Raw genomic sequence first — 72089 nt, 5'->3', positions numbered from 1 at the left:
TGCCCCCGCAGCCCAGGATTGGCAGAGCTGCATTGGAAAAACAGGCACAGCTGGGACAGCTGTGCTGAGAGGTGTCTGTCGCCGGCACCTCCTCTGACGCATCTGAGTAAAAGCTGGGACTTCATCAGGACGCTGAACCCAGGGCCCTCTGTTCCTTAGGAGAAGGAAGAGGACACTCCACTGACAGGAGACAAGACACCAGACAATCGGATGGGGGAAATCTCTGGACTTTGGACAGAATAAACTGCTCCCCTTGCCCTGTGAGATCACCCATCGCTGTTGCCTTACTGAATATTCTCACTTATGTCTAAGACTCAGTGTTCTCTTCTGTAGGATGGGGAAAGGTAGTTCCTGCATTGGTGTCCAGTTGAAATATAAGACAGCAAGGATCTCATCATGGTACTATATCCAGGAAAGGTGGCTTTGAATCGGGTCAAATTTACCACTTCTAATCTGTGTTATGAAGGGGGAGGCACGTCGTGGACTTCTCTATACCTCTGCATCCTCCTCCTTAAGGGACATAAAACATGGAAGTCACAAAAATATCTTTAGAATCAAGAAAGGAAATAGCCCAGGTTCCTGCCCTGACAAAGATTTTATTTCCAGACAAAGAAAAGCTTTCACACACCAACCCATACACACACATAACTGCATAGGAACCGAAGCACACTTACCACTTCTTCAAGTTCTGAGGAAGGTAAAATGGGATTCAGAGAAACTGTCTTGATGGGGTGGCCACAGTGGGGCCCTAGTAGACAGAACCTTGAGCCCGGAACCGAAGGATGAGAATAACCAATGATTTAGCTGTCTGGGAAGAGATTTCTCCATCCTGGCTCTTTATAAAAATCACCAGGACTCACATCCAGGCGAGTAGAAATGGAATTCTTGGGGATTCATTCAACACACACATGACTTTATGTCCCCCTGTTTGTTGTTGTTGTTGCTGCCAGGATGAGGGAATCACACAGTCCAGGTTGTGGGGCTGGAACACTTTGTCAGAGGTGCTCACCAGGAGTCACACTCTTTCCTTCCTGTGTGTGGTGCCTGCACACCCTTGGCTGTGGTGTGTCTGTGACTGCACTTTCTGTAGTGACGCTGGGGATCCCAAAGGGCAGTACACTGTCCCGACTGCTCCTGGCATGCAAAATGGTTTTTCCTAGGAATCAAACTTGCAGTCTCATGCCTACAAGGCAGGTACTCTATCATGGAGACCACAAACTATAGCACTGTCTTCCCATTGTTTATTGATTTGCTTGAGCGGGCACCAGTAACATCTCCATCATCTCCATTGTGAGACTTGTTGTCACTGGTTTTGGCATATTGAATATGCCACAGGTAGCTTGCCAGGCTCTGCCATGCGGGTGGGATACTCTTGGTAGCTTGCCAGGCTCTCCAAGAGGGGCGGAGGAATACAACCCGGGTCGGTGGCATGCAAGGCAAATGCCCTACCCGCTGTGCTGTGGCTCTTAAATTTTTTTTTGTACAGACTTACAAGCTTTTGTGATTATATTTCAGTCATACAATGTTCAAGTATGCATCCCTCTACCAGTGCCCACTCTCCACCACCAATGTTCCCAGTATCTCTCCCTCCCACCACCCTCAGCCCATCTCACCCCCTGCCTCTGTGGCAGGCATATTCTCTCTCTCTCTCTCTCTCTCTCTCTCTCTCTCTCTCTCTCTCTCTCTCTCTCTCTCTCTCTCTCTCTCTCTCTCTCTGGTGTTACGGTTTGCAATACAGGTACTAAGCGGCCATCATATCACAAACAATGTTTAAAGGTGATTTGCATCATGAACAAGGTTGCAAGGTGCAATTTGCAAGCTACGAGTCTGTGGCAGCCAGCGTTAGCTGGCATCCAGCAGCAACTGCTTAAGCATCCAGATAGCGTCTTATGCCGGGCATTCAGGTCACCCTGGGCATGAGGAAGAATCTCCTGACTTCTTCTGGGGGCCCTAATGGTGCTGTGGGACTGGATGTGAGTCCAGCTCTTGTTGCAAGAACATGACCTTCAAGAGAAGGTGACCAGAATGTCAGGAGACTCTGTAGCTGCTACCTTCCTGAGAAAACGGCCATCACAGTTCCTGGCCACATGGGGGAGAAGGGGAATCATAAGACAGGCTGGGGTGGGAGTCACTGGGATAGTGATCGAGGGCAGTGGGCACTGATGGAGGGTGTGATGCTAGAATATGCTAAGCAAGAAACCTTATCGTTAATGGTATTGTAAACCATGGCATCCAAATTAATTGTAAAAAAAAATTAAACATAGCTATAAATAGAAATTTATATATGAATATAAATTTTCATGATATGTAACACACCAACAGCCCATAAATCAATGGTGTCCCTTGGGTACCTTTTAGAGTAAACCCAGGCCCATGACAAGCGCATTGACCATAGAACAGACAGCACCTCAGATGGAGCTCTGGCCACCTGCTGGTCCCAGCTGATCTTCAAGGGAAATCACTAAGCTGAGTGCAAACACCATAGGGGAGATTCGTCCTTTTTGTTTTTTAACTCTATACAAATGGGATCGCACAGCATGTCCCACTAGGTCTTCTTTTGCTCTGTGAGATTCATCTGCATAGTTGAAAATAGGCACTGCTTCTTTATTCTCGTGATTGCATCGTGTCTCACTGTAAAAGTACACCAGAATTTATGCATTCTATTGTTTATGGTTATTTCCGTGTGCTTCAAGTTTTACAGATCACGAGGAGGCTGCTATCCATAGATATGAATCAAAACACATTGGTTATATCGATATATCATATCTATCATAGATCTCATATTACGGATATAGATCACAGAACCATGATCTGAGAAACTTAAAGGAACATGTGTAGTTTCATATGCGTGCAGCATGCACTGTATATCCATGTTTTGAGATAACACAGAAGCGAAATGCCAGGGTCATAAAGATTGCCACTTTCTTGTCATAGAGGAAAAGCTTTCCCAGACATCCACATAGACGTCTCAATGACAAATCACAAGCCCATCTCAAAACAACCTACCTCCACCTATAATCTAGACTAGCTTAGACTTGTCACTGGACTCCTGGAGTTTGAGGACATTGCTAATTGCTGATAATTAAACAGTGGATGCAATACATAAATGATGATAGTGTCCAACGGGCACTGTGTACTCTGTCCCCTCCTCCAGATTTCTGGCTTAGGTTCTTTTACAAAACGTGAGTGTGTCTGCTATCAACCAGTGCTTGTAACTTGCCTCTTTTCACCCCTGTCTGCCTGGGACTATGGTCCCTCCTGTGCAATCTACTGCCCTCCAGCCACGTTCCATCTCTCATTGTAGCATTTTCTTGGAGCAGTACCTGGGCTCTCCTTGGCAGGGAGGCCTGAAAATGCTGACAGGATTCCACAATAAATATAGACTAACACTCTCCCATATGTACCTTGTCTCCAGTCATCAATCTGCATTAGGATAGGATCTAGATGTCTCTATCTCCATTAGTAAATTTTCTAAGCGCTACAATTTCAAGGTCCCCATGAAAGGGGTGGAGGGCTTAAAGGAAAGGCACAGTTCTTTCTAGGTATCATCAGTCTAAAATTCTAAAGCTGATTCTAGGGCAGTTTTGAATAGCTTAGCATGGGATTTCCCCAGAGTTGGAGTTTAGTGTAGTATTTTAGGAGAATCTTAATACTGCAATAAGGATGGATTGACGTTGCATCAATTTCTATTCTCATTACGATAAAAGAATCACTGTGGCATTAGAATTCTACTGCCTGCAATGTTTGGTGAATTACAGGGAGGTCTAATATGATTTCCTGCACTATATTCTGTTTAGATTGGCAGGTTTCTCTGGGAGTTTCCTGATAGACTGGTGCAGCACTGGAGAGGGGATTAGCTCTCTTGGAAACCAGGAAAGGAGGCGATTTGGGTTGTTTGTAGCTTGTGGAGATGGATTTTGATGGAAGAGCCTGGAGGGAGGGAAACTTTCACAGCAAAAGAATGCTAAGGACTCAGGGAGTGTATTATAGGGTACGGCCTCACCCTGTGCAGTAATTCCCCGTTAGAGACCCAGTACAGGAACTACCAGAACACAGAGGCTAATGGATCTCCTCTTGGGACAACATCAGAAGCAGAAGTAAATCACACCAATTGTATCCCAAAGGGCATACATCTTTTTCCAGCTGAAGAAAGGCTTCCGATTCATTTTTAACTCACACATCATGAGCAAAGACCCCTCTCTGTTCCCTCCATGCTTGGCAGCTCAACCCCGACTCCCTGCCTGGGAAGCAGTGATTGTTCTCTTCACCATGCTCAGCCTCGTTGTAGGGAAGGGTTCCTGGAAAGCCACTCTGAACTGGGCATGTGCATGCAGAAGCTGCCCTAGCATTGCTCTCTGGCGAGACGCTTGCGAAGAAGGAAAAGGATGAAGGATGTGGCGCAGAGAGAAGTCATCTTGCCCAGTGCTTCCAACGGAAGACCCAGCAGCTCCCAAAGAGAACTCAGGAATGGGAGGCCCTCCACTAACACCTAAGGGACACCCACTGGGATGCTCTTTTTGCGTGTTTGCTGATGAATCGCTCATTGGCTGGGCCAGGAAGAGCATAACCAAGGGCAATGCTGGAAGAGCAGTGTGCAGGGAGAATGCAGGAGTGAGCTCACAACCGCAGCACCTTGGATGAGGACTGCCTTATTGCTGGAGGAGATGGAGATGCCGAGCACACTGATGCTGGGTCATCACCATTGAGCAAAACAGGTTCCAAAGAATTAAGCCACTTTAACCTAAATCTAGAGAGCTGCCCCAGCGTCTCTCAGTCCTAGGTGCATGTACTTTCTCTTTCCCGCCCCCGACCTTCATTTGTCCCAGGTGAACACCTGTGAGCTTCTCCCAGGTGCCAGGCAATGCTCTGCATGCTGCAGTGAGAACGTTCAGAAATCAGAGTACGAATGCAGTTAAATTTATATTTCAGGGAGCTAGAGATGCATAATGGAGAAAATCAGAAACCACTGAAATCAACTGAGATGACATTTGTGGGAGCAGAAACGTCCCTTCGTGTCTGCATCAATTGAAGGTCTCTTGTAGTTGGCTCAGCAAACAGAGACTCAACTGATAAGAGGAAACTCTGTGAGCTTCTGGTTCCTTAAAATATGGGTATTTTATTGAATAGAAGAGTATTCTGGGGTCAGTAAGACTCTCAATATGATGGAAGAGGTATGGTGGCTGCCACTCTCTCAAGAATGACACATCACTGTCTTCTTCCTCTTCACACTGGACTTCGGTGCAGTTTGGGTTGGGTGACTGTCTGTCATGATATGTTGGAGTCTATTTTCAAATGAGGGGATGGGCACGTGGACAAGGGAAATCCTTGGTCAGTCAGTGTCATGTAGGTGTTGTGTAAGGGAGAGACACTCTTCTCAAGAGAACATTCTAGCAGTCATCACTGGGAGAGATGACTTTCAATGAACAAGAGATGACTTTCGATGAACAAGAGTTGTGTGTTTATAATTTTCCTCTTGATCCTGCCCTCCTTCAGATGAGGATTCCTTTCCTGGGATTTCCTAAGGTATGTGCTCCTGGATACCATACAGATCCTGAATGCCAAAATACATCGGCTTTCTGATTTATCATCTGGATTCCCTTCACCAAATAGAAAAGAAATAGTTCATACCTGTCCCAGAAGGAGAAACCTCCATTCAGTTCTTTTGTTTTTTTTTCCTGTTCTAGAAATATACAACTCCATGTTCAAAAACACTTAAGAAAAATTAAATTAATTGGAATATTCACAGTTGTTTTTAGGCAGTACAATGAGTGGCAGTGTTTGCTCTCTCATTTAACTCTGCCCCCTTGCTAACACCGTGCAGTGGTGAGCACCAGATGCTTCAAGTTGTATCTTTGTTCTCCTATTTTTGTTGTTGTTGTTGTTTTGGGATCACGTCTGTGGGTGCTAAGTGCTTATTCCTAGCTCTGCATTCAGGGATCACTCCTGGTAAGCTCAGAGGACCGTAGGGAAGACCAGGGAGGGAGCCCAAGCTGGCACATGCAAAGCAAGTGCTCTACTGCTATTGTACCTCTTTGGCCTCCAAATCTCTTTTCTTGGCATAGAAAGCTGAGTCCGACTGGAACATGCTTTTGCCAGAGTGCAGTGCCACGCACCCGCCTGGAGTTCTGTGTTCACTTCCAGCTCTCTAGCACATCCATTCCTGCCTTGGAGAAGGATAAGACAAGAGAGAGAGAGAGAGAGAGAGAGAGAGAGAGAGAGAGAGAGAGAGAGAGAGAGAGAGAGAGAGAGAGAGAGAGAGAGAGGAAAATTCAACTAACTCTGAGCTCAACAGGAAGAAGAGAACACCAGAGACTGGAGGTGAGTGTGAAACTTCGAGGGAAGTGTTCTGTGTCTTTTCCAGGCAGCAGAGTTACATGTGCAGGTGGCAAGATGACTTTCTCTCAGAGCAGCGCAGCCCAGGGCCATTAGCTTTCGGAGGTCAGTTCAGGAGTGAATCCACTGCCTGCTGCACAAGTTCACCTCAATTTTGCATAAGACCTCTCCTTTGCATCAGGACTCCTGACCTCCCTTTCAATAATTCAGGCTGTGCTTAGATGTACTCATTTTAGCTTGAGTTTCCATATTTAAGTACTTTAGACCAGGGAGCTAAACAATAAGATTCAGTTTCCTCATGGCTCTAGACATCACTGACCAAGATGCCACATTTTTTGGTTCCTGTTGAGAGGTCAGGGGTCAGGAGCTGGAGCGATAGCACAGTGGGTAGGGCGTTTGCCTTGCACACGGCTGCCTGGGTTCGATTTCTTCCATCCCTCTCGGAAAGCTCAGCAAGCTACAGAGTATCCTGCCCACATGGCAGAGCCTGGAAAGCTCCCCGTGGCATATTTGATATGCCAAAAACACAGTAACAACAAGTCTCACAATGGAGATGTTACTGGTGCTCGCTCGAGAAAATTGATGAACAATGGGACAACAGTGCTACAGTGCTACAGGGGTGAGAAGTCCAGCAGATTCACTTGCACTTGGGGAAGAGAGAATCCACTTTACCTTGGACTTTGATGGTTGACCTTGGACACTGTTTGCTCCAATGTCTCTTCATCATAGTCTTGAAAATTGTATCTATGTGAATGCAGTGACACCAGATCCAAGATGATAGCCAGCGGGTGGCTGGTTGAAGGAGCTTGAAGAAATTCACAAGCATGGAATGAAAACATCGTCAAACACTCAGGTAGATGGAGCTCATTTATTGATTTGGTAGGGACTTATTGTGGCTGACAGTCCTCTGAATGATAAGGGGACTTTCAGAACCCAAAACAACTTTCCTGCAGAGTACCCATTCAAATGTGAATATGATATTTAAAATTTTTAAAAAAGGGATCTAGCACACAAACAGGAATGAGAAGGGGCAGATCCATTTGTCAGGTCATTATTGCTGAAAACTGGAAGCCAGCAACCCAAACTAACCAGTCACTCTCAGCACATTTTTCTGAAACTGCAATCTTTTGAATGGTTAATAAAGATCACTGTCACTCTCACTGCCATCCCGTTGCTCATCAACTTGCTCGAGCGGGCACCAGTAACATCTCCATTGAGAGACTTGTTGTTACTGTTTTTTGGCATATCAAATACGCCATGGGCAGCTTGCCAGGCTCTGCCATGCAGGAGAAATGCTCTCAATAGCTTGCCGGGCTCTCCGAGAGGGACAGAGGAATCGAATTCGGGTCAGCCACGTGCAAAGCAAATGCCCTACCGCTGTGCTCCAGCCCATCACTAAAGGTAACAGAGAGAATTGTCTTCTTTTAATCCTTTTAATTTTTAATCCTGTAATCCAGTCTCTCCTTGCACCATTGAATGACCCTCAGTCTGAGACCCCACCTTGGACTGACCTAGCTGACGAATATCCAAAGGACTGTAAAAAACTATATATCATATAAGAACAATGAAAAATGTACAAGGAAATATGAGTGAAAATGACCTGTAAACTAACATATGTTATGTCTGGTTCCAGCACATGTAAGCAGAGAGCCTGAGTAGCTGCATGCAGATGCCCAGCAAAGCAGGACTCTGGAAAATTAGCATATGCCACTACTTGGCATTCTCTTGCATCAGTTATCAAAACTTTCCACTGTTTTCTTAATCCACTAGGTTAAATCTGTAAAGAAAGGATTCAAAATTAAAAGAAGACAATTCTCTCTGTTACCTTTAGTGATGGGCTGGAGCATGGTGGGTAGAGCGTTTGCCTTGCACTTGGCCGACCTGGGTTCGATTCCTCCGTCCTTCTTGGAGAGCCCAGCAAGCTACTGAGAGCATCTCGCCTGCATGGCAGAGCCTGGCAAGCTGCCCATGGCATATTCGATATGCAAAACAGAGTAACAAGTCTCACGGTGGAGACGTTACTGGTGCCCGATTGAGCAAATCAATGAGCAACGGGATGACAGTGACAGTGACCGTGATCTTTATTGACCATTCATAAGATTGCAGTTTCAGAAAAATGTACTGAGAGTGACTCATCATTACCTACTTCCCTCCAAAGCTAGACTCTCACCCCCAAATCACAGTTCCCTTTTCCCCCCTTTCTCTATGAATAGACTTTGGATCGAGGTTAAATTGCATATACACCTCAAGCAACTTCCCGTGACATTTTGTCCTGTGTGTGCTAGCATGAAACAAACAGAATCTCTAGCTTCTGCCTGTCGAGCGTCTCTTTTGACAACAAACAACAGTTTTCAAAGTCGACCTTATAGTGGAATCATTTAGGGTGTCGTAAAAATCCCCCAGCTCCTGTTTTAGTGAGCATCACTGGAGGTGAGGTCAGATCCTGAGTGATTCCACACGCAGAGGTTGTAGAGCCTTTGTGTGTGATGCGTCCTCAAGTGTCCTGCGGAATTTAGGCACTTGACTAATTCTAATCCTCTCAACCCGTGTCAGAGGCAGGAGCCAATTAGGATCCCCGTTCACAGAGGAATGAACGGAGGGGTAGCGAGATCAAGCACACAGCATGGGGCTCTAGAGCTAATGGGGGCCATGCTGAGACTGAAAGCCCCGTCCTTCTGGCTCCAGGGGGGCCACGCCGCAGACCCATTTCTGGAGGCTGCATCTCCAGGAAACAGGTTGCTCCGTCTGACAGCTGGGGTGAGGCTTGCAGCAGGCTTCGGCTGACAACACCCAAGATTGCTCCCAAATGGTGTTCCCCTGGCTTTGTCTGGGGAAACCTAATTGCTGCAATTGTGTTATAAAATTATCACTTTACCCACGCAAATGGGCCAGAGCGACCGGTTGTCTATTCCTGTGGTTGTCCCAGATTATTAAATGAGCAGCTGCCTCCAAATATGTTTGCAGCCGCCTAATTCAATGGCTGCGTGCACTTGCATATTCATGCCTCCCAACCCACAGCCCAGGCGTGTGGGACTCCTCCACGGGGGCTCTAAAAGTTAATTTATCTCGACAATTTAAATAAATGCACTCTCATTGGCTGGAGTGACTCCTCTGGATTTCCGAGTCCCACCATGATCAGGAAGTTGAGGGTGGGTCAACGTCCATCCTGGTCTCTAAGTCAAGGGTGGCTGGAGAACCAACTGTTAAAAGGGTTGAGAAGAGAAGCCAGCAGTGGGGCTGGAGCGATAGCACAGTGGGGAGGGCGTTTGCCTTGCACACGGTCGACCCGGGTTCAATTCCCAGCATCCCATATGGTCCCCTGAGCACCACCAGGGGTAATTCCTGAGTGCAGAACCAGGAGTAACCCCTGGGCATTGTCAGGTGTGACCCAAAAAGCCAAAAAAAAAAAAAAAAAAAAAACAAGAGAAGCCAGCAGTGGGTGGCCACTTTGCTTTTTCATGTTTTAAGGGCAAGTGATTTGATTACCCTCAACTCATTGATTCTTTAAAAAAAAAAATGAAACTGGGTGATGCATATTGCAGGATTATGGAATGAATTCAATGAAATCACGCAATTTCTTGAACTTCCCTCCTTCTTGTCTTGACTTCCTCTAGTTGGACCTCCAGGACGGTGGATTTACTTAATGTTTCCCCTTGAGAAGCACTTCCATTTCTAACTGAATGAGTATGTATCTGTGACCTTATTAAAGTCATCACGCAAAGCCTCTGTAACAGGGGCTGCTTCCACGCCAGTTAAAGACACCTGCTTTAACAACAGAATGCGTCACCTCTTGGGCCACTTCTGCAGGTCACGTGCCACCTGGGGACATTTGGCACAGAAGAGGTAAACGCCACAGTGAAGCTCACAACACGCGGGGCTTTACGGAACTCACTGCCTCTTCTCTTTGCCTCGGTGCCAGGCTCCTGGGCAGGGAGGAGCCTCCCATGGGGCAACTGGTGGAACGTGCCTACAAGTGCCAGGCCTGGTAAAGGCGAGCCTGCCCTGCCAGCCCAGGGGGCTGAGGAACCAGAATCTATTTCTGAGTTAGCAACTTTGCCCATTCTCTGTCTCCTGCCCATGTGGGGACATCTCTGGGCTGGCGCCACAGACCCAAACTGCAGGGGCTCTCGCCTTGGCTGTCGTCTCAGCTGACCTCTAACCTTCTGAGCCTCGGTCTGGTCTGTGCCTGCAGATGGGGAGGGTTCTCGCTTCATCAGAGGCTCCTTGGGGGGATTAGAAGACAAGTGACTGGCACAGACTTCAGTGTTGGGGACAGACAAAGCAGTTGCTAAAGGGGTTATGATGTATGCGTGCTCTCTCTCTCTCTCTCTCTCTCTCTCTCTCTCTCTCTCTCACACACACACACACACACACACACACACACACACACACACATACACACACACATTCCCCACATTTGGCTTTGGGGGCACATTGGCAGTGCTCAAGGACTACCATCTGCTCGATGCTCGGGGGACCTGTGATGTCAATTGAACCCAGGCTCCTGCATCCCGAGCACATGTGCCTGCCCCCCCCAGTCATCCCCTGACCCCCTGAGATATTTTAAGTGCCCAGAGGCCTGGTCCATCTTTTTCCCGCTTCTCTCCTTTTCCACCTCCTTCCCTCTAGCTTTCCTTGTCATTCTCTTCCTCCTGCCTTCAGCCCTTCTCCCTTCTTTTCCCCCTCCACCTTCTCCCTCTTCCTCTCCCCTCCCTCCTTTGCATCTCCTCTGGCCCCTTCCATCCATCTGCCCCTCTTCCCTGCTCCTCTTATCCTCACATCCCCATGCACAGAGGCCCCTGCCACTCACAGTCTGCTGAGCTGTTTCTGCCACGTTGAGGTCTTGGTTTTCCATTTCCCTGGTGCCGTGGTATGGAATTGGGTGGGTGGGCAGAGGTTCATGCAGCTAGCATGATGGACCCCCCTTGCTCCTGACACAGGCTTCCTCAGGGTGCCACTAACAGCACGGCCAGCATCTCCTGGTGGGGAAGCACTAGAGATTTTTTAAATTTTTATTTTTTTAATTGGACTGGAGCGATAGCACAGCGGGTAGGGCATTTGCCTTGCACATGGCCGATCCGGGTTCAATTCCTCCATCTCTCTTGAAGAGCCCAGCAAGCTACCGAGAGTATCCTGGTAGAGCCTGGCAAGGTACACAAGGCGTATTTGAAATGCCCAAAACAGTAACAACAAGACTCACGATGGAGACGTTACTGGTGCCCACTCGAGCAAATTGGAGAACAGTGCTACTGTGCTGTTTTTTTTTAATTGAGTCACCATGAGATACATAGTTACAAAGCTGTTCACAATCAGGTTTCGGTCACACAATGATCCAACACCTATCCCTCCACCAGTGTCCATTTTCATATTCCACCAATGACCCCAGTTTCTCTCCCTCCAACATCCCGCCCCCCAAGCCTGCCTCTATGCTCTTAGCTCTATGGCAGGCTCTCTCTCTCTCTCTCTCTCTCTCTCTTTCTCTCTCTCTCTCTCTCTCTCTTTCCCCCCCCCCCAAGAGTCTTGCTTGTCTAAGAACAATCATTGGCTCTGACATTAGAGCATTGGGTCAGAAATGAGGGGTCACGGAGAAGGGCATGGTTCCTTGTAGGATAGCATAACCTCTGATAGTTTATGTTTATTGGGTAACTCCTGTTACAGTGCTCCCATTCCTCTGTGTTTATTTGTAACTTCTTTCTTTGTGTTCTGTTGACTTGTAAATAATGTTTTTCTCTTCTCCTTGAGTCCTTTGCATAGTTTATTCGGAGCCATGTCCTTTTGTATGGACACAGGAAGACTTAGCAAATGCTATGCTTTTGTAAACTGGGAGTCATTTGACTCTACATGATATTTTCCTCCTGGGCATTCGTTCTCTTCACCTAAGCCTCAGCTGCCCTTACTTCCTAGCACCCCCCAAAGCAGGGGTCTGACGAGGGACGGGATGGACCCAGGGCAAGCGGTGAGTTATGTGCTACCCTGGCATCGAGATGGACCTGGCCAAAGTGCCTAATGCTTAACTATAAGTTAAGAGCTTGGTCATGGACAAATGTTGTCATGATCCAAACAGTGATATCTAGATTCAGACTCTGCTAGGGTTAGGAATGATTAATCTGGCCTGAGTGCTGTAGTCTGAGTCTGTGGCAAGATGTTGCCAGGAGAGCTGCCTTGCAAGCCTCCAGGTATCTCTTGCTATGTCCATACAAAAATAACTAGTGTTCAGATGTGAATAAGTTCTTGGACTAAGGAAAGGAGAAAAACCTTAAGAGGTATTTTACCTGCTGGCAGTCAGGAAGGGCTTTGGAATGCCTGGCCCTCAGGAAGGGCTTTCTTATGTTGATTTTGCTACCTGGCTGTGTGTAGCCTAGAGGGCAAGGTGAAGAGAGACAAGTAGGGGGAGAGACTAGTGAGGGAGAATCCAGAGCTGAGATAGATCCAGAGAGAGGATGGAGCTAGGAGTGCGGGAGATGAGAAAGATGGAAGATTGAATAAACAGTAACTAATCAGCAGTCAGCTTGGTCTTTGCCTGTCCTTGGCCAACGGCCATCCCAATCCAGCCCATACACAGCGGGTCCAGAGCACGGAACGCTGGCGGTGAGACAGAGCCGCCCGGAGAGCCCTCGAGAGCACATGCCCTTTGGCGTGCTTAGTTTTTTACAGTTCCTGGAGCATTGCTTCCGGTTAGAGCCACACAAAGCTGGCATGCATGCATGCTGCTCATTTTGGGTCTTTGTATCTGACAGGTGGGAATCATCTCCGAACTTCCCTCGGGAGAGACGCAGACACGAGCCAGCCCACCCATGGGAAGCCCCCATCACAGTGCCTCCCCAGTGGCAATAAATAGTGGTGACTGTGAGCAACTGAGAATTCTGAGGAAGACAAAGGCACGGCAAAATGAGAAGGGGTGTGATTTGGAACCGGTCCAGGATCCATACACGCCCCAGCCCCAGGTGAGGTCTGTCTGCTCAGATCAAACCTGTGTCCTCTGCCCCCTGATCATGGCTGAGTGCTCGGGAGTCAGATTCACACCTCAGTTTTCCTCTCAGGGAAGCACTCCGCGGGCTTGTTGTACCCAGACTTGGTATGTGGACCCAGTTTTGATCCCCAGCACCCCAGGGTCCCCTGACCTTGGGAAGAAGCCACCTTGTGAATAAAGAATGAGCCAGAAGGAACCCTGATTGCCTCCAGCTGTGAGCCAGCCCACCCTTTCCTCAGGCAGCAGAGAGTAAGAGGAATAGTGTCTCAATGCGGCTGGGAGAGTTAAATGGAGCCATTCCAGGGGGCACCGAGGCCAGGCCTGACCCCCGACAAGGGAAACAATGATCTGGTAATGCCAAGCTGAGGTCAGCACAGTTTAGGTGCAAAGAGGTCAGGTTTGGAGGAGAAAAATCACCTCTATTTAATTTAATTTAATTATTGTAGCAGCCTCTCTTTACTTGTCCTTCCCAATGGTGCCACATTAGAGGCTCTTCAGGGTCAGGGGAATGAGATCCATCATTGTTTCTGGTTTTGGCATATGAATACGCCACAGGGAGCTTGCCAGGCTCTCCCAACTAAGTTTAAGTGATTTATTTATTGGGGGGAGGTTTTTTTTGCGTCACACCTGGCGATGCACAGGGGTTACTCCTGGCTCTGTACTCAGGAATTACTTCTGGCAGGGATCGGGGACCATACGGGATGCTGGGGGGATGGAACCAGGTCGGCCGCGTGCAAGGCAAATGCTCTACCCACTGTACTATGGCTCTGGCCCCATCACCTCTATTTTAAACCACCACCCCTACACATAAGTCATGACCTCTCTCTTCAGTTAGCACACCTGGTCATGTTCCAGGTGTTGGCAGCTGGGGTGTCTGGGACACCCATCCATACCCCATCCACACCCACACGGGTGGGTCCCCTCCTTCAGATTAACCCTAAGTGGGCTGCTGTGAGCGGGGCAGGGGGAGAGGGAAGGATCGCCTTGATGTCTGCCTGCCTCGTGTGATTCCTCAGAAGAATCATAAATCACCTTGCTTTACTTGCTCACCGCTCCTCCCTGGAAATTAAATTCACAGCCTGCATTTTAAAGTCTATATATTGTTTGGCTTAAGCTGTGAACCCCCACCCCCTTCCAACCCCACCCCATCCCCCACTCCGATGAATAGGGCATTAAAATTATTTTCAAATGTTTCTGTTAAGACGCCGTGATTTACAAAGTCACAGTTGAGTTTCAGGCACACTATGTTCCTGCACCCATCCCACCCCCAGCGCCAGCCTCCCATCCATCACCCGTGTCCCCAGGTTCCCTCCCAGGCCCCCAGCCTGCCTCTGTGACAGGCACGTGTTTTAAGTTCGGTGGCTGTGCGTTGGATCCCCTGTTCTCCGTGTTGGCGTTTTAATCACATTCACAGCACGCATGAGAATTGGGAGGGCCTCTCCAGGTGTGCGCGTGGCCCGTTGGGATGGACTGTCGTCAGCGCTGGCTCCTGCAGAGAGACTCCCTCCTCCTCCTCCTCCTCCTCCTCCTCCTCCTCCTCCTCCTCCTCCTCCTCCTCCTCCTCCTCCTCCTCCTCCTCCTCCTCCTCCTCCTCCTCCTCCTCCTCCTCCTCCTCCTCCTCCTCCTCCTCCTCCCTCCTCCTCCTCCTCCCTCCTCCTCCTCCTGCTCCCTAGGTCGGACACAGGATGCTCCTTCAGGGACCCAGAGCTGAGCAGAACTGAGAGGGTGCAGGAGCAGAAAGGCCCAATCCTGCCCCTGCTCCTCCGGGGCGCGCCCAGTAGGGGGCGCCCCCAGCCACACAAGCCACGTCAGGGCTCCGCCAGAGATAAGAGGGTGATGAACTGTTCCCAATCCATCAAGAGCCTGGCTTCCCCCGGCCGGCTGCGTGCCGCCTGAGATCCTCTTCCCTCCGTCTTTGTCTCGGGTGCCCTCTGATGTCTGCAGAGGTCTTTGACATTAGCATGCGCAGGTTGGCATCTGCTCCTGGCTGGGTTCTGTGGGGGATTGTGAGCTGAGCCAGACGCAGCCGCGGCTGAAGACAGATGCCGAGCGAGCTCCAGCAACGAGAGCTGGAGAGTAACGGCCCCTGCACCGTGTGTGTGCACCTTGGGGAGGGCAGGGCGGGCGTTGCACACCGTGGTGGTGGGGGGCGTGTTGCACACCTTGGGGGGGGCGGGGTATAGGCAGCCTCTGGCTCTCACTGAGTCATTATCACTCAGGTGCTGAGAACACAACCCGAGTGGTTTTATTATTTTTTTTTCCCTTCCAGCTGTCTGGAGGGAGGCAGGGCTGGGCCAGTGGTGCTTGGGGGGTTCATGTGGTGCTGGGTGTCAAACTTAGGGCATCTTGCATGCAAGGCACATACCCTAGATCATAAGAGTTGAACATAGACGCTCTAAATCCTGAGTCTTGACTCAGACTCCCTGCGCTTGAAATCCAGCTGTGCCTCTGAGCGGCGGCGTGACCTTCAGCAAGCTGCCTGACTTCTCTGGGCGTCAATTTGCCCACACGGGAAGTGTGGCTCCGATCAGTGACTCTCGCACACGGTTCAACAGCGTCAAGTGGTTGACGGACGCTAAGTACTTCAGCGTTTGCACAAGTATAGAAGCAAGTGTGTGCAACTCCTGTCTAGCCCAGCGTGCCTCAACTAGAGGCCATAGGACCCACTGGGGGCGTGGGGGAGGTGGGGGGTCCAGGATATTTCAAAATGGCTACAAGTGAAAAGTGAGGGGCACTGGCGGGAGATCAGGGGACCAGCGGGTGGGATGGGGAGATGCAGGAAGGAAATGAGCGTGGAGAAAGAGTGGGAGCCATTAGTGGAGGAACGTCCCACTACAACTATCACTACCCAGACACTTTCTCACGGCCAGTCCCTGTGCCACCTATAACGCTCCTTGCTGAGTTCTCCGTCTGCCCAAACCTGAGTTTTTGCTATTGCTCTCCTGCTGATGAAGTGCTCTCATTGTTTTGCTTTTGGGTCACACCCAGCAATGCTCAGAGGTTACGCCTGGCTCTGCGCTCAGGAATTACTCCTGGTGATGCTCAGGGACCATATAGGATGCCCGGGATTGAACCAGCGTCAGCTGTCTGCAAGGCAAACAAACACCTTACCCCACTGTGCTATTGCTCCGGCCCCAAGGTGCTCTCTTGATGGAGCCTACACCCTCCCAGTTCTCCAGCATCTTTCTCTTGCTGCTAGCTAGAGAGACTGGGCTACAGACCACCGTGGCTTAAAAAGACTTCGTGCCCACGGGTCCCCCAAAGGCCCCAAGTCAGACACTCGGCGATGCTGCAGTTGTGGCCTCAACTTTCCAGCGTCCTTTAGGGGTGAGAGGAGAACTAAGTCAGTGCCATGTCTGGGGGAACCCTGGGGATGCTATAAGGAGTCAGGCTGTGGGGAGAGGTAGGGGATACTGAGTCAGCAGTGGACGGGTGGTGGGCTGGCAGGGGGAACATCGTATACCTGAAACCTCCTTGTAAACAACGATACAAATCATGGCATCCAGATGAAAGAAAAATAAATACGCAACTCAGTAAGATTTTTAAAACTTAAAAAAAATTAACACCCATTTATCATCCCTTCTTACAAATGAGGAAACTGAGGCCCAACACCAGGCCCAGAGACGCAGGTGTCCTGAGTGATCTGCAGGAAGGGGGAGGCAAAGGTGCCGGGAGAGTCCTCTTCTCTTTCTTCCTGCATGATGGAGACAGCCAAGAGAGAGCCTTCCCTCCCTGCCTCCCATCCGCCACTCGGAAATTTATGCTGACCTCACTCCGGAGGGTCCGAGTTTCTCCCAGCTCTCAGCTCTATCCCTATCCAGGGCGGTGTCAAGCGCTGCCCAGGGATGATGCCCTGGGCGGAGGCGGGGCTCGGGAGTTTGGTATAGACAGCTGCTCAGGATTCAGAAACTCACATCAGCCCCGCTGCTCGCATGCTGTGCTGACTCCTAACGTGCCGGGACTGAAAATCACGCGGTTACTTTGCAAGAACAGCAGTTTAATAAGATTAGGAGGAGTTGAGAACACTTGTTACATCTGAAGCATTGATATAAAAATCTCAACGTGTGGCTGAGAATTTGCAATGAGAGTCTGAAATCAGCAAGCAGGGGAGACGTGCTTTGAGGACATGGGGTCTAAATCCCTAGTGTAAGCCACCTTACGGCCAAATCTGCTACTCCGGAGGAACTCGTGTTGCCCTTTCTCTGAAAGACCTTCCTGTCCTTCTTAGGGACTAGTTACAGAACCTCACTGTCACTGTCACTGTCATCCCGTTGCTCATCGATTTGCTCGAGCGGGCACCAGTAACTCCTCCATTGTGAGACTTGTTACTGTTTTTGGCATATCAAATACACCACAGGGAGCTTGCCAGGCTCTGCCGTGCAGGCGGGATACTCTCGGTAACATGCCGGGCTCTCTGAGAGGGGTGAAGGAATCAAACCCGGGTCAGCTTCGTGCAAGGCGAACGCCCTACCGGCTGCGCTTTGGTTTTTTGGTGTTTTTTTTTCCTCCTAGGAAGTTCTTCCCAGTGTCCCATACCAACAGAGACATCTGGTCCTCTGCCTGAATTGAGCATGACTTGAAGTGCAGTCATTGTCATAATCTGAATCAGCTATGTCCGATGGAGGCTTATTCATGGACCAATGGAAGAAATAATAAATAGTGAATATGTCTATACGATCTGAATGGAGAATGTTGCCAGCTGTGGCATGGCCAGCTGTGGTCAATTCTGGATCACTTGTGTTGGCGTTTGTTGATTCTAAACAGGTCTAAGTTGTTTGTGGGAAGCAGAAACCTCGGTGGCAATGGTAACACTTTGTGTGAGAGGGGTGACTGTGTGAAGGGAAGGACAGTGTAATCCACTAGCTGAAGCAGAGTGAGGTGGAGGAATTGTGGTTTAAATATTCAGATAGAAAAAAAAATTTTTTTTAAAATTAAAAAAAAATTCAGATAGAAAAAGAGGTGAAAGGACTCTCGGAAATTTGAGTTAAATAATGGATTTGGATTGAATTCTCAGGACAGTGGGAAGTCAGACAAGGTGTGACATAAATCCGTTTATATTTTCAAAGAGCACTGGTTATTACAAGAAGAAGAAATTCAAGAAGGTTAGGCAAGGAGCTAGTAAAAAAAAAACAGTGCAGCATCACAGGGCATAGACGTCTTCATGACTTAGATGATGGAAGTGGGGAAGTGGGGATGAAGGTGGATGGGGGGATGGGAGGGTGGATGGATGGATGGATGGATGGATGGATGGATGGATGGATGGATGGATGGAAGTTCCAGTGATAGGGCAAAGAGTTTCCACCTTCTGCCCCTGAATTTTTACTGCTTGAACCTAGACAGATATATATATATATATATATATATAAATTTTCTGTAAGGAAATAATTGACTATGGCTACTTTCAATCAATATCAATTGCCTTAAAAAACAATGAACAATGGGCCATTGATATATATGAACAAATCCTGTGCCACCTCAAGTTGTACGTGAAGAGATGGAGATCCTGGAGGTCAGAGTATGAACCGTGGACAGCCATCCAGGGGAGGGTGAGAGCAGAATTGCCACCCTCCTCTGCCAACCTACAGGCTCCTCATTCTGCTCACATCTGTGGCCGAGCTGTTGTGCACTCTCTCTCACGGAGGAGCAAGGGCACACCATCTGTTACCACCATCAATCATGGTGACACCTTGCATAAAGGCTGATCTCCTGGGGGACCAGAGAGATAGGATAGCATTTGCCTTGCATCTGGCTGATGTGGTTTTGATTTCCATCAGCCCCATCTGGTCCCCTGAGCACCGCCAGGAGTGATCCCAGAACACAGAGCCAGGAGTAAACCCTGACACGACTAGGCGTAGCCCTCAACTACGAACAAAACAAAAAGGCTGACCTGATGGACTCGCCACTGAGCATTGTCCCCAAAAACCGTAGCCACATGGAGGAAGGAGCACACCAACGCTCTGGGGGTAAATGAGGCAGAAAGGGGAGGCTGCCTCGTCACAGTGTGTGCAGAGGGATTGAAACCGGAAGAAGAAAAAAAATAGGTGCGTGGACATCCACATGAACAGGTAGGAATGAAAGCCTTCACAGAGGCCCTAAGGTTGGTCGTCTCACAGGCCTGGGTGAGCATTAGGTATCAAGAGGAAGGAAAGAGGGCTGGAGCGATAGCACAGCGGGTAGGGTGTTTGTCTTGCACGCAGCCGACCCGGGTTCGATTCCCACCATCCCATATGGTCCCCTGAGCACTGCTGGGAGTAATTCCTGAGTTGCATGAGCCAGGAGTAACCCCTGAGCATCGCCAGGTGTGACCCAAAAAGAAAAAAAAAAAGAAAAGATAAAAGAGGAAGGAAAGAGAGGAATAGAAAGGGAGAGAGAGCAGGACAGAGTTATTCAGGACAGGGTTGAGGAGGGATATAAACATGGGGGCATGTGTGTGCAGTAGTGATTGTACCTTTGTGTTCTATATTCCTACATGTACAGGTGGATAAGTGAGAGAGACATTTTTTGTGGGTTTTTTTTTTGCTTTTTTTTTGGGGGGGGGGGTCACACCTGGCGATGCACTAGGTTTACTCCTGGATCTGCACTTAGGAATTACCCCTGGCGGTGTTCAGGGGACCATATAGGATGCTGAGAATTGAACCCGGGTCGGCTGCATGCAAGACAAATGCCCTACCCACTATGCATCACTCCAGCCCCTTTTTGTGTGTTTCTTTTAAACAACTAATTAATTTTTTTATTGAATCACCATCAGATACAGAGTTAAAAAGTTCTTCGTGGCCAGGTTTCGATAATATGGTGTTCCAACACCCAATCCCTCCACCAGTGCACATTTCCCATGACCAATCTCCCCAGTTTCCTTCCTGTCACCCTCCCCCCAAGCCTGTCTCTATGGCAGGCACGTGCCTTCTTTCGAGAGAGGCTCTTGGAAGGAGATGTCTGAGACAAAGTCTCATTCTGGGGGTGCCTAGCCATGATAAGAGAAAGCACGTGGGGGAAATTGTTTTTTGTTACCTTAGAGTTGGGGTCACCTTGAGTTGGGGGCAGCAAGGATATGGTGAGGCTGGGAGGGGATCACAAGAAGAGAAAGAGCATGAGCAAGAAGCAGAGAAATGGGGGCACTGTCCAGCACAGAGACTGCCCATGGCTCTTTGGCCATCTGCACCTGCCCAGGGGAGTTGCTGTCCCAGTGTTGTCTCACTCTGCGCGTTGTGACTACCTTACTGAGTTGATGTCTGGTAGCCAGTACTCAGCTAGAAGCACTGCAGTGTAGCACTGCCATCCCGTTGTTCATCGATTTGCTCCCCAGGCACCAGTAACGTCTCCATTGTGAGACTTGTTGTTACTGTTTTTGGCATATTGAATACATCATAGGGAGCTTGCCAGGCTCTGCCATGCAGACAGGATACTCTCGGTAGCTTGCTGGGCTCTCTGAGAGAGATGGAGGAATCGAACCCGAGTCGATTGCGTGCAAGGCAAGCACCCTACCCACTGTGCTATCGCTCCAGCCCACCCAGCTAGAAATAGCTTAGAAAAGTTCTTTGAATTTTTTTCTTTCAAACCACCCAGGGCAGCTCTTCTGTTTTGACTTTCCCTCCGAAGAGGGCATGGAAAAATAAATGAATTCTCTTCTGCCTTCTCAGTTCTGTGGAGAGGAGGCAAAAGTCTCCAGGTTATTCTGGGCAGGAGCGGCTGGGAGGGAGGAAAGAAAGATTCCATTAGATCATGCCCCAGGTTGTCCAAGTGAAAAATGGAGAAAATAATAACAATCCCTTTCTTGCCCTCACAGGTGACTCTGGAAGCAAAGAGAATGTCTCCTCTCTCCAGGAGTTCCCTGGAAGGCAGATTTTATAGAAGCTGGGAAGGAGGGGCCGTGTTCAGAGATGGGGGGATATTTTAGACCAAGATGTCAGGGAGGGTTTCATAGGCCCAGCTAAGCAGCGTGGAACGAGACTAACTGAGCTGCGAGTTGGAGATTTGGTTCACTCTTGGCTCCAGTCGTCTTAGGAAGTTGAATTCTGGTCACATGGACGTGGCCAAAATGTTGAGCACCTGGCCTTTATGCTGGTTAGTGTCACTTCACACAATTTGAGGTTTCCTTGATTAAGTCATGGTTTTGTGACACTGTAAAATGTCAGAAGTCATTGGGGCCTTCACGAAGCCACCATCCTAAGTCAAAGGCAAGTGCACCCATAAGTAGAGAATGTCAAAGTGCCCAGAGTTGGGCGGGCCTTTGAGGGAGAGTGGCCCACACCTTATGCACCAAGTCCTGCTCTCAGAGCTCAAAGGGAGGTGGGGGGAGGAAGGTCAGAGGGGAGAGAGTGAGAGCAGAGATGTGACTTAGTGACATAGATGCACAGCAGATATAGTAATGAATTTGACAGGGATTGGTTCTTTGGGGGATGTAGATTGTCGAACAGGAAAGGACCATGGAGGAGGCATAAGCTGCAACGAAATATGAAACATAAGGTGAGGTATGTGAATGCTTGAAGTTGCCTTGAGAATGTGGATTTACTTTTAAGGGGATTCCTTTGAAGGAGTTTGTAGGTAGGTAAGACTCTGCATGTTGAGTGCAAAAATATGGACTTGAACAGGGTCGAGCAGGAAGCGAAGGGGCCAGTCAGGACATCATTATATTTATCCAGGTCACAAACGGTGTCTTAAACCACTAGGTAGTAGCAGGGGAGTAGTGATGATAGCTTGTAGCTATTTCTATGCCTACCAGGATAAGCAAAGTTAAAAAGAGGTGGGGAAACTGAGGCTCTCATAGACTGCTGCTGGGAGGACACCTATGGGATAGCTGACATCTCCTAAAGTTCAATCTATATGTATCCTAACATCCAGCACGTCAACTCCTGAGAATATGCCCAAGAGAAATTAATGTTCATGTTCATCAGAGGAACCATAAAAAATTCATAACAGCTTTATTCACGGAAGCCCTAAACTGTAAAACCAAATGTCCATCAACAAGAAAGTGGATAAATGAATGGAATATTGAATCAATCCAATGGCCTGCTTGGAGCCGGATAGATCATGCCGAACAAAGGTTTGCATCTTTTTCTTTCAGTTCATTTATGTACAAGCCAAAATGTAAAGGACAGAGGTGAGGATGGTGGTTGGTTTCAGAGTATTCAGCAGAATGGGACACAGAGGACCCTTACAGACACCGGAAAATGTCTGTCTTGTGAATGGTAACACAGGTGCATGCATATGCAAAAAGGAATAGAACTTAATAATTGATTTTGCACACTATTTTGTTAGTGAATTATGCATAAATATTAAATGGGGGAGTTGATGTTTTATACTTTACCCAAAGATCGGCTAGAATTCAATACTACAGTTGGTATGGGAGAGAGAAGAAGAAATGACATGAGTCAAGTTTCTGGCCAGAACAATTGAGTAGATATTGTCACAAATCAGAGAGGTCGGCGTCCATGTGGAAAGGTATGTGATCCGTGAACCTTGGCTGCCTTTTGTCATTCATAGGGAAATATGAAGGATGAAGGAAACATTCAACTTGCTTTGGCATGAGATGAGCAGAGACATGGAAGTGATACCCATTTATTAGTAAAATAAGAGGCTAGAGGGAAGAGTGGTAGGGACAGCCCGTAGTCTGCCATTTGTAGGACAGAGCTACAGTTCTTGGTGAATGAAACAGGTGAAAAAAAAAAAATGATGTGACCTTCATCTTGCAAAAGACCTTTAGGGGTAGCTGGTCATTAAACAAGAAGCAGAGCAGAAGTTCTGTCTCATGGACCAGGACACGAGCAGGGACACTAGAGTAACTTGTGACAGAGAATTTCTAGGTGCTCCCTCAAGCCATGACCTTCATCTACAAACAGAGGGAGACCGTCTTTCCCGGTCTCCATTGTCGTTCATGTGAGACCAAATGCTGATTCTAACCACTCATAAGTGAGTGAGTTATTTACCGCTTCTAGATCTGGCATTAATTCTCTCAGGCGATCTTTGATTCTCTGCCCTTAGTCAAAGTGTTAAGGATTCCGTTTCAGGCCGCAAAACCCTGTGTTGAGGCTGAGATGCGATGGAAGGAAGCTGGATTGCTCAATCACAAAACCGCTGTCTCAAGAACTGATTTGACCTGGACCTGAGTGAGTAACATATTATGAGAGAGTGGCTTTTGTGCTAAGTCAAGTGAATTAGCATACCTTTGTTCAAAACGTAAGTTTTGAAGAGTACGTCTGCTAAAATATATGAGACTCTTGGGTCCCATTAACTCTAAGGAACTTGGGGTAGAGTTAACTACTGAGGTGGAGAGGTGGAGGCAAGTAGACATGAATCCATACGATGAAAGTTCCAAGCAGTAACTGGCCTGTTAGACCTCTGCCACTGGGAGACATGTGCATGTGTTAGGTTGTGATTATCTGTGTACATTTGCGGACTAGAACACAGTGGGTAGGGCATTTACCTTGCATACGGCCCACCCGGGTTCGATTCCTCTGTCTCGAAGAGCCCGGCAAGCTACCGAGAGCATCCCGCCCACACGGCAGAGCCTAGCAAGCTCCCCATGGCGTATTCGATATGCCCAAACCAGTCACAACAAGTCTCACAATGGAGATGTTACTGGTGCCCGCTCGACCAAATCGATGAACAACAGGACGACAGTGCTATCTGTGTACAACAGGGCAAACATCTCTGGGGGTGCTACAACAACAGCAGATACAGACAAACTCATTGATTCACTCATTCCTCCATACTGTGATTGTAATATTGCAGGTGGCCCTGCCTTCTTTTCTTGGCGCTCAGAGACTAGTGAGACGGGGTGGGACAGGGGGTAGGAAGTGAAGGGAACATCTTTTCCTCAGATCGGGCCTTCTTAGAGAGGAATAGATACTTTTTTGGCTTCCTTTGCCCTATGAAAACTCACCTTGGGGCTTTTGAAGCCGCTGTCCCAAATCACCTAAGACAATTTGGAAAAGAAAAAAAAAAACACGTTTATCCTCAGCAGCAGGCAGGAGACTGCTGGAACAGCCCAGCCAGAGGGCGATGTCATAGCCTGAGGGATCAGTCCTACCTAGGTTTTCCCCAAATGCCTTTAATCCTGAATGATACCCCTGGGGGCAGATAACATTGTACAGTGTGTGTAAGCTTTTTCTAAATGTCTTTGCAATTTCTGAGTCTGGGTCAAGAAGGGGGCAGGAGGCCTCAATGGAGCCGATTATCAGCTCACACAGAAACCGTTCCTTGTTCAACAGACAAGCTGAAGTGCTGAGAACTTTCTCTTTTCTCTTAACCATTCCTTCCCCAACATCCAGGTGACTGATCTCGCCGGTACTCAGTGCTAGATGGAACACCGAAACCTTCACCCAAGTTTGGCAATGGCTTTGCCCTCATTACACTATAAATACTAAAAGTAATGATAACTGGTATTAATGAAAATAAGAAGCGCCATTAACTGATGCCCCTCTGCCAACCCCTTCGTGTTGCTTCCTTTAATCTCCTACTTAGTAAAGGACCTGGGCTGTTGGCACCACGGAGCACCAGACATGAGGATATTTGACATGAACCCAATATGATTGACAATAGCAATTATATAATAACGAGGTTTCATTGAGCACTGTGCCAGGCGCCATGCTGCTTGCTCTAGCTTGCTTGGTTTTACAAAATGCTTCTGACTTGGGTACCATTAGTGTCTCCCTTCTGCAATGAAACTGATGTCCAGAAAGGGTCAGCCTCTTGCCAAGGGTCACACAGTTACAGATATGGAAGAGCAGGTAGAGTCCAGAAGGCTTCAGAGCCTAAGCTACTCAATCGTAGGCTGCAGTGTCAGGAAAGGGTCATCTAGAACTTTCTTTACTTCCTCCAGGAGGTTAAACAACCTGTGTCATTCTCATGACTAAGCTTGGATTCCATTGAGAAGAGAACGTTCTTTCTGTGTAAGGAGGGAAACCTGGACTCTAGTTCTTGCCCTTTCTCAAAGACACACAGACACAATACTTATCAAGTACACTTCGTGGTCCGCACTGCCTCCCCCTGACCTCCCCATTGTCCCAGGAAATTAAGTCTATGGCAACTGGGGCAAGCAGACTGGTGACTGGCCAGCTGAGTGGTCGCCAGAGGGCTGCCCATGACAATGATGGGGGATAAATCCTAGAACAGCAGTCCTGATGTGTTTTCTTCAGAGAAGGACCCCGCCAGAGTCATTTGTACTTGGAGCCTGAAAAGAAAGTTCACATTTCTTGGTTCATTGAATTTGAACTTGAAAAAAAAATTACACCCTGATAGGCAAGAAACACTAAAGTGATAAGCCTTAATTTTTATTTTATTTTATTTAAAAATATTTTACTTGAGTTACAGAGTTACAAAGCCGGTCATGGTCAGGCTTCAGTCATACAGTGTTCTAACACCCATCCCTCCACCAGTGTACATTTTCCACCACCAATGTCACCAATTTCCCTCCTGTCACCCTTTCCCCATCCTGTCTCTATGGAAGGCAATTCCCGCCCTTCCCCTCACCCCCAGTATATCCCCTTTATCTTCCCTTTGGGGCATTATAGTTTTCAATACAGGTCCTTTACCTGTTTTTAGCACAGTTTTTATCCAAAGTGATTACTTCCAACTATGTTTGTCATGGTGGTCCCTTCTCTATCCCAACAGCCTTCTCCCCCAGCACTTGAGGTAGGATTAGGCTCAATTTTGGTGAGAGGCATTCCTTCGCGCTCTGGATAAAGAACTTGAATTTAGTGAGCTGGGATCAGGAACCCACAGTTACCTGGTGGTGAAATAGTCTCTCTAGTTAAAATTGAGCTGTTACTCCTCAGAATCCCCACATCCTGCCTCTCAGCAGCAAATATCTTCCCATGGTGAGCTCTCCACACTGCAGTCATTTCTCACACCACACCAGGCACAGGGGAGACCTAGAAAGTTTCAAAAGAATAAATGAATGATGTAATCACCCTAGGTGTCCAATAAGATATGAATGAATTATGAAAATGTGTGATATTTATGTATAGAGAGAGACATAGTGGAAAACTATGCAGCTGCAAGGAACTATGAAATCATTCAATTTTCTGAAACCTGATTGGAATTGAAAGATATTATGTTGGGAGAAGTAAGTCAGGAGACAGAGAAGGATGATCTCACTTATCTGTGGTATGTAGAGTAACTGGACAAGGAAGTATAATGTAGTAATGCCTAGATCACTCTTGACTCCTGAGTATGGGGAGGAGAATGACAGAAAAGGAAAGAAATGAAAGGGGTAGGGAATAATAAAATGAGAAGGGGAAGTAATGGGGGAAGAGGGGTCAAGAGGCTCGGGTACGTGGGTGATGTGGGAGAGTGGGATAGCTATATATCCAAAATAAAGACTCAAAAATACTGAAATAATAAGATCTAAACTACAACGAAAGCATTTTGAAATGTGCCCATCAAGGTGGCAGGTAGGGGGATGGGGAAGGGGGGGGCAGGAGGAAGCATGAGAACTCTGGCGAGGGGAGGTTGACACTGGTGGTGGGATTGGTGTTGGAATATTGCATGCCTGAGACTCATCAATCAATCACTCTGTAAATCATTGCTCTTTTAATAAACAAAATATTTTTTAAAGCTTTAAAAGAAAAAGAATGAATGAATATTCATTCATTTTCAAAGAATGAATGAATACCCTATTCATTCATTAGGGGGGTGGGTAGAGAGACTCCTGACTTAGATGTGCCAACCATGTGACAGGACCCAGAATAAAATCTTCAGCTGCATCCCCATAATCCGTAATCATGGGCAGAAAGGTCTAAATGTACTCCTTTCTGAGGTTGCTCTAAAACCCTCTTTCTGTGATTAATAATAGTTATCTCTCCACCTTGCGAGCTAGAGATGCAGCACCTGATGCATGCAACTCCCTGGTGAACCCCGTCATAGTCAGGACAGACACATGGCATCATTTTCATGTCATAGATAAGATAAAAGGCCTAGGGCCAGGGAGATAGCACCAGAGTCACCAGTTTGGTCCCTGGTACCACAAGCTTCCCTTCACCAGAGCATCACTGAGTTTGGTCCCTGGAGACCCAAGGACCACTGGGATAGCCCTGGGAATCCCAGCACCACATCCTGGGGCCTTGAACCTCTGGCTTTGTTGAGAATTTCTGGCAGTGGTCCCCGGGAATCCTGAACATAGCTTAGAAGGCAAACCCATTAAAAATGAGATCAGACAAGGTAACTCACCCCAACTCATACTGAAACTTAGTGGCAGGGCTGGGATTCTAATTCTGATCCATCAGTTGCAATAGCCTATTCCCTAAGCCAGCCCTGATTTCCTGGCAAGAGTGAGCCTAGAGAAATGGTTCAGAAGGGCCTGGAGGGTTTGCTGTTTGGGGCAGCCCTGGCCTGTGCATCCAGCTCACCTCTCCTGAGTGAACTCTGGCTCATCTTAAGAAAATGCCACCTTCCTCCACCCCCCACAGAAGAAAAAGTCAGCAGCTAGATCTCGCTTTGCTCATCAAGAAGCTCCAGATTAGAAAGCTAGTTAACAATTCATCTAAGAGCAGCAGAGTATTCCATGCATAACCAAATTAATATTTATAGAGGGAATGCTTGCTCAGACCCAATTAATTTGAGGCCCTGGAAGCCAGGCACAAGTGGTGCGTAGAAGCAATTGCCAGGATGCTGTTGGGTGCAGAGCGAAGTATGCTGATGGCCCGGCATAGTTGCAGGGGGTGTGGGGAATGGGCGGAGAGGGGTAAATAGGTCATTCACCCCAGGTCCTTTGATTTATAGACAGGCAATAAACTTCACCATGGATTCCACTGTATTTTAGCACAGAACCTGAGCAGATCATATGTTTGCAGAGGCTTCCAAAGGCTGAGTTGTGGGGTCAGTGGGTGGAACGGCCAAATGGGGTCTCCGACAAATTGGAGATGGGACACCACTAACTTACCATTTTCCAACTCATTCATACCAGTGTGGATGGGATCCTGTCTGGCCACCCAGATATTTATATAGAAAAGTCGTCTTTTAATATGGAGTCTCCATAGCAACTAATGCATATTGTTAGAGGGTGAGAGGGTCAAGTGAAGCATATCGAGGATATTTCTGGCCACCTGATACCTTGTCATAACCTCCAGCCTAGAAACTGGTCTCTGAGGTTGTTTTCAGTCATTTTCATTAAATCTCAATGTTTTTGCCTCACCAAATTTTCCCAGTTCCCGCTTAAAACCAATCCATCTGGGGTAGTATTCTGAAGACGATGGTATTCTTTGGGTTCTAAAATATTCCATCCATTGGCATCCTGGAATCTAAAGGTCCTATTAGAAGGTCCCACACATTTTCTACTTAATACCAGTTAATTTCCACTTAACTCCACTTATTCATTTTTCACTTAATTTCATATCTTTGCAAAAATGAAAATATGGTGGTGTTCTTCTTCTACCTCTGTTGTTTCCTTTAAAAGTTCAGCCTCTTTAAAATCACACTTGGCGTGAGGAGGGGGTACAGCAGGTATAGCAGGCCAGGCACTCGCCTCACAAACAATCAACACAGGTTCTAACTGTGGCACCACATCACTTGTATCACTTGTTGTCCCATTGATCTTCAATTTGCTCGAGTCCCCACTGTGCTCTGAAGCACATGGATATTTCCATCCCAGTGGATTATAAACTTCCTAAAGACAGGGATTCACTAGCACTAGTCGGACCAGATTCACAATATAGTGAAAACCTAGTCCCAGATATCTCACCCTATCAAGCAGGGCTTCCTGGGAGTTCTTCTTACCTTCCTCATCTTTGCCAATACCACAGCCCAGCTTGGACTGACTGGAGATTTTCCGGGCTGTGTTGATACTTCATTTTCTTCCTACTGAAATCTATATTTCTATTTGATTCTCAAAATCTCTGTTCCTCCCAAATCATCTTGACAGTTTACATTACCCACATATTAGGCTTACCAGAGAAACTATTTATATAGAAGGAATTGACTCATCTGGTGATGGGGACCAAGAAATGCCCGACTCTGCTATCTGCTGCCTGAGAGACCAGGAAAGCCAGTTTATCATACTGTATGAGTTCAAAGGCTTGATAATCAAGGTAGATGATGTTATAAATCTTAATGTAAGTCCAAATTCCCAAGAATCGGCATGACCAGTCTCCGAAAAGGCAACATGAGCCAACAAAATTCCTCTTTCCTCCACTTTTTTTGTTCCATTAGACCCCATCCCCCACCCCCACCCCCATGCCCTGCCAATCCCAACCCAGGATTGAAGATTCCTACCCATAGTAGGAAGATGATCTTTACCTATCCTACTAATCCAAATGCTAACCTCTTCAGAAATACATTTGCAGTGACACCCCAAGGGTTTCAAGCAATTTTTTGAGCATCTTTTAGCTAGATCAAGTTAATGTATGCAGCAATTGCTTCCTGCACAGTTTTATTGTTCTGCATTGAATTGCCTTTGTCTTTCCTTGTGTTTCCCTTGGGGGCTATTGAGAAGTGAATTTGCACCAAGACCTCTCTCCCCAACTGTAATAAAGTCCACGTGGTCTCAGTCAAAGCCCTAAGTCACCTCAAAACTCCCTTTACTTCCTTCTCTGGACTGACTTTTCCAACTTGCTCTTCAGCCTACCATATTTTCCTTTAAAAACAAACAAACAAACAAAACAACCTTTTACCCTCTTTTATCCTCTCAAGTCTTGAAAAAGTTCTGCTAGCCAATCCTCTCCTCACCCAGTCTCCCTTGCCCAGCCTGAGAAAAGCAGAACAGACTTAAATGAAAAGAATGATCCAAAGACAGAGTTTTGACTGATCGGTGTAAGCAGGTTTTCCTTGCCGGGCTGGAGCCAGCCGAGGGGGGGAGTCCAGAGAGAACTCCCTCTGCCTCTGCTCGGTGTCAGCAGCTGCTCCTAAGTCAACAGAGCGTTGGTGTGTGTCTGGGCTGAGGAGAACAGAGGTTGCTTAAATTGTTTCCCAGCCCCTCTGAAACCAATAAGTGCTACTCCATTGCTTGGTACAATTGAGTTCATGAATGGTGCCCCGATGGGGTGTCAAATCAAATCTTAATCCTGTCAAATGCTGACTCTGTGAGCTTTCAGGAACTGGCAGAGGGCCAAGTGAAGAAAGATTAGGTACCCGATTCCAATAAGTTTGTGCAGGGGGTCACGGAGATTCTGTCTCCTTGGCACCCTGTATAAAGGCTATCAGTCCTGGCAACCATCTGGGATTTTAAAGATGCTTTCGGGTAGGCTTAATAGAAAGAGTCTCAAACAATAGCAACTACCTCCGGGGTCAGTTTCAGTAAGAAGACAGAAGTCAAAGTGGACAGGATGATACAATGTTATAGAGAATGGTGGATAAACTTATTAAAATAAAAGTGCTTTATTATTAATAATAAAAGTTTAATGATGCCATGAATGACACATAAACTATTAAAGGCTTTGCAAGGTACTGTTCTAGACCTTGGGGAGCTGTCAATCAATGAAAGTACCAAAACTCAAGGGACATATGCTCGAGAGAGGGTCTCCCTGCATCTGAATCCAGAAAAACCAAGTCTTAAAGAACTTTCAACAGAGACCAGGGAACAATAGTCCAGTCCCTTAGTGAGTCACAAATCCAGTTTTTCTTTTGTACAGCAGATACATACAAAACTTGCCTGGATAGAGGGAGTTTCTTCAGATAAGAGGTTCCACAGATAACAGGTTTGTGCTACTAAAGTTTTCTTGCCCATCCTCATTTGTTCACCCTGGTGGCATAGTTGCTGAAATCGCAGGATCGACTCCTCCACCTGGAGATACTGCAGAGCTAATGCATCTCTGACTCAAGTCCGGTAAGTTCAATGGCATGAGGGTATAATAACATCTCAGACTCAAAAATCAAATTTTGGAAGCCAGATCTGCCACTTACTAGTATGTAACCTTGCCTATGTCTCATACTGAGTCTACAGTTCCTCCGCTGAGAAATAAGTGTAATATGAGTGTAATAAATATAATAGCCTTCTCAGAGATAAGTGCAATAAGTGCAATATCCTTCTCAGAGATAAGGATTCAAGGAGATAATTCAGAAAACAAACAACTGTTTAGCTACTACAGTATGAATTTTAGAACATCTTAAACTTTTTAATCCTTCCTTTCCAGGGTACCAAAACCACTTTCTTTGATTAAGAAAACTGTAGAAAGTGAGTTAACTGCCGTAAGTGAATGCCAGCCAACGGCACACGTCAATTTTCCAGAGTCCTGCTTTGCTGCGTGCTCGAATGCAGTGCTCGAGGTCTTAGCTAACACTTGCTGGGATCAATCTCGACAGATGTTAGTTCACAGGTCACTTTCTCCATATTGCTTCGAAACCTCTACAATATTCTTACAGAATGTTTCTTCACTCCTTGGAGTATTCGAGGAGTTTTCAGAGGCGTTTTTCAGCGAGGTCAGCTCAAAGTGGGTGCTTACGCTGGAGGTGTTCAACAGTACAATGAAGGACTGGATTACTTGGTCAGTTTTGCTTGCTAGCTTCCAGTTTTCAGGACTGACTGACAGACAGAACTGCCCCTGTTCACCGGTGTTTGTGTGATGGAGCCTTGTTTTTTACTGTGATCTTTGGTGGTTTAAAGAAAACCTGAGTCTGGGGGTACTTGGCAGAAAAGTTTTGTTTCTGGAAGCCCCCTGATAAGACAGAGGACTGTCAGGAGTAAGCCCTTGCTAAGCCAACAAATCAGCTTCCTCAACCTGAATGTTAGGGAATTCTCTCATTCCATGTTTGTGGATTTCTTGAAGCTCCTTCACCAGTCCCCTGCTGGCTGCCATCTTGGATCTGGCGCCTCTGAGTTCATGTAGAGACAGTTCTCAAGACTATGATGAGAAGACATTGGAACAAGCAGTGGTCAAGGTCAACCATCATAACCCCCCAAAAAATGGAGCTGGAGTGATAGCACAGTGTGAAGGGCACTTGCTTCTTTACCCAGGTAATCCTGGTTTGATCCTAGAGCCGCATATTGCCCCCAGGCCTGCCAAGAGTGACCCCTGAGCATACAGCCAAGAGTCATCCCTGAGCACAGCAGCTGTGGCCCCAAAACAAACAAAAAAGTTCTAAGAAAAAGTGAATTTTTTCTTCCCCAGCAGCCTGTGAATCTGCTGGATCTATTGGCAGCTCAAAGCAAGAAGGGGGGCTCTTCCCAGAGACCAAATAAAGAAGCATCACTTGTTATGAAAAAAAAAAAGAAGCATCTCTAATTATTTTTCTGTTTAAACTCCCCGGTCCAAGATATTTCAACATGAAAACTCAAGCAAAGACTCCTACGTCTGAACTGATTTAAAGGAAATATACAGAGCTTCATGGACAGGCAACAGTTTAGGGGATTCATTGCCTTGAAACAAGTTTCACAAGAAGCATTTAAAAGAGCTTCTTTAAAGGACAGGAGAGGGGCCGGAGCGATAACACAGTGGGTAGGGCATTTGCCTTGCACGCGGCCGCGGGTTCGATCCCCGGCATCCCATATGGTCTCCCAAGCACTGCCAGGAGCAATTCCTGAGTGAAAAGCCAGGAGTAACCCCTGAGCATCGCTGGGTGTGACCCAAAAAGCAAAATAAATAAATAAATAAAGGACAGGAGAAACTTTCCATTCTGTGGCATTGGGTATGGTACTCACTAATGGTGCAAAATGTCGTCCTCTGCTAGATTAAGACAGGTAAAAACATAGCAAGTAATCATCAAGAATTGACTTTTATTTCTTTTCTTTTCCTTTCTTTTTCTGGCTTTTGGGGTCATACCTGGTGATGCTCAGGGGTTACTCCTGGCTTTGCACTCAGGAATTACTCCTGGCAGTGTACAAGGGACCATATGGGATGCAGGGGACTGAATCCTGGTTAACCAAATCCCATGCAAGGCAAACTCTCAACCCACTGTATTATCATTATGGCCCAACTTCTATTTATTTATTTCTTGATAATTCTATTTGTCATTCCTTTAAGTTTTATTGAACCAAGCAATATGAAGTAAATTTGTTGTGTACCTGTCCAGAGGGCTGGCAATGGGGGTTGGGGGTAATAGAACCTATGGATATTGGTGGAGGGAAGGGGACATTGGGTGTGGAAATGATGTTGGAACACCGTATGCCTGAAACAACTCTATTATCAACAACTTTGTGAATCACAGTGTCTCAGTTAACATTTCTGAAAAAATAAATCTGGAACCAGGAAAAAAAACACAACATAGAATTGTTGAAAGACAAGTCAGGAGTCCTGAAGTAAATAAGCCTGTGTATATAGGCACATTTTGTGTGTGCAACCCAAAGTCCCCTGTTTTCACCATGTGGATCTTTAGTCTTTAAAAGACGCTCTAGGACATCTGTGGTCCTGCCAGATCAATTCACAAGACTTTGTGACTCCTACCTGTCCCCTTCTTGGGAGGATTTGGAGAAGCATCATTTGTGCTTCTCCTTGGGATGTCGTTTTGTTCTGTTTGAGTTTGTATTTAGAATTTGGTTTTTATTGTGTTTGTTCCATTTTGTGCCTTTATTTGAAATTTGCTTCTGTTCAGTTTGTACTTGTGTTTGACACTGGATTTTATTCTGTTGAATTTGACGTGTGTGCGTATTTTTCAAATTTTGTGTTGCTCATTGTTCTGTCTCACTCTGGGAAATTTAGTTTTAATAACTTCTAAAAGTCCCTTGACTGATCTTAATCGACTATTATCATCTTTAGTTACTGGTCCATGAGTCAAAAAAAAATGCTTTTCTAATGTTTCATGGTCTGTTTCATTGTGTGCTAGAATTTCAGAACAAATGCCTCCTAAAAGGGTATCAAATTGCTATAGTATGCTACAATTAAAATCATTTTGTCAAAGGTCTGAATAAATGGGGTGAAATATTATATGTCCTAGCTTATTACATGTCCCAGTTATTCTATGTTCTATTATATGTCTGGGGTGGGGTGATAGTACAGCGGGTAGGGTGTTTGCCTTGCATGCAGCCAACCTGGGTTTGATTCCTCCCTCCTCTGGGAGAGCCCGGCAAGCTATGGAGAGTATCCCGCCTGCATGGCAGAGCCTGGCAAACTCCCCGTGGCGTATTCAATATGCCAAAAACTGTAACAAGTCTCACAATGAAGATGTTACTGGTGCCTGCTCAAGCAAACCGATGAGCAATGGGATGACAGTGATACAGTGATTATAAGTCATATGGCATAGGCACTCCTCTCAGAAAGAGTCCCGCTTAATGGTACAGAGAGGAGAAGGCACAATTTTTCTCCCCATAGGAGAACCTAAGACAGTGGGCGGAGAAGGATGAAAGAAATGGAAGTCTTAGGAAGAGCTCAGGTCTGTTCCTGCACCCTGAGTCTGTCCTTATGCCTGTGTCCAACACACCACACTGACCGCTAGCACTGCCTCTCCCAGGCTCTCTGCTATGACAGTCTCAAGACACACTGACAAGTGTTAGCTGCCCCCTCCTCGACACCGTGACATGCAAATGACCACTGTTTGACATTTATGATGGTTTTAAAGTTAGAGAATGGAGGCTTTAAACATGTTCTAAGCGTTTTCACAAATTCAAAATTAATAGAAAATATTTAAAGCTGAGTATGAGAATAAGAGACATATTTACGGTGGCAAGGGACCTGGAAATAAAGATGTTTTGCTAGAAGGGTTCTGTCTCAAGGCAAATTAACTTATTTCTGAAATGGGGTGGGGGAAAATCAGAGAGTGCTAAAAAATTTAAAGGAACATTTGACCTTCAAACAAAACCTAAAGACTTCACCCCTTTCCTCTAAATTGTGTTTTCAATGTTGTTTTTAAAGGCATAAACTCTAAGTGGACATAAGACTTTGTTTTGACTATTTGAGCTCCACATCTGACTGACTTAGCAAAATCTCTAAAAAGCACTTTAAGATTTGATAAAAATTATTCTTACTGCTTATATTGCAATTGAACAAAAGAAAGCTTCACTGGCTTTATGTGAGCAATTTAGTTGACCATGAAAATCCAACTAGAAGTGTAAAAAGTATGAATGGCACATTGTACTGTATCTTCCTGGACTTTTAGAATTTATTAGGAATGGAAGAGTATGCCAAAAATAAACAAAAATGCATGTCTATAAAATGTATAAGAAAATAGAATAATATTTTAAGTATTTTTTATTTTTTAAAAATATGGACAAATGATTGCATTTTTAAGGAAAAATAAAATAATTTTCAAAAAATAAAACAAAGTTAAAGAAACTTGGTAAATCACAAAGAATGTGTGTATATGAAAGAATATTGTGAAGGGGGAATTTTTAAAATACACACATACACAAACAGCTCTATAAGGTTAAGCAGATTCAAATCAAATGGATTGTTAAAAGAATTTTAAAGTCAAATTTTTTCTTATTTTAATTTTTAAAATAAATCATTAGTGTCCATATAAAACCACCTTTGATTTGTTTAATTATTGAAAGGATAAAGAAAGCATATTCTTAAATAATTTATTATCAGTTTAAGTCATCTACCTACACACATGGCATACATGTTAAAACATGTAACACATATCAGAATAACTTCAAAGACATACATCAACATACTATTGATTTTAAGTAAGCTTAATTATACTTAGAATTATAAGTCTTTTTTATTTTGTTTTTTGTTTGTTTTCTTGTTTATTTTGGGGATTGGTCCACACTCGGAGGTACTCAGGGTTTACCCCTGGATCTGTGCTCAGGAATCACTCCTGGCAGGTTTAGACAACCATATGTCGTGCTGGGAATCAGCCACATGTAAGACAAGCATCCTACTAGCATTCTAACCAGCGACCATAAATTTTATATTGCCTTTGACCTGTGTCATTTTTATTAAATGGATAATTAAGTATTGTTTTATAATAACATGTATAGAAATTTTAAATTTTTCAAAATATAAGAAAAAATATATAAATATATATGTTGCCTTAGATGAGCTCCTAAGGCATTCATATTAAATTCTTCAACCACATCAACCATGAGAGATAGATTTTTTTTTTAAATTTTGTGATTTAATTACATTTTTGGTATATTTTCAATCAAGTTTTTTTTTTTAATTGAACCACTGTGATATACAGAGTTACAAAGCTGATCATGGTCAGGTTTTAGTCATACAGTGTTCCAACACACATCCTTCCACCAGTGTACGTTTCCCACCACCAATGTCCCAGCTTCCCTCTTATCATGCTCCTCCCAGTCTGTCTCTCTCTTTTTTTTTTTTTTTTTGCTTTTTGGGTCACACCCAGTGATGCTCAGGGGTTACTCCTGGCTTTGCACTCAGGAATTACTCCTGGCGGTGCTTGGGGGACCATATGGGATGCCGGGGATCGAACCTGGGTCGGCCGCGTGCAAGGCAAACGCCTTACCCGCTGTACTATCGCTCCGGCCCCCCCAGTCTGTCTCTATAGCAGGCACTTTCCTTCTCTATATATATCTCTCCCACCCCCTGCTCTCTCTCTCTGTCTCTCTGTCTCTGTCTCTCTCTCTCTCTCTCGGGGCATTAAGGTTTGCAATACAGATACTGAGAGGTTATCCCGTTTGTTCCTTTACCTATTTTCAGAATGCAGTTCTTATTCAGAGTGATCATTTCCAACTATCATTGCCGTACTGATCCCTTCTCTATCCCAACTGCCTTTTCCCCAAGCACTTGAGGCAGGTTTTCAACCATGGACCAATCGTCCTGGCCTTTGTTTCTACTGTCCTTGGGTATTAGCCTCATATTATGTTTTTTTCTTTTATTTATATCGCACAAAAGAGTCCAATCATTCTAAGTCTATCCTTCTATTTCTGACTCATTTCACTCAGAATCATATTCTCCATATTGCAATTTTTCCTGGAGTCCTTAAGGACCTGTTAGGATGATTAGAGGTTCACCAAAAGCCTCCGTCCCTCTCGGAGAGCCTGGCAAGCTACCGAAGATGTCCTGCCCACACGGGAGAGCCTGGCAAGCTACCTGTGATGTATCTGATATGCCAAAAACAGTAACAGTAAAAACAACGTGCTCTTCATGCTCCTGGAGCAAGCAGACGCCATTGGGCTACATTAGCACGAGACAGGGATGATTTTACACACATTACTGGTGCCCGCTAAAGCAACCGATGAACAACGGGATGACAGTGACAGTGACAGATATTCTCCATGTCTATCCATGTCTATCCACTTTTAAGAAAATTTAATAACTTTATTTTTCCTAACAGCTGCATAGTATTCCATTGTGTAGATATACCATAGTTCTTTAACCAGTCATCCACTCTTGGGAACTCCAGTTGTTTCCAGTTTTTGGCTATTGTAAGTAGTGCTGTAATTAACATAAAAGTGTAGATAGCATTTCTGCTGTGTGTTTTTGGGTCCCCAGTGTATATCCCCAGAAGTGGTATTGCTGGGTCATAGGAAAGCTCAATTTCTAGTTTTTCGAGAAATGCCCATATTGTTCTTCAAAAAGACTCTAACAGTCAGTATTTCCACCAACAATGAAGAAGAGTCCCTTTCTCCCCGCATCCACTCCAGCATTGGTTGCTCTTGTTCTTTGTGCCAGTCTCTGTGGTGTGAGATAATATCTCATTGTTGTTTTGATTTACATCTCCCCGATGACTAGTGATGTAAAGCATTGTTTCATGTGTCTTTTAACCACTTGTATTTCTTCCTTGAGGAAGTTTCTGTTTCTTTCTTCTCCCCATTTTTTGATAGGGTTGGATGCTTTTCTTGTAAAGTTCTTTAAGTGCCTTTTATATCTTGGATAATAACCCTTTAAGAGGTGGGTTTTGCCTAAATAATTTTTCCCAATCTGTGGCTGTATTTTGATCACCATTTCTTTTGAGGTGCAGAAGCTTCTTAGTTTAAGATAGTCCCATTTGTTTATCTTTGTTACCATTTTCTTGGTCAGCAGTGTTTCATCCTTGAAGATTCCTTTAGCTTCAGTGTCATGAAGGGTCCTGCCTACATTTTCCTCCATGTATCTTAAGGATTCAGGTCTGATATTGGGGTTTTTAATTCATTTTGATCTGAATTTTGTGCATGACACTAGAAAGAGGGCTGAGATCTTTTTTTTTTTTTTTTGCATGTAGCTGTCCAGTTTTCCCAGCACCACTTGTTAAAGAGTCCACTTGCTCCACTTCACATTTCTTGCTCCTTTATCAAAGATTAGGTTATCATGTATCTGAGGGTCAGTGTCCGGATATTCAACTCTATTCTGAAGGCCTTCTTTATTCTGATACCATGCTGTTTTGATTACTACCGCTTTGTAGTAGAGTTTGTGTTGGGGTAGGTGATGCCTCTCATCTTTTTTCTAAAGATGCCTTAACTATTTGTGGGAGTTTATTATTCCATCTGAATTTTTAGGTCTTAGAATCGGACAATGTAAGGTCTTCAACTTTGTTCCTCAGAGCTGTTTTAGCAATTTCAAAAACACTGCATATCCACGTAAATTTTAGAACCCGCTTATCAATTACTACTGGAAAACAGCTTATTGGAATTTTAATTGGAACTTGAGAAAATAGGCACTATGACAATTTTGAGTTATGGTTCATGAGCACAATATACCTCTCCATATATATATATATATATATATATATATATATTTTGCTTTTTGGGTCACACCCAGCGATGTTCAGGGGTTACTCCTGGTTTTGCACTCAGGAATTACTCCTGGCAGTGCTTGGGGGACCATATGGGATGCCGGGGATCGAACCCGGGTCGGCCGCGTGCAAAGCAAACGCCCTACCCGCTGTGCTATCGCTCCGGCCCCATATTTTTTAAATTTCTTTACCTTATCAATTTTTAAAAGTCGTTTTAGTGTACAGATATCACACAGCGATGCATTACAAGTGCACAAAATGTACACTTATAACATCAAAATGATCTTTAAGCATTTTATTTTTAAATACTCCAGTTTTTACCTGCTAGCATATAGAAATACACTGACACTTTTATCTTGTAGCATCGCAACTGTGTTTTGGACTTTTCTGTTTGTCTCAGGACTCCTTTGTTCCCTCCTATTTTACTCAAGTATTCTGCTAAAAAGTTTACTATTTCTTATTACTCACCTCAGTCTTGGACCCCTTACTAATCTCTTGAAAGCCATCACATTTATCATGTCTCCATCATGAAGGCCCAGCACTTTCTAATTTCCTCTCTGGGAATTTGCTGGACCACTCAATTATATACTTTTCTGTATTGACCCCTACCCAAGAGACATACTACCTAATGTATTTCTCACTGACCTCAAATGGAGGCGAGCCAGCTGCCACAGGTATGTCGTTTGGGTTTAATATCTCCTCCATATATTGATCACTTATCCTTTTTAGACACTTGTGGTCTACAAGTTTCTAAAACTGGTTTTCAGACCATCCTGGAGAGAATACATAGTTTGTGAATCTCTGGAGTTTTCTTAAAACAGAAAACACTGGAGGCACGCATTCATCCATATTCTCTATGACAGTGATTTGGGGGAGGGTTTCCTAGTGTAATGTGATAAGTTATAGAAGCAACAAATCAAAGATCATTCAATACTAAAAATATTCAGTAAGAAATAAAAGTGGGAGGAGGGGAGACCCATTCACAATAGTCATAAAAACGATAAAATATCTATGAATAAATTTAGCAAGCACAATACTTATGATAAAACCATAAAATTTTATTGAAGAGCATAAAACATGTTCTGAATTAATGGAGATACATAGCATGCTCCTGAATAGAATGACTTATAAAATATAGACCCAACCCAAATTAATAGCAGTATTTATCAGAATCTCCAAGTTTTCTTTTTTATTTATTTTCTTTTTTTTGCTTTGATTATTTTTATGGGAATAAGATAAGATATATTCTTTTAAAAACAAATTTGGGCTTGAAAAAATTTGTAGAAGAGAGAGTTATCCTACTACCAATATCAAAGCATACAGTGCCAATACTGTTTTGAGGGCTGCATCTTTAAAGTATACTTTTAAATAGGTGGTAAGAGAATTCTTTCTCCTACATTATTCCTAGGAGAAGACATTAGTCCCTACTAATATCTACTGTTGGCCATGCCAAATGTTGCAGGAAGTGGCACCATAGTTTCCTGAGCACTGCTTAGGAAGACCTCATCCCAAGAAGAGGGGAGAAGAGGAGAGGAGAGGAGAGGAGAGGAGAGGAGAGGAGAGGAGAGGAGAGGAGAGGAGAGGAGAGGAGAGGAGAGGAGAGGAGAGGAGAGGAGAGGAGAGGAAGGGAGGGGAGGGGGAGGAGAGGGGAGAAGGAAGGGAAGGGGGAGGGGAGGGGAGGGGATGGGAGATGAGAGGAGAGGAGGGGAGGGGAGGGTAGATGAGAGGAGAGGAGAGGAGGGGAGCAAAGGGGAGGGGAGGGGAAGGGAGGGGAGGGGAAGGGAGGAAAAAGGAAAGGAAAGACGGGAGGGAGGGGAGGAGAGGAAAGGAGAGAAGGGGAGAGGAGAGGAGGGAAAGGAGGGGAGAGGAGGGGAGAGGAGAGGAGGGGAGGAAAAAGGAAAGGAAAGTCAAGAAAATGTTAACCTGCTTTGTTGCAAATAAAAGATTAATGTCAATATACAGGTGATTAAGAGGTCACCTGAGTCTCTGAATTAAAATTTATATATGACTAATGTTTATATACCGGTGTTTCAAACTCACTTGAAAAATATCAAACATCTCAAATATTTTTAATCATGTTATCAATGACAGTAGTGGTGGCACGTGATAGGAGGGGATAAGTAGTAATAGGAGGTGCTATGAACTCCAACTCTGCCGAGTTTAACAGCACACAAATTTCCGTGATAATCCCATGAAGATTAGAATGGGTCTTCCTGGGTACTGGGCAGCTATTTATGTTATTTCTCACAAACCCAGACTCCTTCTACATCACAGTTCTTTCTTCTCTAGGTCTGAAATTCCTCTGCTTTAGGTTGATGCACGGAGGAAAAGAATTAAAGAGCATCCGTGTGAAAATGTAGAGACTCCAGCCTGGGAATAAAGACACACGCTCTTCCGTTCATACTCCATTAGCCAGAATTCAGTGCTCTGACGATGCTGAGAGAATGCTGGGAAATGTGCTCTAGTTGTTTGCTCAGGAGCGGGTAATGGGTTTGGATCAGCAGCCGGAAGTCTCTGCCACAACTGGCCAACTTGCAAGAGCATCAGTGGCTGGAAAACATAAGATCCTCAAATTTACTCTGATGAAAGAAAAGCAAATGAAAGCATCAATTTGATTCAATAGACTGAAAAGAAATAAAAGTGTTCACATAGACGTATGGCGGCGATAGAAGGCAAAGGGACATGTGGATGTGTTTCTTCTATAAATAAGAACTGCCACAGCCTATTTGGGGTGCTGTCTGGCAATATCCATTACACTTTTAAAAATCACATATAACTTCCCACCCGGAAATCCTACTTCAAGATATCTGTTCCATAAAAAAATAAATGTATAAGTAAATCTCAGGATATATAAATGTTATTGAAGCATGCATAAAATGACACATAAGCTAGAAACCTCCTAAAAGTAGACCAATAAAACAAACCCACAAACCTCAGTATATTTATTCTATGAGATATTCTGCAGTTAAAAGTAACAGAGTTAAGATTGATATGTGTTATTCTGAAGGTATGTTAAATGAGGAAGGCAAGGTGCAGTAACTGATTTGAGTATGACTGATAATTTTAAATAAACAGTTTTTGTAGATCATGGTTTAGCATATATGTTTGCATAAGAATGAACGAGAGGCATGATAGCGTGTTCCACTGGTGGAGGTAGTTAAGAGGGAATTTGAACAAACACTCAGAATGATTGCACCATAAAATAATGATGATCTATTTTACAAGCATGAATTAAATAATTTGCTCACATATTGATTCAAATTATATATTGAACTGAAAACTTTGCCAAATCTAGTGGTGACCAAAGCAGATATAACACACACTATTTGTACTTTCAAGGAGCTAATAGCCTAATGTGATGTTGCTTGTAAGTAAATTAGCAAATGCAGTAATATAATAAGTGCTTTAACAGGAAAATTCTGAAGAGTAGTAGTTAACTTCACGTTGAAGGAAATAGAATATCAATAAATATGCTAATATTCCTGTGCAATAAATCATTAGACAGAGATATAGAAATGACAAGCCTCATTTGTTTCATAGTTTAGTATGTTTAGTGCTAAAAATGCCCCTAGTGTAAGAATTAAATGAGATAGTAAATATAGATGTTCTTTCACACTACCTAAACATACCTTTGATTTTCTTTCCCTGATTTATAAATCCATCTCCTCACCCCAATATTAAGCAGGGGACAGAGTTTCAGAGAAGCGGCTTCCCAAACTCAAACCCAACCCAATCTCCAGACTTTCACCCTTTACAATAAATATTATAATTGATCAACGGAAGCCAGTAGAGATATCTCAAAAAGCCTTTATGCCTGACCCCTGAAACATCTGAATCGTTTCTGGGCGGTAAGGTGCTGGGACAGTATTTATCCTGAGTGACATTCTAACAATTTAACAACCACATGTAAAGCCGAAAATAAACTAAAGTGTTCACAGAGAAGTATGGCAGTGATAGAAGGGAAACTGGAGCTACTGTTCTCCCATTGCATTCTTTCTTATTTATTTTTTTCTTTTTGGGTCACACCCGGCGATGCAAAGGGGTTACTCCTGGATCATGCACTCAGGAATTACTCCTGGCGGTGCTCAGGGGACCATATGGGATACTGGGAATCGAACCCAGGTTGGCCGAGTACAAGGCAAACACCCTACCTGCTGTGCTATCGCTTCAGCCCCCCATTGCATTCTTTGATACCAGTGCCCTTCTTCTCTTGCTCTTGCTCTCATCTTGTCTAAATTATTCCTTGGCACCCGCCCTCTCTTTTGCCCCCACCTCTTTGCTGTCAGGTTTATATCATCACACCTTCACCCCCTTAGCACAGCAAGGCAGCTACCTTCATTCAAATCATTAACAGCCTTCCCTTGACTTCTCATTGTTCTTTCTTCACTTGAGAAGCACAATGTAACTTATTATATTGTTACAATGATTGACTACAGATCACAAGAGAAAAGAGTCACATTTCAAGAATTTCAGAATTTTCTCAATAAAGGCATATTTGCTCTCGGTACATTTTAATTATCTTTGTCAAAGGATTCTTTTAGATGCTAGAGGCAAGATTGCTTGGATGTCATCCTAGATAACTCTTAAAGTTCTCTCCAAGGTGCTGAGACTTAAATCCACAGAGTGTCTTCAATTAATTCCCTTTGAGAGGGTGGACAGGAAAGACTCATCCACAGACATGTTTGACAGACACTTCTACAACAGCCTCTCACTTTGAAGTTTTTGAATGATGTCGCCTGGGTTTCATACCACTCTTGTCTAACGTTATTTCCTGGCTCAGGAATCTTTAATGAATCTTCCCTAACACACCCAGCCCTGTAACTCTGTCCCGGTGGCAGCAAGAAACTCTGGAGAAGAACATGACTTCCGGAACCAGTTCCCAGGCTCCACTAACTAGCTGCTCAAATCTGTAAAAATGACTTTGCTTCCCTGTGCCGCTGTGAAACACGAATAAATGTGTAGGGGCTGGAGCAATAGCACAGTGGGTAGGGCGTTCGCCTTGCACGTGGCCGACCCAGGTTTGATTCCCAGCATCCCTTATGGTCCCCTGAGCACCGCCAGTAGTAATTCCTGAGTGTAGAGCCAGGAGTAACCCCTGTGCATCGCCGGGTGTGACCCAAAAAGCAAAAATAAAATAAAATATTTTACGACCAAATCATATAAAATAATTTATGTCTCCATTTTAATAGATTCACAGACTCATTAATGATGGCTTCTTTGAACACTGCTCACAACTTATCACATGTCATACTAAGTACTACATATGTACTAGAGCAACCTTATTAGGGGCTGTTATGATCATCCCAATCTTTCTAGTGAGGAAATAAGGCATGGTACCTAACAATAGCACTTTAAACTATTCATTTTCAAGTTTTATTAATAATGTTGCTTTAAAGTGCCAGAGAAATAGTATAGCATGTAAGGAACATGCCTTGCACATGGCCAACCCAGGTTTGATCTCTGACATCATGTACTATCTACTAGGCATAAGCCAGGAGTGGCTCCATACATCCCCCTGCCAAATAATGTTCCTTTAAAGTAAAAGTGAAAAAAAATACATAGCTAAAACTATAAAGAGACAGAGCTTTTATGGCTAAGATAATGAAAAATTTCAGAGAGGAGTTCTGGGGTAAGAGACAGCAGGTAGGGTATTTGCTTTGCACACAGTCAACCTAGGTTCAATCTCCAGCGCCCCATATGATCCCCTGAGCACTGCCAGGAGTGATTCTTGAGTGCAGAGTTAGGAATAACCCCTGAGCATTGCTGGGTAAGACCCTAGAGAGAGAGAGAGAGGCAGAGAGGAGAGAGAGAATTTCTAACTGCAGGCACAGTTTAATCAGGTAAAAGGCTATTGTCTAGGACATGTTTTTATCTCCTGGATCCAGTTTATTCTGTTGGTTTCTCATGTGGTAGCAAACTAAAAGAAAAACATGCCTCCGAGCCCTTTTTTAGCTTTTTAATCTCTAGTCTATTTTTCTTCATCATCCATATGGTTATTCAAAGCTGTTTTTTAATATAGTTATTTTACTGGTAGCTAGACTTATTCTTGTGATTTCTGTTCAATTCATTAATTCTATAATAAGGTTATTTTGGTTCTCCATTTGTTCCATAAAATATATAGTGCCCCTTTTTTGTCCAATACTGATATTTTATTACCTCAATTTTGAGCTTTCAATTATTGAAGTCTTGTTTTAATTATTATTTTCCTCTATAGCTTGAAATATTCCTCAGGCTATTCTCTGCACTGAATTTTCTTTACAACAGGTTTCTCCACCTTTCTTCCTATGTTGCATGATTCTCTATTTTCTGCATCTTAATTAAAATTTCACTATTGAAACAGTCTCTTGTTCATACTAAACATGGAGCTATTTCTATGTCCTTCAGTTGAAGTACAAGAAACTGTGAGTAAATTTGCTTTTTCCATTTGGATCCTTATCTAAAAACAACTTATCTTTTTTGTTTGACTTACATGAAGTCATGAAATTTGCATATAAGTGGATCAACATGGAAAGTATCATGTTAAGTGAAATGAGTCAGTAAAAGAGAGACAGACATAGAAAGATTGCACTCATTTGTGGAATATAAAATAACAGAGTGGGAGACCAACACCCAAGAGTAGTAGAGATAAGTAAGGATCAGGAGGTCTGCCCCACAGCTTGGAAACTGGCCTCACATGCTGGGGGAAAAGGCAGCTCAGATAGAGAAGGGAACACCAAGTAGAGGATGTTGGAAGGACCCATTCGGGTTGGAAGATGTGAACTAAAAGTAGACTATGAAGACCACTCAATACCTCTATTGCAAACTGCAATACCCAAAAGGAGAGAGAACAAAAGGGAGTGCCCTGCCTCAGAGGCAGGGTGGGGTGGTGGGGGATGGGGTAGGGGTGGTGAGAGGGATACTGGGATCATTGGTGGAGGAGAATGGGCACTGGTGGAGGGATGGGTAAACGATCACTGTATGAATGATATGCAAACACAAAAGTTCTTAAGTTTGTAACTACATCACAGTGATTCTCTAATAAAAAATATTTTTTAAAATCTATATTTTACTGAATAAAACTTGATTCTTGGCATTGCTTACATACAAACACATGTATATATACACCCAATGAACACATCTGCATAAATACACACATGCATATATACATAAACATGCATACACATACACATGCACACACATATGTATGTGTACACATAAATAAAAAGACTATGAATAATAAGGTTTGGTAGGAAAAACTTAGCCAAAGAAATTGTTATATCACCAGTGTCCTATCCTAAATCCTCACTCTTTTTCTCCCTCTCCCATCCTCTCTCCCTCTATTTTCTCCCTCCCTCTCTCTCTCTCTCTCTCTCTCTCTCTCTCTCTCTCTCTCTCTCTCTCTTTCTCTCTCTCATTAAATGTCCAAGATCTATGCTTTTGCCCTTTAGTTAAAGGTGCATTTCAATAACTTGAAAAAAGTTAATTCACACTTTAGATAATATGTTTAATTAGGTCTAGAGGGATTAGAGAGAAAAATGCAGAACTGTAATGTTTCAGCTGTCTCAGCAAGAATAATTTTCTGGTAAATGACCAAGACTGAAAGGTGTTCTATAACTTCCAAAACTGAGGGCAACTTCTCAGACCTTATTTTCTTAATTGAAGAAGAAAGTATTTTTGACTATGCCCTGCCTTCTAACTACTATCATAGTGAAAGACGGCTGGCTGGATTAGAAGCTTGGTTATCCTTTGAAAGAATAATGTTTCTTTTCTCCACTCTCAATCTTCTTTTACAAACATTATGTATGATTGCGGTTTTTAATATTTTCATGAACTTTGCAAATACTGTGTCATTCAACTTGAGCATGTTACCTTTGCTAGGAAGTCCCACTACCTCCCTTACCAAATAGCACTGTAGCACTGTCGTCCCATTGTTCACCGGTTTGCTGAGTGGGCACCAGTAACGTTTCCATTGTGAGACTTGTTGTTACTGTTTTTGGCATATCAAATATGCCACGGGTAGCTTGCCAGGCTTTGCTGTGAGAGCGGCAGCTTGCCAGGCTCTCTGAGAGGGGTGGAGGAATCGAACCCAGGTCGGCCATGTGCAAGGCAAATGCCCTATCCATTGTGCTATCAGCTTCCATTACAAAATAAAATTATGAAACTGATACTTGGGCAGTTTAGATTTCTGTAACACTTAATAAGTGGGTAAACAGAGATAAGTCTCAGAAATTTTCATTTCAGTTTATAGTGAATTTATTCCCTTTCTTTCTCTATTTCTCTATTTCTTTCCTTCTTTCTTTCTTTCTTTCTTTCTTTCTTTCTTTCTTTCTTTCTCTCTCTCTCTCTTTCTTTCTTTCTCTTTCTTTCTTTCTCTCTCCTTCTTTCTTTCTCTCTTTCCTTCCTTCCTTCCTTCCTTTCTTCTTCCTTCCTTTCTTCCTTCCTTTTTCCTTCCTTTCTTTCTTTCTTTCTTTCTTTCTTTCTTTCTTTCTTTCTTTCTTTCTTTCTTTCTTTCTTTCTTTCTTTCTTTCTTTCTTTCTTTCTTTCTTTCTTTCTTTCTTTTTTTCTTTCTGTCTTTCTTTCTTACTTTCTCTCTTTCTTTCTCTCTTTCTCTCTTTCTTCCTCTCTTTCCCTTTTTTTTGCCATATCTGGTGGTGCCATGGCCAGAGGGATCACTTGTGGCAATGCTTCAGGGCTCTGTTTATACCCTCTGATTGGACATTTTCTGTTTCTAATGGAAGCTGAAACAGAAACAAATCAGGAAGGGAAGCTCAGCTGATAGTGCTAATATTTTCAAAGCATTTCAAAGGATTTATTCTTCCCAACATATATTGTAATATTGAGTGTCTCATAAACAAAAGACTCTCTTCCATACTTTAAGATGTAATGAGATAGAGCAACAAGAGAAAAAAATATAAGATCTTTGTTCTGAGGAAGCTTATAGACTAGTGAAATAGACAGCCAATGAACCATGGGATACATTAAGAGACCACAGTTCACTAAATTCTACCAAGCCACCAAGCAAGTAATCAAGAGTGATTTGGGGTGAGGAGACAAATGCTCCTTCTTATGTTGTACTCAGGGAAGATCTTGAGTGCCTTGGTAGGAGCTTGAGATGTGAAGGTGAGAGAGGGATCTTACTATGAAACATGGCTGGAAGAAATGAGATAGATAGAGAAAGCAATGTGTACACAGTTCTGAAACAGAAGAGGTTGTGTGGACGGGAAGGGAAAGATCAGAGCACAGATTAAGATGAGTGAAAGGGATGGATAGCAGGGGCCAGAAAGAGAGATGATGTCAGAACAGAGGGCAAAGACCAGATCCTGCAAGATGAATGCAAAGGGCTTCACAGTCTGTCCAGTAGCTGGAAGACATCTCACTGAAGGTAGATCATCTCTTATGGAGAGGGAATTTTAGTGCTGGATTTATCAGCACAGGTGCTAAATGACCATTACATTCATCTTAGAGGTGGCACTAAGTGCAAAGAGTTTGGTGTATTTATGAGTTGTAGAGAACTGCAAGATGAACGATGTAGAGGAAGCCAAGTCTCCTTCCGTTTTGAGATACCCACCCTAGACTGTAATAGATTCTTTGGGCATTTTCTGCTTCCTGTCTGAGCATTGGGTAAGGATCTTTTTTTCATTTCCCTTGTTACATCTCACTTGCCTCTGTCTTCCCACTTTGTAGGATGGATGTAAAGGTTAATTCCACATCTGTAACTTCAGGAAGGGTTTTCTTCCAGGCTGCCAACCTTTTTGGTAATTTGTCTTGGCTGTTGTGCAATAGAATGTCAATTCTCTCCACTCACCCTTTGAAAACAGCCTATTTAAAGAAAGATGATTTGGGGTTGAAGTCAATAAAATCAGGTGGTGAGCAATTCTTCAGCATGTTTGGATCTCAACAGTTAGGCTGAGTGGCCAGAGAGCCATATTTTAGGACAAATGTCTCCTTATACTGCAAGCTTGGGAAGTGCTCTGTGGATTTACATGCAAAAGGGAGTTGAATGACTTAAAGATGCACCCATAGGAAAACCAAATTTGTACCGTAAGACTTTTTTATAGCCCTCCTGGGGACGCTCCAGTGACACTCCTCTAGCTAATGCAGGACCCTTCCAGGTGACATATGACATATGACATATGAAGTTAATTTACTTCAGACAAGTAAATTAACATTTTGAATATCGATGCCCCCTCTATGTGTGAGATAAATATTTCTACCAGTGTTTTCAGAAACTTAAATGAGATATGTGAAAGTAACCAGCAAAGTGCCAGAGCATCATATCATGCCACATCCCACCTATAATTCACCTGAAGAGTCCTGCCTTCTGTATCAGTAATTTGTAGCTGATGTTAATTCATCAGACTTGGGTGCAACTGGTTTGAGCTCTAGTTCTGTTTTTTTTCTTGCTGTGAAATCTTGGGCAAGTCACTTATTCTTTGTGATTCTGTTTTACTGTGTTTCTGTTTTACTATTACTGTGATTCTGTTTTTCACTATTTTCTCTACTAAGTGATGGAATAGAAAGAATCTCACAGGGTTATAACAATCGATATAGTAAGTGATTAGGAAAGTATGTGGCATGTGATTTGTACTTATTGTAATATTGACTTGTTGGTTAATAATATGATTGTTGTGTTAGTATGATAATTTCCTCTGTAGTTCATTTTTCTGAAAGCCAGATAATCTGCTAAGGGTACTTCTCAGTTGACTTGTCCAAGAGATGGGAGTAAAGCCATCTCCATTGGCATAGATGAATTTACATGGGTATTTGACTTGTGAACTTGTCCACAGCCTATTTTGAGGTTAGAATAATAGATTAATATTGACTAGATTCTGTCTATAGAATAGAATACAACATTAATATGCTTTTCATCACATTATGCATAATAATTGAACAATATGACTCATACCACAAATAAAAGGAAATGGTAATAGATGAATAATATGAAAGGTTATATCACTGTATCACTGTTATCCCATTGCTCATTGATTTGCTTGAGCGGGCACCAGTAACATCTCCATTGTAAGACTTGTTTTTACTGTTTTTGGCATATCGAATTCGCCATTGGTAGCTTGCCAGGCTCTGCTGTGCAGGTGGGATACTCTAGGTAGCTTGCCAGGCTCTCAGAGAGGGACAGAGGAATCAAACCCAGGTTGGCTGCATGCAAGGCAAACACCCTCCCCACTGTGCCATCGCTATACCTATAATGTCATTATCTTAAAAATATTTGATAATATGATATAAGTTGTTAAAAAACATTGGTGGGTTTCAGAATTCTCCTAAAGTGAAGCACACACATTGATTAATGGAAAAAAAATAACAAAATATTAACAGCATTTACTTCTCTCTCTCTTTTTTTTTTAGTATTTACTTCTCACTAGGAGTTTTATATGCTAAGATTCTCTCAATGCCTAGAAACTGAGACTGTATTTCAAAAGTAAGAAAAAACTAACCTGAAAAGTACTTCCATATGAAGACATTTATTTTTATTTTTTATGTTTTCTTTGAAGTACCATGGTATTAAAGAGCAGAAATGCCACATATCAGATTCAATATGCAGGCAACATTTCTTTGATGTGTTATTGCAAAATTCTTAGAAGCCCAGGTCCCATAAATACATGGATATAAATTTGTAGGAGAAACATTTTTCACATACTTCCAGTAAAATTGAGTATCTAAGAAATTTTACCATCCATACTTTATAGTTTTCCACCTCCTTCATACTGACTCATACACTGGTGTACAAATAGAATCATTTGAAAAATAAAATCTAAATTTACTTTTAAAATCTTGAGAATATACTATTGTGTACTCAGGCTAAACTATTGTGCCTTCTGAACTCTGCGGTTTTGACTCAATGATCTTCTTTATTATCAATACTTTTGTTTTATTCTTATAGATAGTTAATTCTGAAATAGTTCTAGATGTTTAATGCTGAGTCACTGGGAGCAGGGTGTCACTGGAAGGAAATTATCCTGACTGATTTTGGGGACAGAATTATGACTCCCTGAAATTTTAGTGTCTAGGCACACATAGGGTGTCTGTTGCAAATTTCTTGGGGTTAGAATGATCTGCTAAAATCCAACTCAGTTCATCTCCTTCAGTCATATGCTTTGACTTCAGGATTAAGACACTGCCATGGTCCTGTACACATTAGGACATGAATGCTCTGGATAATGCAAAGATAACAATACTCTGTTTACCAGGTGATTGGGGGCACGATTCAAACCTAAAACTATTAGGTAGATTAAAGATTTTGTGAGAAATAATTCAATTTGTCTATAAATATACTTTTAAAAATCATGTATACGTTATACATTGATATCTTTAAAATATAGTGGGGGAATCAGAATAGTACATAAATAAAAAGGTTTACTTTCTCAAATTATGAAACTACCATCATAAACTAATTCTCTCTAAATTAATCTTACATTTAATATATTTTGTTAAAATGTAAACACTAACATCCTTTTTTTAAACAAGAACTCCCAACATTAAAGTGAACTTAAAAATAAGATATTCAGGAAACATAAAAAAATATTTTGATGAAGATTAATGTTATCAGATAAAAGAAAGATTGTGAAACTACAGCAATTAAAGTAGTGATTCTCACACATAAAACAGATCAATAGAGAAAAATACAACATTTAAGGCATAAATTTGACAACAATTTAAATGCCTATTATTTGGGAAATATTAATTACTCAATAAATCATATGAAGAAATTAGAAAACTTTAGAAAAGCAACCTGAATTGTTACTTCATGTCCTATAGTATTTCAGTATTATAGTATTTGCATTCCAGGCAAAACCAAATTTTCAACTTATAAATAAATCATATAATGCAATATTACTCAATAATAAGAGAAAATAAATTATATTATAGTCACTGGTGAATAAATTCAAGCACAATTATTTTTCATCACTGTTATGCCAAATTATACTAGAAGTTCTAAACCCAGAAATTAGACAAGAGAAAAAAAAACCAAGACCAAAAAAAGAAGAAAAAGGACTCTTGCATACATACACACCCATGTTCATTTTGTCATTGTTTGCAATAGCAAACAATTGTAATAGCAAAAAATTGTCATGTTTACACTGTAAACAACCTGAGTGCCCAACAACACATGAGTAGCTAAACAAATTATGGCTTATTTACATAGTGCGACACTTTTCAACCACGAGAAAATACGAAATCAAGCAGTTAGTCACAATTTGGCTGGAACTGGAGGGCGTCATGCTAAGTGAAGTGAGTCAAGGACAGTATGTACCAGATGATGTCCCTTGTTTGTGGGTTAAGAGTAAACAAAACAAGGGATTAGACAGTTTTCAGTGGAAGCAATCCTGCGATACGGTCAATAGAACTTCTCCCCATTTTTGATGGGATTTATCGTTTTGTTCTTGAGTTTTACATGTGCTTTATCTTGAATATTAACCCTCTGTTAAGTGGATGGATATTTTCTCCCTGTCGTGGGGGTGTCTCTTTCACTGTGGCCATTGCTTCTTTTCACTGCAGTTCCATCTGTTTAATTGGATGTAGTAGTTCCAGTTTGTTTACCGTTGCTTTAGTTTGCTTGGCTTGAATCGGTGATGCCTCTAAGTTCTAAGTCATGAAGAATTTTATGCCTATGTTTTCCTCGATATAGTTTACAGGTTCAGGTGTGATATCATGGCTTTAACACATTTTTGCATTGATGTTTGTACATGGTGTGAGATAACGGTTTCCGTTCATTTAAACAAATTATTTATTTTTTTATTAGGACACCATAACTTACAAAGTTGTTCATGATATAGTTGTTTCAGGTAAACAATGTTCAAACACCAATCACACATCAATGTCCCCTCCCTCCGTCAGTGCCCCTGGTTCCCTGCCATCCCTCAGTCTACCCCTTTGGCAGGTATAAAACAAATTTACATTCATTTTTTTTACAAGACTCACCAGTTTCCCTCCCTGAAACCATTTGTTGCATTTTCCCTTGCTCCACTTTGGACTTTTTCCCTTTGTCCAAGATTAGCTATTCATATATCTGAGGCTGTCTCTGGGCCTGTATAGCTGCAACTCTATGGCTTTTATTGATAATCACTCTATAACTCTATCACTGTCATCCCGTTGTTCATCGATTCACTCAAGTGGGCACCAGTAATGTCTCCATTTGTCCCAGCCCTGAGATTTTAGCAGCTCTCCTTACTCTTCTTTCCAAATGATTGGAGGCTCTTACAGTGTCAAAGGAATGAGACCTGTTATTGTTACTGTTTTGGGCATGTTGAATATGCCAGGGGGAGCTTGCCAGGCTCTGCTGTGTGGGCAGGATACTCTCGGTAGCTTGCCAGGCTCTCCCGAGATGCATATATATTTATTTCCCTCTATGATGATATTATTATTATCAAGATAAGAGAAATTTAATGACACAAATTAATAGGGAAAATAAAACATTTTTGGATTGAGATGCTACGTATTATTTAAATTACCATCAAACAAAAGCAGTTTATAGATGAGTGCAATTTCTATAAAAACTTGAATGTCATTTCTTTTTACAGAAATAGAGAAAACAATCTCACACATTGTATGGGACCCACAAAAGATCCCAAATAGACTAAGAAATCTTGGTTTTAAAAAGAGTAAAGACATCATAATTTCATATTTTTAAAATGATATTATAATGCTTTAAATCAAACTAGTGTGGCATCACAATAAAAACAAACAGAACAGTGAAACTACTTGAAAATTGAGAACACTGAATATGCACAGTAAGGTAGAATTTTGCAAGAAAACCAAGAATAAACAATTTAAGAAGTATCATATCTTCAACAAATGGTGCTGGGAAAACTGGTTATAAAACGTGAAAATAAGGGTATAATCTGACTTCTCTCTTATACCATTTAAAAAATATTTCGCTCAGAATAAGTTAAAGCTCTAAGTCCTGAAATTAAAAAGTTCCTATGATGAAACATAGGAGAAATGTTAACTTACACTGGTCATGACACAATTTTGCTTTTAATCATGACAGGAAAACATAAACAACAAAAGCAAAAATCAGGAAATGAGACTAACCTCAAACTAAAAAGCTTCTCACAACAAAAGAAATCATTAACAATATTATAAGACAATCTGCAGAATGGAAAAAAATAGTTGCACACCTTATGCATGATAAAGTGCTAGAAGATATTACATATCCAAAAAATAAGGAACTTAGACAATAAAATGACAAGAAAACAATCTAATAAAAAATGAGCTAAGAATCTGGTAGGGGTGAGTTTTCCCCAAAGAAGATACTAAAATAGCCAACTGAAATATGAATAAAATTGCAACAGCACAGAACTCAAATTGAGAAATAATTTTTGAGTATTTCAAAAGTAATAGGTGTGTAGATACCAGTAGCACTTGGTACCTATTATCTAGAAAACTGATCATTACATATAAGAAAAAGGGCAGATTTATGTAGAATTTATGTAGACTATACTCCAATGAAATCAGAATGTATAAAGGAGAGAAACATGTGCTTATGAAATTGCAAATTAGGAACACTCCTAGCAGGGCAACTTTTAGAGGAGGTAATATCTGAGTTAGGTTGTTAAGGATAAATGTAATTTGGCACTGCACTGAATAAAAGATGGCATTATGGATGAGAATATATGCACAAAGATTTGGACATAGGGAAAAGTATGTAATAAAATTAGGGGGCACAGTAAACTATGATGGTGAATTAAGAGTGAATTGAGATTTAAATTAATACATATTATAAATATGCTTAATTGACACATTCAGTATCAAGAGATTTTAACAAGTGCTGCTTCTCAAAAAATATTCAAAAAATTCTGCAAGATTTGCATGCCAAAAAAATTTATTAGTTTTAACTGTTTAACTATTTTTATGTAACTGGTATCTAACTATTTCCAATTTTGTTTTCTAATATGTACCTAATTATATATAAATATATATTTAAATATCAATATATATGTTTGTACACAAATATACAAATGTAAGTACATGTACTTGCCAATATTTAATTGTTTTGGCTTGCAAATTGAAGGTCTCTTATGAGTCAACCTACATATTTCAAAATAACTTCCCAAAGATATTATTCTCAATATAAAAATGTTTAAATAGACTATTAGAGGGGCCAGAGGTATAGCACAGTGCTCAGGAGGCTTGCCTTGCAGATTTCTGACCCAAATTTTATCCATATGGTCCCCTCACCCACTAGAAGTGATCTCTGAGGGCAGAACCATGAGAAAGCCCTGAGTAGAGTCAGATGTGGCCCAAAAAAGAAAAGAGAAATAGAGAAAGGAAGAAAGAAAGAAAGAAAGAAAGAAAGAAAGAAAGAAAGAAAGAAAGAAAGAAAGAAAGAAAGAAAGAAAGAAAGAAAGAAAGAAAGAGAGAGAGAGAGAAAGAAAGGAAGGAAAGAAGAAAGAAAGAAAGAAAGAAAGAAAGAAAGAAAGAAAGAAAGAAAGAAAGAAAGAAAGAAAGAAAGAAAGAAAGAAAGAAAGAAAGAAAGAAAGAAAGAAAGAAAGAAAGAAAGAAGAAAGAAAGAGAGAGAGAGAGAGAAAGAAAGAAAGAAAGAAAGAAAGAAAGAAAGAAAGAAAGGAAGAGAGAGAAAGAAAGGAAGGAAGGAAGAAAGAAAGAAAGGAAGAAAGAAAGAGAGAAAGAAAGGAAGGAAGGAAGAAAGAAAGAAAGGAAGAAAGAAAGAAAGTGAGAGAGAGAAAGAAAGAGAGAAAAAAAGAGAGAAAGAGAGGAAGGAAGGAAGAAAGAAAGAAAGAAAGAAAGAAAGAAAGAAAGAAAGAAAGAAAGAAAGAAAGAAAGAAAGAAGGAAGGAAGGAAGGAAGGAAGGAAGGAAGGAAGGAAGGAAGGAAGGAAGGAAGGAAGGAAGGAAGGAAGGAAGGAAGGAAGGAAGGAAGGAGAGGAGAGATGGAAGGAAGGAAGGAAGGAAGGAAGGAAGGAAGGAAGGAAGGAAGGAAGGAAGGAAGGAAGGAAGGAAGGAAGGAAGGAAGAAAATAGATTATTCGAGAGGCAAATAACTTTCTTAACAAAAAAATAATAGAAAGTGGTGAGATTGATAGTTGAACCGATGTCTTGCTTTAGTTAGATTCATAACTAAGTAGTTTTCCACTTTTATTTTTGAACAAATAGAAAATAATTGACTATTTTGAATCAGAAGGATAGCATGTTGTAAAAAATATTTAAAAAATCACTATCTAGTGACAAATCTAAGAAACAACAACACAGCATATCACCCAAAGAAATTTTAAATGTATCAACAGCATCTATGTAAAAAAAAAGAATCTTCATGCTCATAGGGAAAAATATGAACAAAGTTATGAAGACAGAGCTCCCCATAGAGAAAATTTAAATGCTTCTCAATACATGAAAAAGATGAAAAATCTCCTTCACAAGGCAAATGTTCCTTATATTTGAAATCGACTTTATTGTAGAATAACTTTTAGACAGAAAGTGGCTAAAATGGCTGCTTTTCTTCTAAAATTTGTTCATAGTATACCCTCCATTTATTTTCTTTGAACTCTACCTCCACAACTACTGTCACAAACTTGTATTGGGGTCTCACTTTATCACAACGATAATACATGTCCACAAAACACTTGATTCCCGTTGCACCCACTACTTTACACTCGGGCCATAAATTGCACTTTGTTACCTGACCTCTAATGCCCTCTGTCCCCTATTCTTAATGCTTAGTTACTGAGTAAGACATTATGTGGTGCACACATTTTCTCAGTTTAGTCATCTAAGAATACTCACAGCTACTTAAATAATCCATTTATGGCTATGCCTGTATATCTGTTCATTTCTGTTTCTTCATTTGTAAAGATTTTGCCAACTTCATCTACATGGTGAGCTCCTGGTCATCCATCAGAGCCCAACTTTAACGTTAAGCTTCTGGGAAGATTTTCCAGATCATTTCTACAAAGTTACTAGCTGTCTCAGCTTAGAGCCAGCTTTTCCTTGGGCATTATTTCACTCAAAGATGTATACACATGGACAAACACACATGCATACATTTTTCTGTGTCATTATGGGAAAAAATGTCATTGCATGTGTATGGTACTATATACATACTACTATACCCCAAAGTAATCCCCCACTGGAAGGAATAAAACCTTAGTGTGTGTGAGGGGAGTGGGGTGGAGATATTAATGTGTGGTAATTAATAGTGATCAGCTGTTAAAGACAAAAAACAATGTCTGCTGAATAAATGAGTTAAGGGAGGGCGATAGGTATCTTTCAGAGAGAGAAAGGAAAATTGTAAATGGAAGTTCCAGTTCTATTGTTGGTGATCACACAGGGCCAAGGACAATGCAGGAATCTATCAGCAACAATTTTATAAACCATGGTACTTAAAAGGTAACAGGGGTAAAAAGAAGGAAAAAGTGCCCGCCATAGGGAAAACAGGGATTAGGAGGACTGATCAATGATTGGATCTAATCTCAAGTGTTTGGGGCAGAGGGTAGTAAGATAGAGAAGAGACCAGTATGACAATGATAGCCGGGAATGATCACTCTGGACAAGAACTGGGTGTTAAAAGTAGGTAAAGGGATATTCTTGCTAACCGTTCTGTATCAATATTGTGAACTATAATGCCCAAATGGGGGGAGGGAGAGAGAGAGAGAGAGAGAGAGAGAGAGAGAGAGAGAGAGAGAGAGAGAGAGAGAGAAAGAGAGAGAGAGAGAGAGAGAGAGAGAGAGAGAGAGAGAGAGAGAGAGAGAGAAGAAAAGCACCTGGCATAGAGGCAGAGGCAGGGGTAGGGGTGGGGAGTGATGGGAGGGAACCTGGGGACACTGGTACTGAGAAACGTACACTGGTGGAGGCATGGATGTGGGAATACTGTATGACTGAAATCCAATCATGAACAGCTTTGTAAGGCTCCATCTTCACAGTGATTCAACAAAAAACGTTAAATAAATAAATAAATAAGTGCCTGCCATAAAGACAGGCTGGAGTGGGGGGGGAGGGAAACTGGGGCCACAGGTGGAAGGAAGTGGACACACCATTGTTGGAACCTTATACGCCTGAAACTCCATCATGAGCAGTCGTGTACCTTTTTAATTCATGGCAATTCAATTTTAAGAATGTCCCCAAAATGAGAAGAGTCTTGTGTCAACGTGCATATGCCCTGGGTTTCATTGGCTGTCCTGTTTCACTCCAGTGGTCAGTCAGGCCCAACACAGATCTGACTCTACCTGGGCAGGTGAAAACACCTTCCATTTGGAAGCTCCAGGGAAATTCTGCAGGCATCAAAGTGAGTCCAAGTGATTTTTCCTTTTGTTGACTTTGTGTCCGTTCCCAGAAGTGAGGCGTGGGGAACGTTTCTTTTCACCACCAAGGAAGGTGGCTTTTGTGCCATGAACTAGGTCAAGAAAATATCCACCTGAGGCTGGATAGCACAGTGGGTAGGGCGTTTGCCTTACACACAGCCGACCCAAGTTCAATTCCCAGCATCCCATATGGTCTCCTGAGCACCGCCAGGATTAATTCCTGAGTGCAGAGCCAGGAGGGACTCCTGTGCATCGCCAGGTGTGACCCAAAAAGCAAAAAGAAAAAAAAAAAGAAAGAAAAAGAAAATACCCACCCACTAAAAGAGAAATGTGAGGCTTGCCGAAGAACCTATGGATGCAGGGAGCTTCTAAATTGCTCTGGGAGTGTGGGTGGTGCTTTCGACAAAGAAAATAATGTTTGCATCTATATTTGGTTATTGCAAGATAAAGTCAAGGAGGAACCAAAATAACCTGTGATTGATTGGGGGTGGGGGGAAGAAGCAGCTGGTTGGGTTGGGGGAAAACTGCTTCTTTGAAGCAAACTTCTGTAATATTAGAAGGAATTTGGGCTCCTTCCCCAAATAAGCTGCTCGCTACCTGTCATGCGGAGCTCTGTGAAAAGCATAGAGAAAATCTCCATACCAGAGGGAAATCTAGTGATACTCTGCATTGTTGGGGGTCAAATATAAGAGACTTTGGAGGGTTAAAAAGAAAACAACTTTTGTAGATGATTTCATAGACTTATCACATGACCCTAAACAGGGTATTTGTTTGTGCCTGATCTAATAAGTAGGACTGTCGTCCTATTGTTCATTGATTTGCTCGAGTGGGCACCAGTAACATTTCGATGGTGAGACTTGTCACTGTTTTTGGCATATCAAATACGCCACGGGGAGCTGGCCAGGCTCTGCCATGCGGGTGGGATACTCTCGGTAGCTTGCTGGGCTCTCCGAGAGGGATGGAGGAATGGAACTCGGGGGTCGGCCTTGTGCAAGGCAAATGCCCTACCCGCTGTGCTCTGGCTCCAGTCTGATCTAATAAATATTCTAGATATTTCCCTAAAGCTAGTGTATTTACCAGTAAATGTACTTCATGTGCTAGGGAGAGCAAGTCAAAGAGCATTTAGAGTTTTTGTTTATCTTGCTGTGGGGAGAAGGTGACAGGTCAATTTGGGGGATTCTTATAATTTGGGGCCGGATGGCTCACTGCTAAACCTAGAATCATCTTGTTTAGTCTATTGTTCCTGGAGCCCACCAGGACTACTCCTGGCCCTGCTGCAGTGGGGGGTGTATGTGCTAGTTGGGCATGTACCTACTCCAGATTCCACACACGCCAGGCATGCTCTCCACCCCTTTGTGCTCTATCCCTCGCCCTGCAGTCTCATTCTTCACTCTTTTCTGTGAGTAACATACTGAGTCTCAGTCAGTTTCACCTCTTCCAGTCGTCCAAGTGCATTGAAATGTTCATGTCCTGTCATTCAGCCATGCCATGTATACCTGTAATATTGGTTGGGGAACTCAGGGTATCAGGGCACCTGGAAACAGCTGCTGAGCATCTGGCTAAGCATGTGGCTCCATGAAACTGCCTGGGGATTTTTTCTTTCTTTTTTCTTCTTTTTGGATGATACCCAGCGATGCTCAGGAGTTATGCCTGACTCTGCCCTCAGGAATTACTCCTAGCGGTGCTTGGGGGATCCTATGGGATGCTGGGGATTGAACCTGGGTCAGCTGCCTGCAAGGCAAGTGCCTTATCTGCTATACTACTGTTCCAGCCCCATCTGGGGATTTCTTATCGCCACTGGAATTACTGGAACTTACACAAAGTTCTGTATCTGAGAAGAGTAGGCCCTAGAGCTAGCCGATCCACCCCAGATCTCCTCTGCTCACTCTAATTTATCACAAAATGCATGTTGGATGCAACTTCACTAGCGTCTCTGGAGACCCATGAACTGCCCCAGAGAGTGCCCCCAATACACCTGCTTTGGTTTTCTTTTCCTCTCAGCCTCAGTCTCTCCACTTCTCCGAGAACCTTTCAATACCTGCCACCCTCCTCCTTTTCTCTGCAGTCTACTAGTTCTTCAATGTCCAGACTTCAAGGTACCTTAAATATTTTCTTTATCTGAGTCTTGCATGGATATACAAGACTCATTGTACTTAGAGGTCAAATTTGCCTATCATTTTCACTGATCGATTGATGAGTAGATTGATTATGTAGACAGCACCAACTTCACGAGCAAAATGCTAGAAAACACAGATGAGGCAGTAAACAAATGCCCTCTAGGACCCTTTTGAAAATGGTCCCTCAGTATTTTTCTCTCTCCAACTTTCAGACATAAATTAGGAAGAATATAAAACATAAAGGAGTGAAGAATTTTCCTATTTCACTAAACTACAATGTTATCAATAGTATATATTATATTTAATAATTATCCCCATGCCTGATTGTCTTCACCGGGGCCCCTCGGAGAGTCGTGGATTGGGTTTCCCTCCCCACCCTAAGCAGAGCCCCAGCAGCCGAAGACCTCCAGAACCCAGGCACAGCCATGCTCAAGGCCACTCTCCACACGCTTGGACAAGCCTTGTGCATGAAGTAACCAGCAGAGGAACCCAGGTGTGCGGGACCCGGGGCTGAGACCTCCAAAGCTGCTCATATTGGGACTGGGCCTCTCCCACCCAGATCCCCCATTTTTCTAGTAGCTTGGCAGCCACACCCACAAACTGTCCCTGGCACCTGTGTAGTCCCATCAACAGCCAAGATCCAAAGACTATAAAACAAAACTCCCAAAAGCATGCAGCCACATTTGGGACTGCTAGACCTCTTATAGCCTAGTTCTCCCTCTTGGACAACCTGGAAAGGTACCAGAGCATCCTGCCTGCATGGCAGAGACTGGCAAGCTCTCTGTGGCGTATTCGATATGCCAAATACAGTAACAATGATGGGTCTCATTCCCCTTACCTGAAAGAGCCTCTAATGTGGCACCACTGGGAAGAACGAGTAAAGAGAGGCTGTTAAAATCTAGGACTAGGATGAATGGAGATGTTACTGGTGCCTGCTCGAGCAAATCGATGATCAACAACATGACAGTGATACAGTGAATTATTTATAATTAAATATATATCATTTTATATAATCATAATCAGGACTACTATGTAGTGATTTATAAGCTACACCCTGTGCTTGATAATGTGCCACTCATTTACCCTGTATAATTATTCCATCCTCGTCCGAACATGTGGAGAGGGGCCTTGAGCGTGGCTGTGGCTAGGCTCCAGAGGTCTTTGGCCTCGGGAGCTCTGCTCGGGGTGTGTGTGAGCAGGGGAGCTGGAGCCCACCCCTTCCAAGGGGTCTGGGGGAAGACAGCTAGGTGCATGGACAAGAGATTCTCTGCCTGTTCGGATGAGCCTCAAGCATGAAGGTACCAGCAGAGGAACCCAGGTGTGTGGGAACCGGGGCTGAGACCTCCAAGCCTGCTTGGATCGGGACTGGGCCTCTTACGCCCAGATTTCCCATTTTCCAGTAGGTTGGCAGCCACACCCAGGGACTGCCCCCAAAGCTGTGTAATCCCACCAACGGCCAATGACCAGATACTTAATACCAAGCTCCTGGAAATGCGCGACATCTTGTAGCCTAGTTATCCTTCTGGGAGAACCTGGCAAGCTACCAAGAGTTTCCTGCCCACATGGGAGAGCCTCACAAACTCCCCACGGTGTATTCATATGCCAAAACCAGTAACAATGCTGGGTCTCATTCCCCTGACCCTGAAAGAGCCTTCAATGCAGCATCATTGGGAAGGACGAGTAAAGAGAGGCTTCTAAAATCTCAGGGCTAGGACGAATGGAGATGTTACTGAGACCGCTGGAGAAATTTGATGATCAATGGGATGATGATGATTATGATGATTATGATGATGATGAATTATTCCATCCTAACAACAACTCTGAATATTATTATTCATAGTTATTATTTCTCCCCATTATACAGGTGAGGTGAATGATATACAGACGTTTTAAGTCATTTGCAAAAGACGGTGCAGGAAATAAGCAGAGGACTCAAGTTTGTAAATGAGGCATTGAAAATTCTACCACCCAGACTCCATAAATTTCATTGCTCTTAATCTAATATCACAGTTTAAACTTAACAGTGTACCAAGCACACATTGACTCTTGCACCTCACAGACAGGGATCCATCACTAAAATTTATCATGTACTAACACTGTGACCTTACTGGATCTTAATTTTCTCACCTTTAAAATGGTAATAATTGTATTATCTATCACATAAGGTTATTTGAATGATTAAAGTGACTAAACATGAACAATGGGATGTCAGTGCTACATAGACATAAACATATCTAAAGCACTTAGGATGCATCTAGGGAAAAGTTCAGAATTATTTGGGGCAATAATTCTAGATACCACATAAGATGTCTGTGAATGAGTGAATGCCTATGCCAATGGCATTGTCTGAATTTAGAGCAATAAATAATTCCCCAGCCCATTTCCCAGAACATAGCAGCATGGCTTATAATTGTTTATTTATTAAAGAACTGACAAAATCTGGGGATAGCAAGTTATGTGGAAAACCAGCCTGAATTTGCATCATTCTCTGTGTGCATTGATCTGACCACATACGGTGATGGGTCCTAGCCATGAAGAATTTAACTCCAAAATTGTAAACGCACACAAACTCTCCAGTCAACCTCCCTTCTACCCTGCCACTCTGGCCCTGGAGTAAGTCACCTCTACAACACAGCTCACTGTGTCTAGACACCAGTGACAATTGCATCTGTTGACTCTGAAGGTTGTTCTTAGACCTCCTAACCAAGGAAGGTTATGAGATTAATGGAAGGATTCCAGTTTCAGACTGACACAAAAGGCATTCTTTGGATGAGATAAAACCAAGCGTATCAGGAACTAAAAGAGGCGAGAGGTTATCCCATCTATTTCTCTGCCTCCAAAAACACCTTGACCATACCTTGGCCTTTCCTTCTCTTCCAGAGAGAATTATCACTGCCCTCCCTCTGACCTTGGGGAATTGAGTTTGGTATGTTTTGTTTTGAGCCTCACTAAAAGCAAAGTTTGGGCACTCTTTTTGACTAGAATAACTCCGGAGTAGAAAGAGTTGAGATATCCTTCTACCTCTCCGTTCCTGGGACTTGGGACAGAGAATGTCATTGAATCATCATTTTTCCAATCTGTATCTTCCCAATGGTAAGTCAGAAGCCAGCTAGTATCTTGATCAACTCCTGTAGTAATGAGTAGATGGTGTAGGGTATGACCTTAAGATAATGCTCAAATCCTCAGCCAGCTGCCTATTCTGCCATTAGACCAGAAGATGGACAAGAAGCTGTGACACTTCATGCTAACAATTCATTTTATGGATCAAGAGAGACAGTACAGTGGGAAGTGTACTTTCCCTACACACAACCAACTTGGGCTCCAACCCTGGCACTCCTTATGGTGCCACAGGTGCCAGGGATGATCCCTGAGTACAGAGTCAGGGGTGAGGACTGAGCACCAATGGGTCTGGGCCCTACACAAAACATAAAAGAAATTCTGGTCTTGTGCTAGATACAATAGTCCTCATCCCTGGCTATTGATCACTCTTTCCTCAGATCCTTTGAAAGGGAAAATTTTGAAGGGAAGGGGATGTCTAGAAAAGATATTTCTGTAACTTTTCACCCCAGCTAGTTCTGAGGCTCAGTGGAGGTTAAGAATCATTTTTATCAGGATTGCATTCTAAAGGCCACAGTAGAGTCACTATAAACTAAGTGCTACAGGCAGATGTCAGAGTCATGCAGTACAGGCCAAATCCAAGTCCTTAGCTTTAAATACGGGGAGACAGTTATATAAACATGATGGTGTGACTATAAACGTGCTGAAGGCAGCTATCTTCACCTGCAGTTCATGGTCATTTCCACCTACAGTACCTACCACCCTCAGGACAATTTTAGGGACAAGAGTGTTTCTCCATGAGGGCTTGAATTGAGCAAAGTCCCACATGTCCTACTGAACACAGAGAAGATGAAATTCCCAAAAAAATAAGAGAAAAAAGAATTCAATAAAGTACACACCTTCCACTCTCATTGCCCTTTGATCTTGAACAATCCACGGTGTCCAAGAAGATGCCTAACTTGACCCTGACTCTGGTGGACTCTTTTGTTTGGTGTTGCATCCTAGCACAAGCATTCTTCACGGTATCACTGTCACTGTTGTCCCATTGCTCATCAATTTGCTCAAGGGGGCACCAGTAATGTCTCATTCACCCATTATTGTTACTGTTTTTGGCATATCGAATACTCCATGGGTAGCTTGCCAGGCTCTGCAGTGTGAGATTCTGTGTCACTCTCTTCCAGAAGCTTTGTTTTATAATCTCTGGGTCTTGGCCATTGATGACATTACATGGCCCTGGGGGAAGTTTGTGGGTGTGGCTGCCAAGCTACTGGAAAATGGGGAACCTGGGTGGAGGAGGCCCAATCCCAATCCGAGCAGTCTTGGAGATCTCAGCCACGGGTCCTGCACACCTGGGTTCCTCTGTCAGTTCCTACATGGGTGAGGTTCGTCCGAGCATATGGAGAGTGGCCTTGAGCATGGCTGTGGCTGGGTTCTGAAGGTTTTTGGCTGCTGGGGCTCTGCTTGGAGAGGGGAGGGAAATTCAACCTGCCCCCCTCTGAGATGCCCCAGTGAAGACAGCCACAAGCATTCTTACATGGCCTAAATCCATGAACAAAGAAAAGTTTTGCTAATGTGAGTTTTGGTTTTTTTTTTTTTTACTCATCTCAGTTTATCCAAGTCCTTATGTGGTTTAGAGTTCATCTGAAAAGGCAAGATAATCTAAGACACTACCAAGACCAAATGCATCCCACCCCCTACTTTATCCATTGTTTTTGGTCTCATACGAAAAACTGGTGCAGAGGAAAGAACACTGCACATTGTCAAACCATTCCTAGCTACAAATCCTTGGATGAGTCATCTTCTTACCTTACTACACACCTATTTGATCATCCTCATCAGGGATTATGGCAGGTACACCCGTCAAGCTAGGTTGGGTGTTATCGGGGGCTGGAGCGATAGCACAGCGGGTAGAGCGTTTGCCTTGCACGTGGCCGACTTGGGTTCGATTCCCGGCATCCCATATGGTCCCCCAAGCACTGCCAGGAGCAATTCCTGAGTGCAGAGCCAGGAGTAACCCCTGAGCATCGCTGGGTGTGACCCAAAAAGAAAAAAAAAAAGCTAGGTTGGGTGTTATACTGAGTTTTCTGCAGGGACTAGTATGTGGCACATATTTCAGAAATGACAGCTCTCAAGAGATATAACTCTGAACCTTTGACTGAAGAAAGAGTCCCAATCACTGGAATTAGGTCATTATGAAACTTCATAAACCAAGGTCTTAGGAAGGCTGTGGTGTCCAGAGGAAGTTTATAGAGTGAAGGGACAGCAGAAGGAAAACAAGAGCTAGAAAGACAATGGGTTTAATTCCCAACTAGACCACTTTGCCGGCAATGTAATTTCAGCATTTCTTGGCTTCTCTTTCCATATAGGCATAAGTCAAGTATGAAATGGACTGATTTCTCATGACCCATACTTGAGTTTATCATTCTCTCTCCACTCTGTATTTTAGTTGTCGTTTCCTCAGGTAGCAAGGTCAATGGATGATGTCTGTGATGGGTCAATGGATGATATCTGTGATGATGTCAGTGTGGGATAGGGGATCAGGCCTAGATATCTCAGTAAGAGATACAGAATGGCAAAAAATAAATTAACTAGAGTCATAGTCTTGTGTCTGGCTTTTACAATTACTTTGTAATCTGATAATTGCAAGATACACTTTTGTGTCTTGCCCTCCATTTCCTTAGAATTGCAAGGAGGGATCCGTACAGGAGTGGGAAGAACTATGACTCAAAATGGAATTTTATCAGAGAAATGAATATTTCATTTTGCTTTCTAATTATATTTCATTGCACCCACTTCTCATTAAAGAAGTCAAATAAATAAAGGGTAAGGGACTAATCATAGTAATAGCTTGAAATCTGTTGTAATTTATAGAAAGACTAAATACACCAAAATACTTAGCATTTGCAACATTCTTCTTATACCAGGGTGGGGAAGGATTGGGCAAGAGAATCTCATGGGGTCCATATAGCACCCAGGGCCACTCTAGGGTGTTCTGGAGGGTGGATAGATTCTTCCAGAATACAAGGCTCAGTTCAAGGGCACAAGGCTATAGCATTTAACTGCTATGTGCTTTTCTGTAACTCTGTTTTCTCAACTGCAAAAGGGTCCCTGTAAAGCAGAAATGAAATAGAGCATGAAAACTGCTCATCCTGAGCATGGCACAGGATCAGCATTCCATCAGTTCCAGCTGATCCCAGGAAGACACAATAGCCTCCCGTTCATTCCAACAACAAGGATTTGCCCAGTGCATAGGGGAGTCAGGCAATGTTCTCTGTTCTGAGCTTATAGCAGGAATAACAAACGGTGTATGTCCTGAGATCTTCTAGAGGGGAGGAAAAAAAACAAAATAAATAAGTGAATAAATAGATGGCAACTATCTCAGAAAAGTTAGTGTGGCACAGAGAATGGGATAACAATGGGAGTGGTTGGATGGCAATAATTGAGAGGTTTCTGATTCTGTGAAGGATGGGGAAGGAGGACGTGTTTGGAGCCCTGTTCCCCAGGCTGCTCTTCCCTTCCCTCCCATGTCATCTTGAACCTTTTCCCTGTCGCATGGTAAAGCTGTCATTCAGGTACCTAATGTGTACCAGGTGGCTTTCCCAAACTGGAAATTGCAGTGTTAGGCCTTTCTGCTCTTCCTTGATGTGTCCCTTTCTCTTAGAACATGTCTTGGTACAGACTAGATATTCAGAAAAAAAAAAATAACAAAACCCACACCTCATTAAATGTCTGAGTCAAAGATCAGAGGCAGAATGATTGACTGTTACCTCTCACAGCTGGGAGAAATGCATGTACAGCCTCACTCTGTATAATTTTAGAGTTAGTGCAGGAATACACAGCCCTGTCACTTCTACACCGAGCGTTTCCAGCTTTTACTGAAACTGGGATAGCCTGAGAGGGCAGAATCCTACATTCCCTCTGTGGACACCCACGTGAATTAGAGGAAGTGACAGAACCACTCTAAATCCTGCTTTATTTATTTATTGTGTGTCAATAAATATGAACATGGATTCAAGTCTTAACAGAGATTTAGTCAGATATTGGATGCAAAAGAATAGGTTATGAATTCCTTTAAGATGCCCGACATAATTAAGCACTGTAGCACTGTCATCCCCTTGTTCATCGATTTGCTCAAGCGGGCACCAGTAACGTCTCCATTGTGAGACTTGTTGTTGCTGTTTTTGGCATATCAAATACTCCATGGGTATCTTGCCAGTCTCTGCTGTGCGGGCGGGATACTCTGGGTAGCTTGCTGGCTCTCTGAGAGGGATGGAGGAATCGAACCTGGGTCAGTCACGTGCAAGGCAAACGCCCTACCCGCTGTGCTATCGCTCTAGTCAACTAGTGCCCACAAACTAAAGCCCAAAAGCATTAAGCAAATCTTTGATAAGGATCCTCTAGGTAGCGTCCTTGCAATTTTGAAGCCTCTCCTTCACACTCTTCCTAGTACTCCACTTCTTTGTGGGGGAGGTGGAAGTGGGGGAGGGTTCACACCCAAAAGTGTTCAGGGTGACTCCTTATCTCAGTGACTAAGGTGACTCCTTATTTTAGCTCAGGGGTTGCTCTGGACTCTGCTTGGGGACCTTGGCGTGCTGTACCACAACCTTGGTCTCCAAAGCAAGCACTCCTCTCCTGGAGCTCTCTCTCCAGATCGCTGGTCCTTCCCCTATTGTCCCCAACCCATCATTGTAAGGACTTTTGGAATGTGAGAAGAACACTCTGCCTCAGAGCTATGCTAATAGGACTGAAGTTTGCTGCAAATGAAGGAGCTGGGATTTGAGGCATTTAGAAGCTCAGAATAAACAGACTAATTGGAGGAATGAAATATCCATTAGTCTAAATGAATATTTCTCTATAGCTGCATGTTAGACATTGATAAAAAGAAATGATTAAATGCAGAATTAACCAAGATTAATTATTTTAATCAAGAGATTAATCACGATTATATCTTTACATTAGTGTGCTCTGCTGATGTTTGCTCAGCAATCTGGGGAAAATCTGTTCATTTATCACCTTCGTATTTGAAAATCGGCCCATATTTTATACAGTCTTCCAGAACTTCTCTGTAAATAGAAGTTCCTAAACAGAGAAACGGATCTTAGGGGACCCCCACATGACAGGAATTCAAATGTAAAGGATTTGGTGGGGGTGGTTATTGTTTGTTTGATTGCTTTTTAGTTACAATACATCTGCTCCTCATTTTAGGTCAGTATCCAAATTTGGTATTGCTTTTTTTTTTCCCCTGTTGAATTTTCCAAGACACTCATGGTGAACTTGTGGAGTGAATGATAATACCAAAGGTGATAGGTGAAATTTTAAAAAATTTAAATTTGTGTGTGGGTATGTGCCAGTGATGTTTTATACCAGTAGGTAAGAGCCTGGCTCTTCAAACCTCAAGTATCCCATTGTCATATGAGATGCTGATACGATGTCGGTGGGCCCATGGGTGACTTATGTGAAGCAGGGAGAAGAAAGACGGTCCCTTTCTCTCCCCAACCGCCTCTGCCACCCGGGACCCAGGGTTACTGGGTTCTTGTCTCGCCTCGCAGAAAGGAATTTCAGGAGTAGACAAGCAGTGAATAAAGAGGTGTTTGATTGTTTTTTTTTTTTTTTAGAGGGTTTTAAGGTGTGGAGGGAGAGAGGGTGAAAGAGGGAGTAAAGCAGTCAAGAGAGAACTCGGGCTTCTCAGAGGGCGGAGAGCCCCAACACACATCCTGGCATTAGACACGAAAGCATGAAAGTACCCATTTCAAGACGAGAGATACGGGCGACACGTGCTCGGGCACCGCATGTGCTTGGCCAAGTGGGCACAAGCAGCACATGGGCTTGGGCAGTATATGTGCGCCCTTCCTTCCTTCAAGGTGGCCTTTATAGGGTTTCTCCCATCTGCCCCCATGTGGGGCTTCTTCCCAGGTAAAAGTCCATTGCTAAGGAGGTTACCAGGGAGGTTTGGAGTGGTGATGGTCTTCTTTGGGCTGAATCCCTAAAGTTAATCAAATTGAGGGAGAGGTCCAAGGGAATGGAAGGAATTTCCTTCAGTGGGGAAGGGTCCAGTCTCCTCACAGCCGCTCAAGGTCTTATCCTATCCACAAAGGACTGGTTGATGCAGATGGGGAAGGCCCCCTTCCTCAAGGCAATGGCAATGAATCTTCTGGGAAAGAATGATATCAGTAGCTCTGAAGTTGCAAAAAGATGAGGAAAACAGGAACTAAAGCTTCCTAAGGCTTCACCTGGCCGGCAACAGCCCCAGGGGAGGCAGAACCCTGACTCTGGGAGAAGCTCCAGGAGAAACAAAAGGCCAGGGAAGGAATTTCAAAGAAGACCATCACCACTCCCAACCCTACCCGCCTTGGCAGCCCCCTTGGCAATGGGCTTTTACCTAGGTAGAAGCCCCACGTCAGGGCAGGTTGGGAAAACCCTATAAAAGCCAACTTGAACAAAGGAAGGGTGGGCATATCTGCCCGAGTCCACGTGCTGTGCTTGTGCTCATGTGGCCTAACATATATGGTGTCCAAGCACATGTGGTGTCCGAGCACTGTAGCCCTGTCATCCCGTTGTTCATTGATTTGCTTGAGCGGGCACCAGTAACGTCTCCATTGTGAGACTTGTTGTTACTGTTTGGGGCATATCCAATATGCTGCGGGGAGTTTGCCAGGCTCTGCCTTGCGGGGAGCCTGCTGGGCTCTCCGAGAGGGACAGAGGAATTGAACCCGGTTCGGCCACATGCAAGACAAACACCCTACCTGCTGTGCTATCGCTCATACTGATCAGTAGTAAATTCATACTGATGTAGGCAGGTAGATAGGGAAAGGCCCTTGGCAATGAAACAGATTAATAAAGTCTCCAGGAAGGAGAATCCTGAGACTGACCCACCCTGTGGATACAGAAAACAGACCTGATTAGACCTTCAGCGGACCCTGAGGAGGTTGGACCCCTCCCCATGAAGTTCCTGGAATTCTATCGACCTCTCCCTTAATCTGATTAAAATGTGATCCAGCCTAAAGAAGACCGTCACCACTCCCAACTTCCCTGGTAACCTCCTTAGCAACAGACTTTTACCTGGGAAGAAGCCCCACGTGGGGGCAGGTTGAAGAGACCCTATAAAAGACACCTTGAACAAAGGAAGTGCGCGCATATGCTGCCTGAGTCCATGTGCTGCTTGTGCCCACATGGCCGAGCACATGTGGTGCCCGAGCACACGTGTCGCCCGCATCTCCCCCCTTGAGATGTGTACTTTCATGCTTTCGTGTCCAGTGCTAGGATGTGTGTAGAGCTTCCTCCACCCTTGGAGAAGCCCGAGTTCTCTCTTGAGCACGTTACTCCTACTGTTTTTTCCTTTCCACTTATCCCTTCCTCCTCCGCTCAGAAACCTCTAAATAAAATCTGTTACTTCACTGCCTGTCTACTCCTGAAATTCTTTTCCGCGAGCGAAGACAAGAACCCAGTAACTCTGGGTCCCGGGTGGTAGAGGCGGCTGGGGAGAAAGTGACGTCTTTCTCCTCCCTGCTTCACGGAAGTCACCCGTGGGGCCCACCGACATCAATACTAATCATTTTCAATTTTATGTGAATTTGTATCTTTAAAGAAAATCAACCGTGGGTTCATTTTATTTAATTGTCAAATTTGCCAGCATAAAGTTGATTATAATCTTCTATTAATATTATTATAATATTTCTATAACCTCTAATGATATACTTCTTACTCTCTTTCCTGATATTCTTTGCAGTCTCATTTTTTTCTGTTAGAGATAATTGTATTGATTGTCTCAAAGATCCAACTCTTTGTTAGATTTTCCTCTGATATTTTTGTTTTCTGTTGCATTATTTTGTGCTGTGTTCCTTATTAATTCCTTTTTGGTTTTGCATTTGTCTCTTTGCATTTGTCTGTTATTGCAAGTAACAGTTCCCCATTAGATATCATTCATATTTTTCTAACATGAGCATTTAGTTCTTTCAGCTTTTTTCATATTTCTAATTTAGTTAAGATCTCACAAATTTTCATTCAAAATAATTTGCAATTTCCTTTTTAACTTTCTCTTTGGCACAATTGTTACTTAAAATACCATTTTAAAAAAATCCAAATATTTGGGGATTTTCCAGATATCTTTTAGTTGTGACTTTCTAATTTAATTCCATTTTGGTGTAAAAGCATATTTTGAATGATTTTAATCTTTTGAATATTGTTGGAATCTGCTGTATGACATAAAACACGGGTATAAATAGTACAAGCACTCTTGTTGAGTGCAGTATTGAAAGAGGAAGACTCAGTTTCCCCTTGCCAAGAAGAGAGGAACACACAGTTTCCCCTCATCATCAGTTCTATTTCTCCTCCATGGACCTACCACATCTTGTCCCCAAGGCCCTACTTCTAAGATTCCTGGTGTTCCCCAGGACCCTATTCTTCTGTCCCGCAAAAAAGGAATTTCAGGAGTAGACAAGCAGTAAAATAAATAGATTTTACTTGGAGAATTTTTAAGGTGTGGAGGGAGAAAGAGTGAGAGTGACAGAGAGTAATGCACTCAAGAGAACACGGGCTTCCCCAAGGGCAGGGAGAGAGACCTACACACATCCTAGCATTAGACACAAAAGCATGAAAGTACCCATCTCAAGACGGGAGATGTGGGTGACACATGTGCTCAGGCACCACATGTGCTCGGCCATGTGGGAGCAAGCAGCACATGGACTAGGGCAGCATATGCGTGCCCTTCCTTCATTCAAGGTGGCCTTTATAGGGTTTCTCCAACCTGCCCCCATGTGGGGCTTCTTCCCAGGTAAAAGTCCGTTGCTAAGGAGATTACCAGGGAGGCTGGGAGTTGTAATGGTCTTCTTTGGGCCGAATCACTAAAGTTAATCAGATTGAGGGAGAGGTCCAAGGGAATTGGAGGAA

At 43.4% G+C, this 72089-nt stretch overlaps 1 pseudogene; it reads right to left on the bottom strand.

Annotated features, from left to right (window-relative positions):
• Positions 1 to 31542: 31542 nt before the first annotated feature.
• LOC129404405 (ubiquitin-conjugating enzyme E2 L3-like) lies at positions 31543 to 32028 on the bottom strand (annotated as a pseudogene).
• Between the last annotated feature and the right edge of the window lie 40061 nt (positions 32029 to 72089).

This window comes from Sorex araneus, chromosome 4 (genome assembly GCF_027595985.1).
Source record: "Sorex araneus isolate mSorAra2 chromosome 4, mSorAra2.pri, whole genome shotgun sequence".
NCBI classification, from domain to species: Eukaryota; Metazoa; Chordata; class Mammalia; order Eulipotyphla; family Soricidae; genus Sorex; species Sorex araneus.
Note: the sequence above shows the minus strand (reverse complement) of the source record. Positions and strands in the feature narration are given on the sequence as shown.